General features: G+C 48.1%; 1 protein-coding gene across 1 annotated transcript; it reads right to left on the reverse strand.

Moving 5' to 3' along the window:
* Positions 1-8,961: 8,961 nt before the first annotated feature.
* Positions 8,962-55,857, reverse strand: DIPK2B (divergent protein kinase domain 2B). The gene is made up of 5 exons (XM_049644593.1): positions 55,101-55,857; positions 47,829-48,093; positions 15,770-15,943; positions 12,427-12,715; positions 8,962-11,002 (listed from the first exon to the last, which is right to left on the reverse strand). The coding sequence occupies exons 1-5, from the start codon at positions 55,331-55,333 to the stop codon at positions 10,662-10,664; spliced, it is 1,302 nt and encodes a 433-aa protein (XP_049500550.1). The 5' UTR covers positions 55,334-55,857; the 3' UTR covers positions 8,962-10,661.
* Positions 55,858-65,850: the final 9,993 nt, after the last annotated feature.

Consider the following 65,850-nt stretch of genomic DNA (forward strand, 5'->3'; position numbering starts at 1 on the left):
CCATGCACGCTTTTCCCCTGTAGAGATACGTCATCATTCTGGTTAAGTCGGTATTTCGTGTTGTTAAAAGAAAATTTCCCACAGACAGTTCACTGATCTGGCGGGTTTTATTCAGCGATTCATGACTTGGGCAGCATCCAGTCTAGCTGACAGAAGGGAACTCCAAAGAGCGGTACAAGGCAAGAGATTGTCGTATAGGCCAAAGTGAGCAGGAACAACGGGGTTGTACTGGGCGTTTGCTACTCGGTTATATGGCAAAGAGGGAAGGTCTAGAAGCTTGTGCTGAGCAGGCTAAGTGCTGATTGGTTGATCTAGGCCTTCGTTTTCTGGGAGAGCTGAGCATAGAAACTGAGTTAAGTTTTGGTTTGCTGTCATGGGGCTTAGCATGAGTGACTCCATCTTGGGTGACATTAACAGTGTTTAGATAACGATGCCTATGTAAATGCCATTCAAAGCTGCTCCGTGTAGTATACAATGCTCACTTTTCCTTTCCTGGATAACTTAATTTTCTCAGAAAAAAAATTTTTTTAATGTTTATTTATTTATTTTTGAGAGAGTGTGAGCAGGGGAGGGGCAGAGAGAGAAAAAGAGAGAGAATCTCAAGCAGGCTCTGCACTGTCAGCACAGAGCCCGATGTGGGGCTTGGACTCACAAACCACAAGATCATGACCTGAGCTTAAATCAAGGGTCAGACACCTAACCAACTGAGACACCCAGGCGCCCCTCTGTGTATTTATTGTTAATTCAAATCCAAAGTCTTCACCAATGGTCTAAATCTTCTCTCAAAATATTCAGATGCACCAGGTTGGCATGAGGTGCATCTTCCTGACAGAATGATCGAAGCCTTCCGACCTGCTCCCCTGTGGACTGGGTGGCCCCATGCCTCATGCACAGCTGTCTCCCGGGACCACCTTTTGCCATTTTCTGGGGACCCCTTTCCCCTTCTCCCATGCTGGATCTCTTCTATCCTACACCTTGGGTCTCCTTTATCTTGGTCTACCGTAGTCTTTGGCCGAACACATCCTCCAATAGCTTCCTAAAATACACTGTTTAGAAATGGAAACTTCTAGAATTCGGATGTCTACAATTGGTAGTTCGGACATAGGAGTGATCGATAGTGTTGTGGGTAGAGAATCGAAGGCAGAAATAATTTTCTTTCAGAATTTTGAAGTTGCTCTCTTCTGGCTTCTAGTGTTGGGGAGAAGTTTGAGACCATTCTAACTTCTGACTCTGTCTACGTGACCATTTGCCCCAGCCCCAGCCTCCTGAAACTTGCAGCGTCTTTCTTTTGTCCCCAGGGCTCTAAACATTCATGCATTGTAAGGGGCACTCCACGAGTCCTTACAATGTAAACACGACTGACCTTTTCCTTCTGGGAAATTTAATTTTTTTGTTGATGATTTCCTCCCCTGTGTGTGTGTGTATGTGTGTGTGTATCTATTTGTCTCTGTTTCTGTTGGTATGTCTGTGTGTGATTGTGTACATATGTGTGTCTCCACATCTATGTCAGTATCTGTGTTTGGGTACATGTGTCTGTGTGTCCGTGTGTGTCTTTGTGTATGTGTTTGTGTCACTATGTGTGGTCTATGTTTATGCATGTATCTGTGTCTATGTGTATGTGTTTGTGTGTGTGTGTGTTCTCTTTGGGACTCCTGTTATTGGATATTGGACCTCCTGGGCTAATTCTGTAATTAATTTTTTTCTCATTTTTAGTCTGACTTTTTGCTCTACCCCCTGGGAATTTTCCTACTGTTCAACCCTGGGAAAATTTGGAGCACCAAAATAAATGATAATCATACATTATAACCTATTGAATAAAATAAGAATCCTCCCCTTGTTACTCGGGACATAAAAGAGATATGAAAGCAAAAAGAAAACAAGAATCCACAAGTCCATATTTATACAAAGTATTAATTTTTATTAATTAATTTTATTTAATTAATTGTATTAATTAATACAAAGCATTAATAAGTAAGTAGGGAAGGGGGGCGCCTGGGTGGCCCCGTCGGTTAAGCACCTGACTTCCGCTCAGGTCATGATCTCGCGGCTCATGAGCCAGATCCCCCAATCGGGCTCTGTGCTGACAGCTCGGAGCCTGGAACCTGCTTCAGATTCTGTCTCCCTTTCCCTCTGCCCCTCCCCCGCTTATGCTCTGTCTCTGTCTCTCTCAAAAATAAATAAACATTAAAAAAATTAAAAAAAAAAACCCAAGTAGGGAGGAAGAAAAGTTCTTTTGTTTGACAACAGAATGCTACTCACACATGCAAAGGGAAGAGTAGAATTTTTACAAAATCGTCATTTGGCAACCACCGTAATAAGAGTTATTTAGGCAAAATCACCAATGGATGCTAACGCAAGTGGGTGAAAGTTTGACGAATACAGGAGATTTGCATAATCTCAGAGGATGTCTTCTCCAATTCCCGTTTAAACTTACAGGGCAGAAACCTGGTAGACTTCATGTCAGCCACGTGAGTGTCACCAGTGATGAGACAAGTTGACCTCATGTGTTTTCTGATAGGATGCGAAGAAGGGAGCTCAGCCTCACTTCTGAGGCCTCCCTCCCCCAAATGAAAAGGCTAAATTGAATCATTACGGATCAACAGACAAACCCAAACTGAGGGAAATTCTACAATATTCCTTTCCTCTTCAGAGATGTCAAGGTGATCTCTCTCTCTTTCTCTGTCTCTCTCTCTCTCTCTCTCTCTCTCTCTCACACACACACACACACACACACACACACGGGCTGAGAAAATGTTCCAGATGAAAGGAAGGCAAGAGACATGCCAACTAAATGCAATCTGTGATCCTGAATTGGATCCTGGACCAGAAAAAAATTTCTATGAAGGACCTTACTGGAGAAATTAGAAACATTTGAATAACGGCCGTGGTTACGAAATAATGTGGCATCAGGGTTAACCTCCTGGTTTTGAGAATTGTACTGTAGTTATGTGAGCATTTCTTTGTTTTTAGGATATAAACCCTGAAGTATTTAGAGGCACGTCTGTAACCTATTGTAAGATGGTTCAGAAAAAGATGGTTGGGGGGCGCCTGGCTGGCTCAGTCGGTTGAGCATCCGGCTTCGGCTCAGGTCATGATCTCACGGTTTGTGAGTTCAAGCCCCCGAATCGGGGGAAGGGGAGGGGAGAGGAAGAGAGAGAGACATGGAGGAGGAGAGACAGGGAAGGAGGGAGAGAGAGAGAAATGAAGAGGGAGAAAATGATAAAGCAAACATGGAAAAAATTAAATAGTTGAGAATACCAGTACAGGGTATATGGCAATGATTTGTACGTTCCTTTCAACTTTTCTGAGAGTCTGAAAATATTTCAAAACAATATTAGAAAAAAGGCAGAAAAAAAATGGTAGGTGCTCTGGACGACCAGTGGGGGTTTTCCAGCTGTGACCTTCCCTTAGAGACCTGAGTGGGATGGTTGAGGGGCTTCCGATGTTGGGAGTTTTTAACCTTTTCCCTAGAAGCTCACTGGTCAGTTCTCCTGCCTGGGGTGGGGATGGGTTTCAGCACACGGGAGGGCACAGAGCATCTACTGTGCACACATGCCCTTGATCCCCTAGTTTTCAGTGTGACTTACTGTTCTACTCTCCCTGCTGTCCCTGAAGACCCTTTGATTTACTGTTTCCAGGCAAGGAGTTTCCAATATTTTGTTGCGGCTTGGAGGGCCATCACCTGGCAACGAAGGGAGAGGGAGATCGGGTTCCATTTGCTTTTTATTGGTTGATTGATGGATTGATTTACTTTTTAATGTTTATTTGTTTATTTTGAGAGAGAGAGAGAGGACAAGCAGTGGAGGGGCAGAGAGAGAGAGGGAGGAATCCCAAGCTGTCATCGCAGAGCCCCATGTGGGGCTCGATCTCACGAACCGAGGTCTCATGACCTGAGCCGAAATCAAGAGTCGGACGCTTAATGGACTGAGCCACCCATGTGCCTCCATTTGGGTCTTAAAGTGGCCTTTTAAGACTCATCCTTATTTCAGCCTTCCCTCTTACTTCCTGAAGGATCCAGTGCTGCTGATTCCTCAACTTTTTGAGAGGTTTCGTGGTGTAAGTTGGGAGGGTTCTCAGCATTCTTTGCTGCCAGCTCAGGATTCTGTTCTCTGGGTCCTGCTAAGTTATTTGCTTTCCAGCTTTCAAAATTTTGTTTCTATTTTTCTCCTTTCGTTTCCCCCTGTGTGATAGTCTATGCCTATTAAAAATTCCACTTACTCTCATTTTTGTAGAGGTTACAAGTGTTCAATCCGTGATTTTTAACAGTCAGTCTGTGCATAAATCTCTCTGCATTCTTGATTACTTCCTTTGGATAGCATCCCAGAAGTGAAATTATTGGGTAGAGTGTGCAATCTTTTTTGAGGTTCTTGATGAACTTTGCCAAATTACTTTTCAATAGGATTATATTTTCACCAAATTTCCATGACGTGCCTCTTTTCCTGAATTGTTGCCTGCCTTGGGTAGGATCATTAAAAAAAAATAAAATACAAAAATGTGTTTTAACAAGGGGACTATCAGCTCACTTTTGACACAATTCCCCCTCAAGAAGGATTTTTCAGAGAGAAGCTCCAGGTAGGGGCAAGAGGCAGAAAGGTGGATTCAGCCAATTGGGGAGGGGGGTGCAGGGGTGTGAAGGGGGATCTTCATTTGCGCTACATGATCTCTGTACATGAGGCACCATGGTTTGTGGGTAGAAGGGAAGGAATCAGGAGTGAGTATGTGAGCCCTGAGTCTCTATTGCTTTCGATTGTGGTAAGGACAATGAGCATCACTCTAGAGTAAGCCCCAAATGGGAAACTGGAGTCTTCCTTTTTTTTTTTTTTAAGTTCTATTTTCTTTATTTGAGAGAGAAAGAGACAGTGTGAGTTGCGGGGGCGGGTGGGGGGGGGGGTTGGCGCAGAGAGGCTCTACGCTGTCAGCGAGGAGCCCAACACAGGGCTCGATCTCAGGAACCGTGAGATCATGACCTGAGGCGAATTTAAGAGTCAGACACTTAACCAACTGAGCCACCCAGGCGCCCCGAGTCTTCTTTTTAACTCGACTCAGTCTCCATGTGTTTTTCAGAGTCAGGACCATCTTATCACACAGGTAATGCCTTCACGTTTTGGGATATGTCTTTCGTTTCATACAGTACAACTCCACTGTGCAAGCCAACTTCCTCACCTGGTGGCCAACCAATTTCTGCCTCATTCACCGAGTTGCTTTTCCCCTTTTTATTTTGGGGGGAATATTTGAGACTTTAGACTAGAAATATTTTAGACTTATTTTAGACTTACAACAAAGTTCCAAACTGGTAGACAGAATTCCCACCCGACATCCCCCAAGCAATGAACACTGATGAGATGCTACGTGCTAATCCAAGAGACCTTCTTGGAATTTCACCGACTGTCCCACTGAAAAGCAGCCAAGCAGCCCACAGTAGCTGGGCACTGGCCTGGCATCGTGAAGCCTTCCCCTTGGTGGTGCTCAGAGCCGGCTTGGCCCTCACAGCTGGGCCTCCGTGTTTTCTTTGAACATAAACAATTTCTCACATCGCTAGCATCAAACAAGGCCACTCGGTGACCACAATGAGTCAAGACAAACAACAGGATCATTGTTCAACCAAAAAGAACCCAACATGTCCCCTACCCTGGCTACTATGAGTGACTGCTGCTTTGATAACTACAGGGTTAGCCTGCTTCATTCCTCCTGCCCTATAGACAGGATTTATGGAGATGGGCAATCATGGATTTACCCCCACTTCTTGACAGCATCCAATCCAGAGCAAAGCCCCCCTTCCTTGAACCGTCCCCAAACTCACCCAGCAAGCTCTTATTGGGACACCTTATGTTGCTCCTTGGGGTGCATTTTCTCCTTGTTCCAAGGAGCAATAGACCCTACTTTTTCAACTTGTGGGTGGGTTCCTGGTAAGTCTTGGCTGGTGGCCATTGACACCACCGATGTCCTTCTTCTGGGTCAGGATCCAGACGAGGATCCCACGTTGCATGTAGTTCTCAGGTCCCGTTAGTTTCCCCCTCCCCACCCCCACCCCCCAATCTGTGACAATTCTCTAGTCCTTCCTTGCCTTTCATGGCCAATCGTAGGACGTCCCTCAACTTGGTAGATGTTGTCTCATGAATTCAATTGAGGTTTTGCATTTGGGGCAAGAATACCACGGAAGTGATGCTATGCCCTTCACGGGGCATCATGGTGGGGAGCACACGATATCTATGTGACTCATCACTGCTAATGTTGACCCTGCTCACCTGGCTAAGGTCGCGTCGCGTCTGCCAGGTTTTTTCACCATCAAGTTCCTATTTTTCCTTTCACGCTTAATGAGTATGTTGGTGGCGAGATAACTTTGAGACGATGCAAAGGCCCTGTTTCTCATACTTTCATCTACTAGTTTTAGCCCCCACTGGGGATTCTTGCCTACAACTATTATTATTACTTTTTTAAGTCTATTTACTTGTTTTGACAGAGAGCGAGCGAGCGAGCAGGGGAGGGGCAGAGAGAGAGAGAGAGAGAGTGAGAGAGAGAGAGACAGAGAAGAGAGAGAATCCCAAGCAGGCTCCGCAGTGTCAGCGCGGAGCCCTGTGCGGGGCTCGATCTCACCACCGTGAGATCATGACCTGAGCCAAAGTCAAGAGTCCGACGCTTAAGCGACTGAGCCACCCATTGCTTGCAACAATTATTGGTGTGGTGTTGGCCAAGTGGTCATTTTCCACTCCCACCCTTTCTTCTACATTCATGAGTTGGAATTCTGTAAGGAAGAGCCCTCGCCTTCCCCGTTTATTTACTTATTCGCATATTTATTTAGATAAGTATGGTCATGTAAGAATGGATGTCATTTCTGGGTTATGATATGTTGCTAGCATTATGTATTTTGTGGCCCTTTTGGCTGAGAGACCCTCTGTTCGTGCCCTACATTGGCAAACACAGAATGCCTGTATGTGCCAGGCTCTCGAGACACACTGTCTTATTGAAATAAGACAGCAACCCTAAGAAGGTAGATCTCCACCCCCCACCCCCCTGGACTCCGCCCCCGCCATTTTATGGAGACTCAGAGAGGTTAAACAACTTGACCCAGGTCACATAGGAACCAGCAGAATCATTGTTTGAAACCAGGTCTGTCTGATTCCAGGGCTGTAGATCTTTCCAGAAAGAACACGAATCCAACAAAATATTTATGTTGAACCCTAGAGGAAATGGTCAGGCTCACGGAATCACTTACGGGTGGAAGTCAGATGTTACAGGAGAGGTCTGGAAGGCGAGGGACCTAAAAACTGTCACTCTGAGTGAATTGCCTGAACTAGTTTTCTCCTTTGAACAGCCCACCTCATAGCTGCAGCCGGTGGAGTCCTTTCTCGTAGATCAGTTCCTTGGCCATGGTGGTGATGAAGTGTTTTGTATATCACCTCTGATCCCACACCTAGTCCCCTTGGTTGTGGAGGTCAAGTGAGACCCCAGTGAATCCCAGGAGCCCTCTACACCAAGGTTAACAATTAGTATTCTCAAGCACCCAGGACCAGCTTCACGGGCCATGCAAACTGTACAGTCTCACAGGGCTTGCACTTAATTTAATGTTCTGTGGTCTCGCAAATCTCAATACCAGGAGGCCCCACTGTTTCGTTTTCTACTAGCCGCCCCCCCCCCCCCAGATTATGTAGCTGGTCCTGCTATAAAATGGTGGTGGCTAGCAAAACTCAGCAATACACTCTGAGGCCTCCAGTAGGATTCCCGAGGACTGAGAATGTACCACAATGATTATCTTTGTGACCCAAGTCTCCTGAGTGCTGACTCAACCCATCTCCCGGCCGTCGAGGGGAAAGAGCCGTTCTCAAGGAAGCCCCTCTGTCCTGTCTATGGCCAGCATAATGTCGTAGTCTGTTCGGGCTGCTGTAACCAAACACCACAGACTGGGGGAGGGGGGTGGCTTGTGAGCAATCGAGAGTCGGTTCTCACAGTTCTCACAGTTCTGGAGGCTGGGAAGTCTGAGATCAAGGCGCCGGCAGATCTGGTGTCTGGTGAGGGTCCACTCTCTGGTTCGTGGGCGGCCATCTTCTCACTGCGTCCTCATTTGGCACAAGAGACAAGGGGGCTCTCTGGGGTCTCCTTTACAAGGGGACTAATCCCACCCACGAGGGTCCCACCCTCAGGAGCTAACCACCTCCCAAAGGCCCAGTACCAAGCAGCATCACACCGGGGGGGTAGGATTTCAACGTAGGAATTCTGGGGCGACGCAAACATTTTGTCTAGAGCACACGGTCTGTGACAAACACCAAGCCAGAAGGGCTGGAGAACGCAGTCGTTGTCCTCAGCAAGAGCATTTTCCAAGCACCCGCTCTGTGCCCAGCCCGGTTGCCGTGGGGAACACAAAAGGACCCCATGTCACCGCCATGCTGAGGGAGCTCCCAGCTGGATGGCAGGCTGGGACACAGATCTGGAACCATCTGAACCTCAGCCCTGGGTACAGGTGCATACAGTGGGCAGGTCCGGCGTTGGAACCTGTCACTATAGACTGGCGTTGGGGAATACTGCAGGTCAGGTTCTTGAGGAGCAGACGCTAAGACAGAGTGTGGGGCGCGTGTCAGTTTCCTGTGGCCGCTAGAACCAATTACTACAAAATGGGTGGCTTTCAGCTGCTAGAAATGTATCGTCTCGTAGTGCTGAAGGCCAGAAGTCTAGAATCAGTTTCGCTGGGTCGAAAGCAAGGTGTTGGGAAAGGTGGTCAATCCTTGCCCTTCCAGACCAAGCCAGAGGGCAACGGTCTCAAAGACTCTCAGGCAGCCCAACCCTGCCCTTCCAGAAGCTTGGCCCGTCATCCTCACTATTATCATTGCCCTGGGGATGGGGGGATGGGGTAGTGCCTGGAACAGTCGAAGGGCAAACCCCAAAGACAACCAATCTGGTGGACCACAAATACGACTTTTCTTGGCCCATCTTTGAATGTGAGTGAAGGGACCCAATGTGGTTAGGACAGGGTGAAAATCAGCAGGTGACGGGGAAGGTAGGAGGGGCATGGACTGGTAGCAGGAGTTCTGGAACTATCTCAGCGAGTCGCTCTTCCTCCTTGGGCCTCAGTTTCCCCGTCTGCCGTGTGAAGCCTGTTAAGTCAGGCATTCTGACCTAAAGGTGGTGATTCAGAGGGAAGAAAGAGGAGGCCGACCGGGAGGTCCCTGAGAGGAGAGGGCTGACAGGGAGGCTGGACAAAGGTCCAAAGAGCCCCCCACTGAGGTTTGAGGTGCCGGGCAAGACTACACACAGGGGCCCACATAGTATGTGGCTAAATATCTCAAAGGTATAAAGCAAACTGACAGACTGTCGAATAGAGTATGTTTTGTTGGCTGACCTTGAAAAACTATTTTTTAAATGTTTATTTTTGGGAGAGAGAGAGAGAGAGAACACGCGAGCAGGGGGAGGGGCACAGAGGGAGAGGGAAACAGAGAATCCCAAGCAGGCTCTGTGCTGTCAGCACATTCCCCGACGCGGGGCTCGATCTCACGTACTGTGAGATCATGACCTGAGCCGAAGTCAAGAGTCAGACGCTTAATGGACTGAGCCACTCAGGCGCCCCCCCCCCCCCACCACCAGAATTTTTATAATGACCTGTAAGGTCAAGTTGGAATGCACATTCTCAGACTCCTTAGCCTCCTGCACTGGAGGCTGTTGGTGATGACAGAGCTGGCCTGGGGCCCTGGCTGTGGCTGCGGTGTCCTCACAGACCTCCCGCTCCAGGGAGAAATCCATCTTGGCGGTTAGGCCAAGGCCACGCTCGCAGCAGGCTGTTTTCCTGCCAGCGACCGAGTGCAGCCGGGATATAAGGGCCGTCTGGCCTGGGGAGACTCGGGGCTCCTCTGACGGCTGGCTTGTCCTCCAGGAAACCCCAGCAGCCCTGCCGAACCTTCCTTTAGATTGTGCAGCTGACCATCTCTCCCTCACTTGGGCTCAGACTTGAGTTGCTCCTTCTTGCCTTCCACGCGGGCATCTTTTTGAATCCGATTCTCACCCCTCTCACCCCTGTCCTGACACCTGCTTCTCGGAGCTCCTGGACCGACACATCGCCCCCCCACCCCCAGCCCACCCGTCATCGCTTCTCACCCTTGGCTCACCCGGAGTGTGGCCCTGTCCATGGGTCTCCTCCCCCCGACCCGTGGCAGTGTGGGGAGCACGGCAGGAGGGCCAGTGGGAGCACACAGAGAGCAGGCAGGGGGCCCCTCTGGTTGGAGTCTAACAGGGTCTTGGCCAGAGGGCCTCCCCCTCCCCCTGCCTTCCCTCCCAACGGCCCCCACCTCCACGGCTCTGTCTCATTTGCCCTGCCTGCGCACACTTCTGGAACATTCTGTAACCACCGGCAGGTGTCTGTGACCCTTCACATCCCCCTGTCTTCTTTCACGAACTCGTGAGTCTGATGGAGAACAGGGGACACTGAGGCTCCGAGAGGTCCAGGGAGTGTCCACACCCGAGTCTGCCACCACCTGGCCCTGGGACAATCACATCGTGTGACACAAGCCCCCTCTGGCTGTCAGCAGGTTCCTCAGGTCCTGGGAAATGAACGTGCATTTCTCCTAATGTCTGGGGACACAGCTACCTCTTTGCACCCTGCAGCCACGCGACTGGAGGGGGGGGGGGGAGGAGCCAAGGATGTGGTCCCCGCCGGGCCACCAAAGGCCCCGGGCCCCTCAGAACTTCTCATTATACTTGCAATCCGGGTAGCGGTAGGCGAATCTGGGGTCGCAGGTTCTCAGGGGCCTCAAGAGGTCCTTCAGGCGGCTGGCGGCCCCGAGGACTTCGGGGTCTGGGCTGGCATCCTCCCCACATCGAGCAAGGGCGGCGTCTATCTCGTCCTGCACGGGGGAGGGGAACTTGCCCTGGAGAAGCTGAGGCAGCACCCGCCGACACACCAGCACCAGGCTTTGCTTCTCGGGGACGGCGTCGCAGGAGGGCAGCGGGGCCCGGCAGCCGGAAACCAGGCAGCTGAAGATGTCTGGACTCTCTTCTGCCCCGGCGGCCGCCTGGCTGCCTGGAAGAGAGATGGGAGATGTTAGATGCCCTGCGGGGGGCGCCACTGGTTAGACTTGCGGGGTGAATGGTGCGGCCAGCGCCCCGGCGTGTCCAGTCACCAGATGCAGAGCGTCGGGGACACAATGGTCCCGGCTGGGAACAACAGTGGGACGGGCTCTCTGTGCTGCGGTAGGATGAAGCCTGGGCACGGAGCGTGCGCTTGTCCCTGCCACAGGCTGGGTTCGAATCAGAGGGCTCGCATCCGCACTGCGATGCTCCCATTATAATGACTCAATGGGCGAGCCCCAGAAATCGCTAGAACCGGATCCACTGGTTCTTTTTGAGTCCAGAGTTGGGAGAAACAACAGGTGATTCAGAATATGCATTCAGTGCGACCGACAGGCGCAATAGTTTTCGTATCCCCAGTATTATGGAACCGGACTCATTTCTTCTAACTTGATTCTTTTTTTTTTTTTTTAATGTTTATATATTTATTATTCTGGAGAGAGAGAGAGAGAGCACAAGTGGGGAAGGAGCAGAGAGAGAGAGGGAGACAGAATCCGAAGCAGGCTCCAGGCTCTGAGCGGTCAACACAGAGCCCGACGCGGGGCTCGCGCTCATGAACCGTGAGATCACCACCTGAGCCCAAGTCAGACATACAACTGACTGAGCCACCCCGGCGCCCCCTGACTTGATTCTTCTTAATAAAGGCAAATCAGGAAGCAAGTGTGGCTTAACCGGCCTGTCTCCGTAGGCCTTCTCGTATAAGCAAAATCGGAGATCAGAGAAGAAAATCCTCTGTCCTCTGATTGGGTTCGGAAAATCCGGTCACGGCTAGAAACTGAGATGTTCCAAGAGTTCTAGAACCCTGGATGAGCCGGGGCACATGGGGAGAAACATGATTCACTCATACACCTCAACTGATGCCGTGGTTTTTAGTCTGAACATTTTTACAAAGCGAAAGTGCCGAAATGGATGGCAACGTGTACCAGTGAATCAGCCAGATATGTAAGTTTCAGATAAGGGCTAGAAGCATCTGATGTGCAAGGCTCTGAGAAAATGGATCCGGTGGTGGTGTGTGTGCGAAGAGGGGGCAGGGCGAGTCCCAGTGTGCCCAGACCGAATTGGGTCAACAGCAGCGCCCTGAGGGTGCAGTCGGGGCCGGGCCACGATGCAAAATGCCTCCATGGCCAAGGTCCAGTTCCCCTTTAGAGATAGAGTCGGAGCACAGACTCAAACGGGGGAGAAGGACATTTTACGTGACAGCTGACACCCCCCCCACCCCTGCCGCCCCCGCCGACCGTGGGCTGCTCTCACTGTGACACCCAGAGACTGGAAAGACCCGGGGTGGGACCTCCCCCTCCCCACTCAGTCACCCCTCCCTGCCTCCTGTCACCCTGACTTCCCCTCTGACAGCTGCTCAGCCGGGCCCACGCTGGGTACCTTCCTGCTTGTCGATGACGCCCAAGGCGCTGGCATCCCGGATGAACAGATGCCCGTTGTTAAAGATGCCAAACGTGCCCGCATCGACGTGGGTGAAGTAGAAAAAGTAGTTCAGATCGTTGCTCCTCAGGGACTCCAGGACCCCGAGGAGTTGGTAGGCCAGGTCGGCCGCCTGGTCCGGGGCTGCGCCGTAGAATTCCCGCAGAGGGCTGGTGCTGGTGCTGACCAGGAATCTGCCGCAGGAGCCCAGGTACTTGGGCAGCGGCCAGCCCTCGGCGCCGGGGAAGATCTGGAAGCGGGAAGGAGGACGCATTAGAGGATGAGAGAGAAAAACTTGCCGGGACACCTGTTCCCCTGCCTCTCACCGGCAGCACCCAGAGGGATCAGCCTTACCGGGCACCCTCCGTCTCCAAACGTGTCCGCCACGGGGCCCTCAACCCCCCCCCCTTTTTTTTTAAGAGTTGAAGAGTCGAGAAAATATGACCAGTATTTGGGATTTCACAGATACCAGTGCCTAGGAAGAGGCCATGGGCTTAAAAAAAAAAAAAAAGAGGCTTATTTAAAGAGAAAAATATTTTTAAAATGTTTATTTATTGAGAGAGAGAGAGAGAGAGAGGAGAGGGGCAGAGAGAAAAAGAGAGAGAGAGAGAGAGAGAGAGAGAATCCCAAGCAGGCTCCTCCCTGCCAACGCAGAGCCGACTCGGGGCTTGAACTCACGAACCGTGAGATCATGACCTGAGCCGAAAGCAAGAGCGGGATGCTTACCCAACGGAGCCACCCAGGGGCCCCAGAGAAAAATATTTTTTAAAATGACAGCACAGGCACCAGGTTCTGGGATAGAGCCAAAATCATGAAAGTGGCCCCTGGTGGCACAAGTTTTGGGAACCATGGCACTGACTCTGGGTGAATCTGCCTGGTTTGGGTAACTACCTAATCACAAATGCCCCCCCACTCCCAAAACTGGAACCTTCCAACAGCCTGACACTGATCTAGGGAAGCATACAGCCCCCAGCGGATGTCCTTTGTGTCCTCACAAGAGCACCACTTGTGTGGATTTGGGAAATGACAGAGGGAGGCGGGAATCCTGGCTGGTCTTTTCTTGACTATTTATTGAAGCAGCTGTATTTAGAATAGTTCCTTCCTTCCTTCCTTCCTTCCTTCCTTCCTTTTTATTTATTTTGAGAGAGAGAGTATGAGCCGGGAAGAGTGCGAGGGAGAGAGAGAGAGTTCCAAGCAGGCTCTGCACTGTCAGCACAGAGCCCGATGTGAAGCTCGATCCCACGAACCGTGAGATTGTGACCTGAGCCGAAATCAAGAGGCGGACGCTTAAACGAGCCACCCAGGGGCCCCTAGAATGGTATTTCTTTAAACCAGGGGGAAACGGCAGAAAGGATAAATACCACTTTTTGTTTCTTATTTTCCTTCTTTAAGAAAAAGAACTGATTCCCCTCTCTGATGATTTTCTGTGGCCTTCTGCCCCTTTTAACCCATCCGCATGTTGTGAGGCTCTCCCACTATTGCCGTAGAGGGAGGTCTTGCCCTCCCCTCCCCCAGCCCTGGGTGGATGGAGGGTCCCAGCCCAGGCCTCTTGGGAGTTGGCTGCCACCACTGAGGTTGGGACAACGGGAAAGAAGACCCTCGGGGGTCACTAGGCAGGTTTTAGCGGAAAGAGTCCAGACCTGGCACTGGATTTGGGTCCAGACGGCTCTGGGTTTGGGTCCCATTGCTGACCTTAGCTAAGTGACTTGTGGTCAGGTCACCTCATATCTCGGAGCCCCACCCACCTCATCTGGAAAGGGGGACAATGATAATATTTCCGTGCAGTTGTCGAGTGGTCGTGATGTAAAGCATTCAATACAATATCCAGTACCTGGCAGGTGCTCAGGAAGTGAGAGCAGCTCATTATATTTCAAAATAGTAATCATGTATGTATTAATAAATATACATTCACGACACAGTAACTTATACATTAATATATTAATGGTTATATAGCAAATCATATTATGATTATTAATATATTATTATATATGCTATCATAGAATTATAACTCATTTTATATATTTTATATTATATTCTATTATATTTTACAAATTATATTACACATAATGATTAATTTTATATTATAGTCTATTATTATATTTTACAAATTATATTACACATGATTAATTTTATATTATAGTCTATTATTATATTTTACAAATTATATTACACATGATGATTAATTTTATATTATAGTCTATTATTATATTTTATAAATTATATTATGCATAATGATTAATTTTATATTCTATTATTATATTTTACAAATTATATTATGCATAATGATTAATATATATTGATATATGATATATAATAAATAATTATATATCAAATAATTATAGATGAGAAATATATTAATATATCAGTTACTAATATATGATAGAATATGCAATCTAATTAATATAACAATAATTATTAATTATGCACAATTAACAACAGCATATGATTATACTTAAAGTTACATTAACATGATGAAATTAATAATTATAGAATTAATTGTGATCATAAATATCAAGTGTCTTTGCTGGGGCGTCTTCTTCCTCCACTTGTACCTTCTCCCTTTCCTTCTCTTTTCGTTCTTTTGTTTTTTTAATTGCTTTTTCATGTTCATTTATGTATTTTGAAAGAGAGAGAGCATGAGCGGGAAAGGGGCAGAGGCAGGGGGAGACAGAGAATCGCAAGCAGGCTCCACACTGTCAGTGCAGAGCCCGACAGCAGGGCTCGAACTCACAACCCACGAGATCATGACCTGAGCCGAAATCAAGAGTCAAGAGTCGGATGCTTAACCGACTGAGCCACCCAGGCGCCCTTCCATGTCTTTTCTGTCCCCCTCCTTCCTCTTTCTCCCTCCTCCTCTCTGTAGCCCTCCTCCTTTTCCCGCTCCTTCCCCTCACTTCCTAGTTTCCCTTGTGCCCATGGTGTGAGCATCCTGATTCTTGGCATTTGGGGGAAATGGGTGCGACTGGGCTCCCCATGTTCTGTGGATGCTTGTTGACTTGCTCGGTGGCTGCCTCCAGCACTGGATTGGAAACTACAAGAAAACGGGGAGCCACCATGACTGCCTTACTGATCAGTGTATCCCCAAGTTCAAGTGCACCCTCATTTATTTGCCCATTCCCCTATTGGTAGACATCTAGGGTACTTCCACGGTTTTGTCCTTTCTAAGCATCGCTGCGGGGCTCATCTCCAGGAGGTGTGGCCCCAAGGCTTGCTGTAAAGGGGAAGAGAGCTAAGCCCGTGGCTGGCCCCCTTGGAGCCCGACCTGAACCCCCTCCCCAGGGTTGGGGGGGGAGTCCCCGCGTACCTGCAGGAGGATGGGATGCGCGTTGACAGCCAGCGTGTAGAGCAGACGTAGCTTGTCGCGGTCCGTGAAGTGGTCCATGAAGATGCTGCCAGCATCGGCCACCTCGGCGTAGCGTCGGACCACACGGTCCAGGAGTCGCTGTGACGGGCAGCGCAGGAAGGGACTGGGCAGGCCCTGTGGGAGGTGGGTGGGAGAGACCCCAAGAGGGGGAAAGGCTGCTGAGGTCTTGTGGGGAGCCGTCAGGACGGGACACAGGCAGGCCCTGATGGTGGGAGGAGACACTAGATTTGGAGGATGGAGAGAGTAAGGGGCTGCACGGGCTCGGGCTGGGGGGGGGGCCTGGGGGGGAGACCCCGAGGGCCAGGGAGAAAGGATGAGCTGTCCTAGGGGCAGGGTAAGCGGGCGCTGGGCAGGTGGCACAGCCCAGCAGGCAGTGAACGTGTTAGAGATCCTGCATTTGGCCACCGTCACACCCCCACTGTGCCCCTCCAAGGAGAGCCAATCTCACACCGAATTGACCAGAGCGGCCCTCACTGACCTTTTCGATTCCTTTCACCGTCTCGTGACACCTACCACGATTGTGGTGTTACACGTGAGCATCTTCTTGGGATCAAATTGGGAGGTCTGGACCTATCCTTACCTTCCGTGACCTGCCACCCTGCCGCCATTTTCTCTTCACGCTGAACCAAGAGAATGAACCCAACCGACTGATAAAAGCGAGTTAAAAATAGGGGCCTGGGGCCCAGCTGGCCACAATTCAGCCCCAGCCCCACACTTACCGGCTAGCTGTGTGACGTTGGACAAGTTACTTCGTCTCTCTGTACTTTGGATTAAAGTCTAAAGTGAGGGTGCCAGTAATAAGAGATCATGAGGATGAAATAAACCAATAGGTGTAAAATACTCGAAGAGCGTCTGGCCAGCGGTAAGCACTCAGTAAACGCTATCGGCTTTTATTACATGAAAGAAGTTTAAACTCCCAGCACAGAGGATAGGGGTGACAGCCAATGATAGCAGCGGGAACAGGAGTCAGGCTTTGTGGCTGAGAACAGGATTTTCAAGCTCTAAGAGCCTGGCTTTGAAGATTGCAAACCAAAGCCTGAAAGGTCCAGGGCCAAAAGTGTCCCACAGGTGTCTGTAGACCGTGTTTCCGGGCTGCCCGCCTAGCGGAGGCTCTGGCTGAGTGAGCCGTTGGGGTAGGTGGCGAGGTGGGGGGGGTTCTCCAGAGCCCCCGGACATCCTAGCACGGGGCCGGGGTGGCAGCCTGGAGCCCGCCATCTCCACAACCAGAACCCAGGGATGGAAGGATCACTGGGAGCCTTGAGATGCCTTGAGCGTCTTGGAGGTTGAAGGGGGCACAGATAGACTCAACCATCCCTGTTTGCTTGGGACTGAGAGTTTCCTGGGACATGGAGCTTTCAGAGCTAAAACTGGGAACCCGAGACAGTTGGTCACATTTCCACATGGCTAGACCACGGCCGAGGGCACGGCATGCCTCTGCCCCCTGACGATGACCAGAACTGACTGGTAGAAGCCAGTGCGGAGGGTTGTTGAACTGCCATGGATAGTACCATGGTACCATGTTGAACTACCCAGTGAGCCCTCGGACTCCCCAGGGAGGGAGGGGGCTGGTCCAAATTCTGAAGTGACTGGGCATGATGGAATGTGACTGGGGTCGTCTGACGGTGTTCAGATGCCCCGGCTTACTCCCCAGAGGGGTGACAACGCGGGAGTTGAGCTCAGAGAGAGCAGATTAAAGACTATTCCATTTTTGCACCTCTGAGTCTGTGAGGGTCCAGTTCCTGTGTGTTCCATCCTTCGGGAATGTTCATAGATGGGAGGAGTGGGGACTAACCCACCACCTGCCAGGTAGTGGGCTGGGTGTTCCCCGTGTAGTAGTTCATTTCATGCTCCCAGGCACCCACGAGGTAGGTGTCATTATGCATCTTGTTTTGCAACCGAGGAATTGGAAGTCTTCAGAGTGTGGGCAAGGGTTGGATTCAGGATTTGAACCGGGTAGGGACTGCATGTTTGTCCCCCTGCCCCCCCCCACCAAATTCATATGTTGAAACCTTCATCCCCAGCGGGATGGTATCAGACGGTGGGGCCTTTGGGAAATAACTAGGCCACGAGGGTGGAGCCTTCATAAAGGGATTAGATAAGAAGAGACACGTTGGGGCACCTGGGAGGCTCAGTCGGTTAGGCGTCCGACTCTTGATTTCGGCTCAGCTCATGATCTCATGGTCGTGAGATCGAGCCCCGATTTGGGCTCTGCATTGGGCGTGGAGCCCGCTTAAGATTCTCTCTCTCTCTCTCTCTCTCTCTCTCTCTGCCTCTCTTGCTCTCTCTCAAAAAAAGAAGAGACACGGGAGCATCACACGAAGAGAGAGCTTTCCCTAGGAGCCGATGGACCAGCACCTTGACCTGGAACTTCCCAGCCTCCAGAAGTGTGAGAAATAACCTTCTGTTGTTTAACCCCCCCTAGTCTATGCTACTCTGTTATAGTAGCCCGAGCTAAGGCAGGACCTGATCCGTTAGATCCACGCCATTTCCCCTGAATAGGTCCTGCCCCACTTCTGTCCCCATAAGCTACCCAGGTGGAGTCCACAGATGATTTGAAGCTACAAGAACATCTCTTTGCTTCTGATCTCTGTCCCGGGCAGCCTGAAATTCCACCTTTACAGATAATCATTGGGGACAGGGGGAGATAAGTAATCTCTTCTCTTCTGTGAGCCCAACGCCCGGGAAAATACCTCTGGAAGAGGTAGGACACGATTTGGCCATATTATATATGGCCAATTATATATGGCCATATTATATAAGGCCATATTATATTTGGCCAATAATAACAGATGATAATTATTGAGCACTTCCTGTACAACAGGAGCCGTTCTAAGCCCCTCACAGGTAGTGGCTTCTTTTATTTACGCCTTGCAAGAGCCGAGGGAGGCATGTAGTATGAATATTGAGAAACGCGAACATTTTCTTGAACCCAAAAGCTCAGTTTTTCTGCGCGATTCTAAAAGAAACGAAAACACATCTATCGGCTCATCAAATCTTGGAGGACGGGGACGTCTCGGCTGAGGCCGGAAGCATGGGTAGAGGGACCCCACAGAGAGGGTGGGAGAGGATTCTTTGCAGACGGAACACCTTGAATAAACCTTGAGATGAGACAGAATACGCTAGTGACAGTGGGAAGAGAGGAGGCCAGATGGCAGGAACATTGGGGTCATTTTAAGGAATGTTAATTTTATCCCGAAGGGCTGGGAACCACTGAAGGCCTTGAGCAGGGAAGTGATATACTCACATACGCACTTGAGGAAAATGATTCTGGGTGCAGTGTGGATAGACTCAGAGAACTGTGTCTTCTAGTTATGGGCTCTTGGATGCTAGTGAGGCATATGGCTGCCTAAAGATTGCATTCTCTCAGCTTCTTTTGCAGCTAGGTGTGGTGATGTGACTGGGTCCTGGTCAATGAAATATATGGAGAAAGTTCTGGGAAGGACCCTTAAAGGGACAGGGTGTATCCTTCTTCATTCTTTCCCCCCCCCCCCCCCCCCGGAATGCGGAAGCGATGGCTGGTGATTAGGCAGCCATTTTGGACCAGGGCATGCTGAGTGTTGTAGAGCAGCAAAATGAAAATAGCCTGGGTCCTCGAGAATCACAGAGTCACTGTATCATCCCTGGACATTCAGGTGTCAGTTTCTTTTCTTTTTTTTTAAAAAAAATTTTAATGTGTATTTATTTTTGAGAGAGAGAGAGAGGGAGAGAGAGAGAAACAGAGCATGAGCGGGGGAGGGGCAGAGAGAGAGGGAGACACAGAATCCGAAACAGGCTCTAGGCTCCAAGCTGTCGGCACAGAGCCCCACGCGGGGCTCGAACTCACGGACCGCGAGATCATGACCTGGGCCGAAGTCGGTCGCTTAACTGACTGAGCCACCCAGGCGCCCCTGGATCTGTTTCTTTTATGTAAAAGGGAAATATATTTTGATCTTGTGTAAGCCACTGTGATTTGAACTTCTTGTCATATGCGACTGAACTTAATCCCAAGTGTCACAGGAAGAAAGAGTGGACGCAGGGAAATCAGGAAGATGCAGTGGTCCAGGTGTGAGAGGGGAGGATGAAAAGCTTTGATTTGAAGATATTCGTCGGCAGTAGAATCCATAAGTCTGGGTGATTGGCTGGATGGGGGTGGAGGGGCAAGAAAAAGGGACATGTTGGAGATAACACCCAACGTGAGGGTGGATGCCATTTGCTGAGGTTTTTTTTTTTTTAATTTTAGAAAGAGAGAGAGTTGGGGGGGGGCAAATGGAGGAGAGGGGCAGGAGAGAGAGACAGAGGCGGGGGGGAATCTCAAGCAGGCTCCATGCTTAGCACAGAGCCTGACACGGGGCTTGATCCCACAACCCCGGGACCCTGGACACGTGCTGAAATTGAGTCAGGCGCTTAATGGCCTGAGCCACACAGGCAGGCCAGCTGTGGTCATTTTAAAACATGTTCGCAAACTCTTCGACTCTCCTCCCCTCAAGGGGTGGAGTCTAATTCCCCTCCCCTGGAACATGGACTGGCCTGGGTGACTCACTTTTAGTGACTGGCATGCTTAGGGGAGTGATGACACATGACTGCCGAGCCTTGGCCATGAAAGGTGATTCAGCTTCTCCTTGGCTGTCTTCTTGCACCCAGCTACCATGCCGTAAGAAAATCCTGGCCGCAGGGAGAGGAAGCAGCCCTCAGTGGAGTGCCTCGCTGACACCAGCCCCAACGTGCCACCGCGTGACTGAGCCATCTTGGAAATGGCTCCTGGTGGCTGTATTGAGCCACCCCAGGGGATGCCACGTGGAGCTGGGTGAGCTCGCTCCTCTAAGCCCTGCCCAAGTTGCAAGTTTTTGGACAAAATCGATGGTTGTCGTTGTTTGAGGCCACTAGGGTTTGTTACACAGCAATACATAACTGATACATTTGCCGAGAAGGTTCTGAGCGCCCCCCCCCCCGCCTCTAGAACAATGGCCAGAAAAGGCTCTGAAGCCATCTCGTACCCCAACTCCCTTTATGGTGGAGGTGGCTGCTTCTCGGGGTCCCACCCGCAGAGTGGAGCTCCAACTAGTTCCGTCTGTGGTATATTCTGGCCAAGTGCAAGCCCGCGATTATCTTGGCTCACGGCGAACAGAATTGGGAAACGAAGCATTTTCAGTAAAACCATGATTCATCCCCAGGCCAAAGGCACCCTCTTCGGGGATCGCCCACTGCTTTGGAATTTCTAAGCCACCACTCCCTTCTCAACAGGGCTAACGCAGCACCTGCCAGTGAGAGGTTAAAGGAAACGCAAAGCCTGGTCCTCTGTTGCCCCGCCCGTCGCAAGCGCGCCTGGATTCCTTATCTTTGCATTTCCTGCCTCATACCATCTCCCGGGGCACCCGGGCAGCCGGTCAAAGTCTTCATGCTGTGCTGCTAGTGACTGGGCTTCTGCTCTGCCACACGGCCACTTACCAGGGGCCATCTGTGCTGGGTGGTACTGACAGCGATGGTCACACGTCTCCTCCGCAATCCCTAACAGTCTGTACATCGGCCAATACGGGTATGTCACCATGATGGCGTTTTACGTGTCAACTTGGCTGGGCTATGGAGCCCGGTTTTCAACCAAACGCTGATCTAGGTGTCGCCGTGAAGAGATTTTGGAGATGTGGTTACCATCAACGGCCAGCTGACTTAAAGGAGAAGGGATTATCCTCCATAGAGTGGGTGGGCCCGATCTAACCAGCTGAAAGGCCTTAAGAGCAAAACTAAGATTTCCCCGGGGAGGAAGAAATTCTGCCCTGTGGATCTGGGATTCGCCAGCCCCCCGTCATTGGGTTCTGCTCCTGAAGCCAAGACTAGTCTGTTCACTAACTTGAATTTAAATTAAGAAAAACAAAACAAAACAAAACAGAAAAAGCTATGCATGGGTTCGCCTGGGTGGCTCAGTCGGTTAAGTGTCTGACTCTTGATTTCGGCTCAGGTCATGATCTCACAGTTTGTGGGATCGAGCCCCGTGTCGGACTCAGCCCCCCATCATTGCATAAGCCAATTCCTTGAACTACATCTCATATGTATGTATATATATGTACACACATGTGTATTTGTATATATACATGCATATAAAATATTAGATATTCTGCAAAATATTTATATTATAGTAATAATTTACACCATGTGAACTAATATTAATTAATAAATGATTAATATGGCACTGAATATAATCTATTAACACGATACACAAGGTACGTTACACCCAGATTACACACTGGTGCTAAAGGAAAAGTGTTTGTTCATTGTGGACATGACAGCAACTGAGACCAAAATCTGGAGGTGCTTCCACTTTTGAAGCCTCTCGGGAAATCTGAGTACACGAGGCCTAACTTCCCCGATGAGTTCTTTGATGTTTGGTTGGCTTTTATCCACATTCTCGCGCGTGTTTGCTCAAAAAACATCACCAGCCGCCAACAGGGTCCTCATTGCAAGGGTTCTTACGACAACAGAAACATCAGTGTCGAATTGTCTAGACAAATGATCCCATGACTCTGTTGGAGGTACTTAAACAGTGAAGGGTTCATGTCCAAAATCTATAAAGAACTTCCCAAACTCAGCACCCCAAATCAAATCATCCCGTGAAGATACGGGCAGAAGACACAAATAGACGCTTCTCCAAAGAAGACATCCAGATGGCCGACAGACACATGAAAAGTTGCTCCGCATCACTCCTCATCACGGAAACGCAAATCAAAACCACAATGAGATACCACCTCACACCTGTCGGAATGGCTAACGTTACCCCTCAGGCAACAGCAGACGTTGGCGAGGATGACAGGAGAAAGCGGAACCCTTGTGCGCTGCTGGTGGGAATGCCAACTGGTGCAGCCACTCTGGAACACAGTATGGAGGTTCCTCAAAAAATTAAAAATAGAACTACCCTACAACCCAGCAAACGCACTACTAGGAATATGTCCAGAGGATACAAAAATGCTGATTCAAAGGGGCACATGCCCCCCAATGTTTATAGCAGCCTTATCAACAATAGCCAAAGTATGGAAAGAGCCCAAATGTCCATGGATGAATGGACAAGGATGTGGTATATAATATATATATATATGTATATATATATACATATATATATGGTATACACACACACAATGGAATATTACTTAGAGATGATAAAGAATGAAATGTTGCCATTTGCAACAACATGGATGGAACTAGAGGGTATTATGCTAAGCAAAATAAGTCAGTCAGAGAAAGACGGGTATCATATAATTTCACTCATATGTAGAATTTGAGAAACACAACAGATGAACATAGGGGAAGGGAAGGAAAAATAAAGATAAAAACAGAGAGATAGGCAGCCCGTAAGAGACTGTTAAACACCAAGTATAAACAGAGGGTTGCTGGAGGGGAGGTGGGTGGGGTGATGGGCTAAATGGGTGATGGGCATTAAGGAAGGCACTTTTTGGGATGAGCACCGGGCGTTATATGTAAGTGATGAATCATTGGGTTCTGCTCCTGAAGCCAAGACTAGTCTGTCTGTTAACTAACTTGAATTTAAATTAAGAAAACAAAACAAAACAAAACAAAACAGAAAAAGCTATGCATGGGTTCGCCTGGGTGGCTGGGTCGGTTAAGTGTCTGACTCTTGATTTCGGCTCAGGTCATGATCTTGCGGTCCGTGAGTTCGAGCCCCGCGTCGGGCTCTGTGCTGACAGCTCGGAGCCCGGATCCTGCTTCGGATTCTGTGTCTCCTTCTCTCTCTCTGACCCTCCCCCGTTCATGCTCTGTCCCTCTCTGTCTCAAAAATAAATAAACGTTAAAAAAAAAAAAAGAGCTATGCATGTTGTTCCTTTCTAGAAGCTAGAGATAAGAGAGTTCATCCATAGGTGGAACAAGACGGGACTTTCCCTCGGAGCAGATCACCACTTCAAGTTATGTGGATCTTCAGTAATTGTGCGAAAATTGCCCCAGCTTCTTCTCAAGTTCCATCCCATGGGTGAGATCTGCCCAACCTGAGGGTTTCCACTGGAGGTGAAAGATGGCAGCCAGGGGACCGCATCTGATGATTATCACGGGAGCTGCTTGTGCCGCGAGGCCTCAGCAGCGATCACTGTTTGACAAACAGGGTTGGCATGACACCATCAGGGTAAGGAAAGTAACACCTTCTACAAGTTATAAGCGTCAGGCTCTATGGCCAGCCTTGTGGCAGACATTACCTTGGCGTTTGCAGGGACTTTGAACCTTTAGTCCTCCCTTGCCCTGGTGACAATCCTGGACATTTAGTGATTGCTTCACAAAGGGCTTCCAAAAGTTGTGGAAAATTCCGTGACGTTAATTTTCACAGCCCATGCTGCCAAATGCAAATGGCAGGCTGTATCATCAAGGCAGCTAGTAAAATGCACCCATTTTCCAGATAAGTGTACTAAGGTAAGAACCAGGAAACAGAAGTGACTTGTTAAAGATCATGCTGCTTACTGGTACCCAAGCCTGCTTTCATATCCAGATCTCAGTAGGGGATTTAAAATGACTGCATGGAGAGAGAGAGAGACAGACAGACACTGGGAGAAACTGGTGATTTCAGAGTAGGGTAGCATGTCCCAAACTTGACCGACAACTGAAGCCTTCAAAGTGCGATAAAAATACAGATCCCTGGGGCACCTGGGTGGTTCAGTCGGTTAAGCATCTGACTTCGGCTCAGGTCTTGATCTCATGGTTCGTGAGTTCAAGCCCCGCATCGGGCTCACTGCTCTCAGTGCGGAGCCTGCTTCGAAACCTCTGTCTCCCTCTCTCTCTGCCCCTCCCCTGCTCACTCTCTCTCTCTCAAAACTAAAATAGACACTAAAAAAAAAAAAATACAGATTCCCTCGGCCCCATCTGAATAGGTAGGTCCAGTGGGGGCCTAGGACTCTGCATTTTTTGACAGGTGTCCTGGGTCATTCTTGTTATCAGGCAGGTGGGAGATGCGGGGTGTGGGGGGGGGGTGGTGAGCTTTATTTTGGATGCAAATACAGTTGTGCACTTTGGATGGCAGAGTGTGGACACCTGGTGGAGAAACACTTCCCAGACACTCCTCAGACCGTTTGAGACCTTCTTCCAGAAGAGCGACCCTCTGAAGGGGGTGCTGTGCATGCCGTAAAAGGGATGCTGGGACCACCTTCAAAACCCAACTGGATGAATCTCAGGAGGGAATCAGATGCCTGGAGGAGGGATAGGTGGCTGACCCCTGCCGTCCCGTCTCAGACCTGCTCTGCTTTCTCAGGAGGCTGGAACATCTCTTGCAAACAACATCTCTTCCTCGGGGCGGGGGGGAGGGGAGGGGCGAGCTACAGCTGGAAAGGCCTTGAGTGTCCAAGGGCCGCGTACTGACCCAGACTGCCCATTGGTCTCAAGCCACAACCCAGGGGGACAGGACCGGAAGGGGGGGCTGGACTCCTAGACGCCTCCATTTTTATGCTTCCTATGTTGGGTCAGGGATGGGTGAAGACTCTAGGATTTCCCCTTTGGTTATTTTGGCCAGGAGATGGCTCCAGAAGTCACACAGCTGAGTTGTCCATTTTCACATGGTAGACAGGCTGGAGAAGTTGTTCACATTCGCCACTATGGCCTGTCCTGCTATCTCTTTGAGGACTGGGCACAGACCCAGTTTACAAGCCCCGCAGAACACGCGTGCAAAAAGCTTGGTGTGGCGGGAGGTGCGTGCTCTGTATTCAGTAAATGGTACAGATGATTGTCGCCCTCGTTGTCATCAGCGTCAGCGTCATCACTGCCACATTATAGACGCGACTTCTAACCAGCCATGGAACTCTCCATGCACTATGTCCCCATTTAGCTGAGGCTTCCCTTCCCCGGGCTACACGCCAGGGGGAGGCCATCTTTGATGGGAGCGGGGTGCCTGGTGTGAATGGGGTACAAGTGAAAGACTCTGTCTTGGAGTTTAGATTTGGATTCCATCTGAGAAAGAGGGAATGGGGCAGAGCTGTGGAAAGAAGGGGTGCCATTAGCCGGGGTGATTGGGTGCCCACGAGAGACTGGCTGATGTGCTAGACGCATGGTAGCTGGATGTCAGAGTTGCCTCGGGTCCCGGAAGCTTCCAGGCCCAGTTTTAGGCCAGGGTGAGCCTTACCACAAACTCGTTTTCCAGAGAGTGGGTTCACTGACTCTTTGCTCCCAAGCAGCCTGATTAACCCAGAGAAGGTGGCCTCGTTGAAGCACGAGGGAAAGTCAGTGGGTCCGGATCAGAATCTTGGCCCAACTGAGACTCAGTTTCCTTCTCTGCAAAAGGAGATGATGGTTCACAAGATGGCAGGAGGGTTCGGGAAGATAATGCGGGTGAGTGTGCATCTCTGTAAAGTATTCGACGCGAAAGGGGAACCCTCTTGCCGTGCGGGTGGGAATGCAAACTGGTGCAGCCGCTCTGGAAAACAGTGTGGAGGTCCCTGAAAAAATTAAAAATAGAACTACCCTACAACTCAGAAATTGCGCTACCAGGGATTTATCCAAAGGATACAAAAATGCTGATCCGAAGGGGCGCGTGCACCCCCATGTCTCTAGCAGCACCAGCAACAACAGCCGAAGGATGGAAAGGGCCCCAATGTCCGTCGGCGGATGAATGGATGAAAAAGATACGGTTTATATAGACAATGGAATACTACTTGGCAGTGAGAAAGGATGAAATGTGGCCATTTGCAACAACGTGCATGGAGCTAGAGTATATTATGCTCAGCGAAAGAAGTCAGTCAGAGAAACACAAATCTATGATTTCACTCATATAGAGAATATAAGAAACACAACAGACGAACATAGGGGAAGGGACGGAACAATGAGATAATAAGAGAGAGGGAGGCAACCCATAAGAGACTCTTCATCATAGAGAACAAACTGAGGGTTGCTGGAGGGAGGGGGGAGGCGGGCTGGGCTAAATGGGTGATGGGCACAGCATCAATCGAGGTGTATGAGTGAATCGTGTTTCTCCCCATGTGCCCCGGCTCATCCAGGGTTCTAGAACCCTTTGAACAAACATCTCAGTCTCTAGCGGTGACCAGATTTTCAGAACCCAATCAGAGGACAGAGGATTTTCTAAAATTAAAACACTAAAAAAAAAAAAAAAAAAAAAACAACTCAACACCCTGGGCCGCTTACAGCCATACTAACCCCAAACTCGTTTCCCAGATTAATTGTCCCACTTGGTTCTGGATAACTTTTGGCTGTTTCCCAAATGCAAATATGACTCAGAAGACAAAAGATTTACCACCACCGGACATATTTGAACACTTGCTCCGAAGGAAATAAATGTGTCGAAGAAAGAGCGCTAACTGCTCTCGGAAAGAAAATCTACGATGAGAAGGGTGGCTTTCCTTTTCGGGATTGGAGGTCCGCCATCTGAGGTCATAGAGATGGCTGAAGGCACAGTTTCATTCCAAGGTCGCTTTCCAAGGACATCGTCAACGGACCAGTGGAGAGCTTCATGTTGAAATGAGCATTAGTTTTCACTTGTCAGATAGAATCTGTTCTTTTAAGGTTTTACAGAACATAAAAATAAGGCAAATAAATACCATTTTTCTTCTTATTGTTTAAATTATTCCTTTTTTGTATGCTTATTTATGTTTGAGAGAGAGAGGGAGAGAGAGCACGGGCGGGGGAAGGACAGAGAGAGAGGGAGACAGAGGATCCGAAGCTGGCTCTGCGCTGACAGCAGAGAGCCTGATGCAGGGCTCGAACTCACAAACCGCGAGATCGTGACCTGAGCCAAAGTCGGATGCTTAACCAACGGAGCCACCCAGGTGCCCCCAAATAAATATTATTTTATGTGCATAAATTATGGCACACGTGCTTAAGTCACTTCCCCCCGCCTCCCGGCCCCCCTTTTAACCTTCTCCACCTCCTTCGCCAACAGTTAACCAGTGCACTTTTTTTTTCCCCATGCACTGGGAGGAAAGAAGTTTCCAAAGTTGGCCATCCCGTGTGCACTCATCTTGGGACATTCAAACCATTTCCAAGCTACCATCGTTACATGTGGGGATGTAGGAATACACTCATGTAGTGATACCCGGAAAAAAAAAAAATTGGAAGTCAGCTTTTCCAGTAAGAAGGCTGCCCTGCTCTGATTTGGTGGGATTGGGAGGGCTGAGGGAAATCTCGAACACGTTTTTGCTTTTAGTGAATTCACTGTTATCAAGCTCTCCTAGCACCCAGGGAGAAGAGGAGAGCGTTCAGGTGCTAATAAAGCCCTGAGTGGGTTTTCTGGACACACACCCGAACACCTTGTACATGATTTAGTTGTTAAATATGCTCGCGAAGCAGGGTTTAGGTTAATTATGTATCAGAGTTAATCAATGTGTCATAATTAAAACAGCGATGATTCACTGGCTGTACCCGTTGTTCTGGATAATTAAGTCGCAAGTTACTGAACGTTTCTTTGAGCTGCATTGTATTTATTCAAAACCAGGAAAACCCACTTGGCTTTTCTTATCACAAGAAACAGCTCCCAGTTCTCTCCTACTCCAGTAGACGGATCTCTGACCCCCTTTTACTGACGTGCTTTCTGATCGTCTTGTGTTTTTTGCTTTTTCATCTAAACTTTTTAAACCATCCAGCACAGCGATTATTTGGGAGAAACCATTTGGATGATTTAAAAAGTTTAGATGTCTAAAAATGTCCTCGGGGGCACTTGGGGCTCAGTTGGTTAAGCGTCCGACTCTTGATTTCGGCTCAGATCACAGTTCATGAGTTCGAGCCCCATGTCATGCAGTTCCTGGCACCAGAGAAGGGAGGGGACTTTGTACGGTAGGTGGTCCCTTCTTTTGATTTGGCTTCAGAACCCATGATAGGGTAGATTTATCACAGATTTATCACTTCCCCATGAGGAAGTTTCTCTCCGCTACAGATTGCCTGGGCTTCTTAGTTCAGGGTCCATACAGGTCAATCACTGATGGAAAGTCGGGCTCAACGAGTAGAAACAGAGACAGGAAACGAGCCAGGAGCAGGTCCCAAAGTTAGAGTTTGCTGTGGATCAACTCAGAGTGGACAACACACTCAGGAAGGTTGTGTAGATATAAAAACAACATTAATTTAAAAATTGGGGCGCCTGGGTGGCTCGGTTGGTTGGGCGTCCGACTTCGGCTCAGGTCATGAGCTCGCGATCCGTGAGTTCGAGCCCCGTGTCGGGCTCTGTGCTGACCGCTCAGAGCCTGGAGCCCATTTCAGATTCCGTGTCTCCCTCTCTCTCTGAACCTCCCCCGTTCATGCTCTGTCTCTCTCTGTCTCAAAAATAAATAAACGTTAAAAAAGATAAATAAATAAAAAATAAAAAATAAACAGGGAGGCTGATGGGTAGAAAATGTTTCCCTTGCACAAGAAGGTCAGTCTCTGGCCGAGCTCTGGTCTCCATGGAAAACAGGGCCTCTAACTCTGGGTGACATCCTTTCCTTGCAGAGGGCTTCTGTTTGCTTGGATTCGTGGTACTCTGCAGTTTCTGGGTTGAGCCCTGGTGGAATGTTCGAGAAGTTCTGTTTGAATCGATGGACCAGGTTCAAAGGAGAAGAACGATGAAGAGTCCCCCCCACCCCACACTCCAGAAGGCGTAGTGGGTGGCCTTTTCTTTTCTCATGCCTCCCCCACGGCACCTCTGCCCGAATGGGCAGACAGCCTTCACCCCAAACTATGAAGGTGAAAAAGTGGCACCACGACAAAGTGGTTCGGAGCATGTCCTTTAGAGACAGGCTGCCGGGGTTCACATCTCCACTGTGTCACTTAACGACCTGGGGGGAGCTCTTGAATTGATCTGTGCCTCAGTTTCCTCATGAGTAACTGAGGGAAAATAGTTAAGGAGACCTTATGACCCATCTTCTAAACCAGGATAGTTTTGAGAGGGAAAGGGATGATATGAGTAATTACATTGGCACAACAGGCATACGCTGGGACTGTCTCAGGCAACCCTGAAGGTACGGTTACCCTAATAATTAGGGCACCCACCTTATCCGGGTGCTGGGGGGTTTTAGATCTGTGCGAAAAGTGTCTGGTGTGGGGCAAAGGCTCTATAAGTGTTTGTTGTTGTTTACCCCAAAGACAGCACCTTTCCCGGTTTTTCCCACTCCTGTAAGTGAGCCCATGATTCTCCTTGTCCTCCAAGGTCTGGGCCTGTTTCCTCGTCTCTTTTTGTGGGCACAATGATGGCTGCTCAGCTTATACCAAGGACATCACGCCATTGCTTGGCTCTCATGGGACTCTGGACATTGTAGGCACCTGATACAGCTTTCCCGAATGTGTGATGAACAGAGACTGTGAAGGGCCTTGCGAACACAAGAGACTGTGGTCAGGTCGGGGAGTCGATGGGCTCAGTGGTCATACACCCCCTTCATCAATTTCACAAGCTATCATCAGATCTCTGGGTAGGAAACGAGGTTGCTTTTGGAGGGTCCAACAAATGACCTCCACGCTGTGACTATGATTGACCCCGGACTGTCTTTAAACATGGGAAAACCAGTTGGGAGCCCCGGGAAACCCGAGGCAGAGAGTTCTGGAAGTAATTTCAGGGAGAACAGATGGGAAATGAGTGTTATTGTCTTGTTCCCCATTTGCAAAGGCCAAGCGGACATAAAGGGTTGGTCAGGTTGGGCACGCGGACAGGAAAATCCGAGGATCAGAAGTCAGCCTTGGGGTCAGCCTCCAGCACTGTGTCCCACGGGCAGGTGGCTGGGCCACTGACGATCTGTTGGCAGAGCCCTTCTCGAATGGGCACCCACCCACCACCTTTCTGACCGCAAGCTGTCTTCTACCGCGCCTGTCTTCATGCACAGAGAAGTACATTCCACTCTGGGTGACGGTAATGCTGTTTTAGTGGCCATTTCACTTGGTGGCTCGGCGACTTACTTGGCCAGCAGTAAGACCACCACACAGAAGCTCCAAAAGGGCAGAACTCAGTCTTCTCCGCGACTGTGTTTCTAGCACTCGGTAGAAAGTCCTCACTCCGTACGTAGCTGTTTAATAAATCCGTGGAGGAATTGTTGACGGCCCAACTCAGGGCTGTGGTGAATTGACCAGCGTAAGCGCCAGCCTGTGAGGTTCTTTAGGAGCTGGCAGAAAGGATGGCCTTTCCGGCGACACACCCGCGCGTGGCTGTGTTTTACATCCTTTGATGACGATGGCAGCCGCAGCTAACGTCATCGGGGGGCTTGCTCTGTTTCGGGCGTGGCGCTCTGTGCCTCACATGGGTTGCTTTGGTGCCCACGGTGAGGATTCTGTATGCCAGGATGTTTAGGGATACTCAGGGTTTCCTACTAAGTGCTGGAGTTAGGATTCGAACTCAGGCCCGTCTGAGTCCCAGACCAGACCATACTGGCCTCTTGCGTTGGCCCCTGCAGCCTCCGTATTAGGCCTTCTCTCCCAGGTATTGCCAGATGGTCATGACCTGTATCCCAGGTGTCCTTGTTCCTCCAGGAACCCTGGGCATCAGCCAGCTGGTAGCAGATGCCATGCATCATGGATGTGCCCTCCCCTCCCCTCCCCCAACTTTCTTCACCAGCAGCTGTTGTATGTGTATGGCCCTGTCTTACTTTTGCTGTCCAGCCGCCCCGACCCCACTCTAGACTCTTGTCCATCCACCCTGCCTACTCCTTTTTTAGGCCCATTTCTGGAAAGATCCATTGTCCTTAAGCCACGTTACTCTAGAAACGCAAATGCTGGGGCGCCTGGATGGCTCAGCGGGTTCAGCATTTGACTTCGGCTCGGGTCATGATCTCACAGTTCGGGAGTTCGAGCCCCGCATCGGGTGAGCTCGAGCCCCCCTTCAGTAAAAAAACAAAACAAAAAAACCCACGAGCCGCGCTTCTCCCTCTCTCTCTCTTTCTCTCTCCCTCTCTCTCCACCCACGCTCACTTGTGCTCTCTTTCTCTTACAAAAAAAAAAAAAAAAAAGAAGAAGAAGAAGAAAAAGAAGGGGGTGGGGAAAGAAATGCAAGTTCTCAGCCCCTGCCCCAGACCTGCTGAATCAGAACCCCGGGAGCTGGTCCCAGCGATGCCTGTGTTAACAAGCCGTCTGGAAGATTCTGCCACAGGCTCAAGTTTGAGAACCCTTGTACCCCTGTCTTACAGAATGAACTTCAACACCTCCCTGCCTCTCAGTCCTGCCCTTTCGATGTTACACACTGCTGTTGACACAGACAGTGATCACGGGGCTTGACACTTTCTACGTCCTTAACAAGCAAATATTGGGTCACGGACTGATTGATGTGCCAGGGCGCGCTTACTTGGGGTGTCTGCTCCAACCCACAGTTCTTGAGATGCTGAGTCAGGTGGCCGGTGTCTGCCTCCAGGTGCCTTAGAACTTTCTAGTTTCCATGAGGTCCAGAGGGATGTACTTCCAGCACAATAAGCCCCCCCACTTTTTTTACTTTAATTGTTCTAAGGTTTCTCTCTTTCTTTCTTTCTTTCTTTCTTTCTCCTTTTTTTTTATGTGTGTTTAGTTTTGACAGAGAGAGCAAGAGAGAGCAAGTGGGGGAGGGGCAGACAGAGAGGCGGACAGTGAGCCCGGCGCGGGGCTCGAACTCACGAACCGTGAGATCATGACCTGAGCTGAAGTCAGAAGTTCAAGCGACTGAGCCACCCAGGTGCCCCTCTCAGGAGGTTTCTGATCGCTGCTTAGGTTACAAGCAAATGTTTCCCTTTTGGAAGACATGTATCATTGTGGTTCTGTAGGTGACCGTCTTAGCTGAACTCCCCACCGTGTGACTCCTGGCATCTGTGTAGCGGAAGCTGTGATCAGGGCTCCTCCTTTCCTTGCCTACCTGGGCTCCTTGCTGTCAAACTTCCGGCCGCCAGAGCCTCACTTGGTGGCAATCGTGGTCCCCTCTTCCGTAGGGGGAGTCAACGTCTTCGATGACCCTGCCTGTGGGGTTGGTGACTAGCTTCATCCTATTGGAGTCTCTCTCTTTCTTTCTTCCCACCTCATGCTCCGTCTTCCCCCATTCCGGGGCCCCAGGCTTTGCCCCTGAGGGGTTTGTGAGCTGCTCAAAGCTTCTCACTGTGGCAGATGAAATCATCACGGTGGCAGGCAATTCAGCTGATAGTTGGGACAGACAGGGCAGCTGATGCAGAGTAAACCACATTATTTCATAGTCTGTCATTCTGATTCAGGTATGCCAAGGCTGGTCATAATTCTCCACGGGGCCGTTCCATTTTATGGGCTGCTGGGTTCCCTGCCACACCCCACCCCCCACCTTTCTTTTTGAATCAGAAGACAGGACACCAAGTGCTTCTGACAACTCATTTGAGCGTGCAAGCTTGCAGAAACTTCCATAGGAGCTCAGTGCCTTCTGCCGTGCAAAGGTCCTGTGGTTCAGGAAGCTCAGACAGAATCCTGATTGTCAGGGAAAGCTTCAAACTAGCCTTGTGCTCGCCTGGGGGCAGGGCTCGCCAGGGTCTCGCCTGGGGGCCAGGCTGCTTCTTCTCTCCGGCCCCTCTCTGTTGAGGTTGTACCACCCGTATCAGCCACGGTTCAATCAGAGAAGCAGAATCACTAGGTTCTTTGTTTTTAAAAGCAGAGATTTGGCCTCACACAATGACAGGAGCAGGTTAAGCAGTCTCTGTGGGGCTGCTGTCCCCCTATCTGATGCTGCAGCTGAAGTCCACAGGCAGGCAGCCGGGCAGGGAAGATCAAGGACAAGGCTGAACCCACCAGCATAGACTGGAGCTCATGAGGCTACTCTGAAACCTGTGTCAGATCTTAGCTTGATGCTGCGGTGACCTGTGGAAGCCGGGGTCCCGTGGGATGGAGCTAAACCCAGCCGGGAGTCAGAGAAGCTGAGGCCACCCTGTGTGTGAGCGACGAAACGGTCACTCTTTCCCTTCTGCCGTCCAAAACTCCCAATCGAATCTTTCCGTAGCTCACTTGAAACAGACATCCACGGGGAAGGGAATTCTGGGAAATGCAGCTCGGCCCCGCACAGGTGACACCTGACAAAGCCACCGCCACGCCTTGACCTTTCTGTGGGTCTCGCCCGGTGACTTTTCTCTTCATTAACGATATAGGAGATAGTACGAGATGCAATATTAAGTTACAGGGGAACGTGCCACGATCCACGCATTGAATATTTAAAGATTATTCTTGTAAGTTTTCAACTTATTCCACTTACTAAGTATTTGACTTATTTTCATTTATTTAGTTTTTAAAATGTGTTTTACTTATTTTTGAGAAGGAGAGCACAAGTTGGGAAGGGGCCGAGAGAGAGAGAGAGAGAGAGAGAGAGAGAGTGCAGGGGAGGGGCAGAGAAAGGGAGACACAGAATCTGAAGCAGCTCCAGGCTCCAGGCTCCAGGCTGTCAGCACAGAGCCCGACGCAGGGCTCGAACCCACAAGCCGCGAGATCATGACCCGAGCCAAAGTCAGACCCTTAACTGACTGAGCCACCCAGGCGCCCCTGGACTCATTTTTAATTAAGTTAATAGGACTAGAGGAAAGATTAGAAGAAAGAACTCCAATGGGTTAATGGTGGTTGCCTCTGGGGGGCAGGGGGTGAGTTGTGATTTTTCCCCCTACTTCCTTATGGGTTTTTCAATCTATATACTTTAGCCATTTTTATAATGAATATATGTTCCTTTGATGATTAGCAATAACATTTAAACATTGAACATGAAAGGAAAGATCTGGTTTTGGGGGTGATGGGTGACTGGTGGCCAGGGTGAGAATGTGTCCGGGAATGGAGCGGTGGGGAAGAAAGGGACAGGTCACAGGGCTCTCTGCAGCGGGCTGGAAGTGGTGTCCTCCAATCCCACGGCGGGCGGGGAAGGGCTGGCACGTTGTGAAGGGGAAGGGCTGGGTTGGAAGAGCTCTCTGTGCACAGCCAGGGAGTCGGAACAGAGGGGAGGCGACCTGCCCCGGGGACCTCCAGGGGGAAAGTGTGCTCAGGCAATCCTATGGCCTCCAGACCCGCGAGCCCTTGAGGAATTCAGCTGAAATAGACAACTGAAAGGGGAGGCCGTACATAGAGCGCTCGCTACTGGGCCATGGGCAGGATATCTGGGAGGACCGGGGGATCACATGGACCCAGGAACAGATAGACTTCCTTAGACCAGAGCCCTGGGGGAGGACCATAACTTTAGGATGACAAGAAGATGCCAACTTCGAAATGCTAGAAGGCCGTTCTGTTTGTTGGCTAATACCCAAAAGTCATCTATGTCGTAGAAACTGCCTGCCCCACGAGAAGCACACAGGCCGTCCACTGTCTTGTCCCCAGGATTGGAAAATGCCAGTCCGAAATGCCACCTGCTGAATCTGAATAAATGATGGTGTGCAGAAGGTCTCCACCACATCCAGTGGTGCCATTTTGGGGGCCCTAGATGCACGGTCACCCTGGCCCCCTGACCTTCCCGGAAGCGCTTCGTAGGGAGGCAGTGCTGACCCTAGGAGGAAGAGTGATGGAAGGGGGGGTTAGTCTTTGCACTTCACCTCTCCTTCTGGTGTCTCACCTTCCCTTTGAAGTACAGTCCTCAGAAGTGCTCAGTCCAGCTTATCAGGCAACCCCCTGGAAACACCACCCCTTGTTGTCCCGAGTAAAAGGCATCTACTTCTTCCTCCCCTGCCCTGGGTCAAAACGCCTTCGTGGTCTCTTTTCCAAGGCCACAGTGGAGAGATCAAGCCCTGGAGAAGGTTAACGGATAACCAGGTCACCATCCCTCCTCACCTAAATCTGGTAGACGTTTCTGGCAGTGAGAGTCACATTCCAAGGAGTAGGGACCATGATACTCTCGGACGTGTTAACACCTGGGGCAAGCCGGACGTGTTAACACCTGGGGCAAGAACCGGGCAAGGTTCTTTGGGGGAAAGTCAGGATTTTCAGACTCTGAAATCTGACGGCTTCTAGAGCTGACCAGGGAATAGGCGCTGGCTTGGACTGAGAATCACCCTGAAGCCACGAATAGCGAGTGGTCAATGATGTCCCATTCATTCCCTCATTCTATCACTCCTTCATCTCCCAGACTTTTCTGAAGTGTCTACTCCATGTCAGACATGCGTGAGGGAAGACATTGATGAATAAGATGCATCCCTGGGGTGCCTGGGTGGCTCAGTCAAACGTCCAACGGCAGCTCAGGTCATGATCTCAAGGTTCGTGAGTTCGAGCCCCGCGTTGGGCTCTGTGCTGACAGCTCGGAGCCCGGAGTCTGCTTCCGGTTCTGTGCCTCCCTCTCTCTCGCCCCCTCCCCCGCCTTGCGCTCTGTCCCTCTCTCTCTCTCTCTCTCTCAAAAATAAATAAACATTAAAAAAAGCTAAACAACAACAACAAAAAGATGCCATCCCTGCCGGCAAGCAGCACCCTGTCTGGCTGGAGAGGCAAAACCCAAAAGACAGAAAACCAATGCCATGTACTCTATAGAAAGTGCCTTCCTGGTCTGCTGTGTGTTAGCAAGTCAGACTCTCCTCTGGCTCCCAGGCCAGGCTTCCTTCCTTTCATTTTTGCTGGGCGGAAAGCCACAGGTATCCCCTGCACTTCCTTCAGCCTTGAAATAGTATCCCAAATGCCAAAGCCTTTGAGAATAAGGTGAGATTCCTATTCCAACATAGGGCAATGGTTCTTGAGAAAAAGAGTGCCCATGAGCCAAGCCCCATATTCACACTATCTTCTTTCCCAGAGGGCATTTTCCAAGCGGCAGTACAGGGTCTTGCTGGGTAAAGGAAACAGTTTGGGGCTGCCAGAGTAGCTGGGATTGGGCGGGGGGGGGGGGCAGGGTCCTGTAAAAGAGAAAGCCACAGAGAAGGACCCCCTCTCCCCCCCCGCCATATATGTAAAAGTGCCGGTCAGGTCTTTGGCCACACACTGCTGGCAAGATGGAGGCTGGACCTTGGGCATCTCAGCACCCTGGGCTTTGAATCAGACCTCAGCAAGTCCTACCGTGTCCGTGGTCCAAGGAACATGTGCTAGGAGCAAAAGCAAAACTGAAAAAGATCTGCATGAACCAAGTCTAACGCCCAGCCTCAACAGGATGAAGACAGTGGCTCTCAACCGGCGGACAACTTTGGACCCTACGAGATGTTTCGCAACATCGAGAAACGTTCTGAGTTGTCACGGTTGGGGGTTGTGAGGCTACTGGCGTCTAGTGGGCAGGGGCCAAGCACGCTGCTAACCACCTTACAAGGCACATCCTCCCAACAAAGAATAACCGTCCCCAGATGTCAACAGTTCCAAGATTGGGAAGCCCCGGACTTGGGTCATCTGCAAACAACGTAGTTGGCTCCTGGAACAAAACTCAACAATCTTTCGTGGAGGGCGATGTGATTCGGAACCTCTACAAAGCTCCCGAAAATCCGGCATCTAATAAAAAATTACCAAAAAAAAAAAAAATGTGAAGAAGCAAGAAAAACTAACTGAGAATCAAGAAAAAGGAAAACAACCCACAGAAGTGGGAGTAGAACCAGAGGTCATCCAGAGTTGGCACGTATGGAATTCAAAGTAACTATGATTAAGATTTTAAGAAAACGGAGGAAAAGACAGATAAAATTAATGAAGAGGAGAGAATTTCAACAGAGAATTGGGATTTATAAAAAGAAACAAAAAAACCCAAATGACATTTAGAGATACACAGTGCAATATCTGAAATTAAGAACTTATTCGCTGGATTGAACACCAAACTGGGCACAGCAGAGCAGATGATTAGCGAGCTGTATATGACAGATAACTCGTGGAAGCTTCTAGAAGTACATAGGGGAATACATTTATGATCGCGGGGTAATCAGGATGCTAAGAGCATTAACTTTAAAATACACAGTCAATACACTGGACTACACTGAAATTTAGAATTTCAGTTCATCAAAAGATACCATTGAGAAAGTGAAACGAGGAGAAAATGAGGAGAAAACGAGGAGAAAGTGAACTAGGAGAAGATATTTGTAATACACATACCCAACAAAGGGCTCGTGTCTTAGAATGTAAATGCAACTTTTACGCATCAGCAAGAAAGGCAGGTGACCCGATAAAAAATGGACAACTTAACCCAGCATTTTACAAAGGACGAAGTCAAAGCGGCCAATACATCTACAAAAAGGGTCTCTATATTATTAGTTAGGAGAAAAATACAAATTCAAACCACGCAACGAGATACTGCCAGGCACCCACCGAGATGACGAAAATGGACAAGTAACACTGTGAGTGTTGAGGGCGACGCGGGACAATGGAACTCGCTTCGGTACAACCGCTTTGGAAAACTGGTAGCATCTATTGAATGAGTCCACACGTACATGCTATCATCCAGCACTTTTCGCTCCGTAAGTAGACTGATGGTCGCCCGTTGACATACGCAAGAATGTTTGCAGCAGCTGTAATTCACAATCGCCCAAACTAAATACAACCCTAGTGTTCATCAACAGCAGAATGGATAAATAGCGACATCATCACACGGCGGAATACTATACTGCGATGAAAAAAGAACCCCAGACTACGGATTCATGCAACAACATGGATAAATAGTACAACACCGTGCAGAATATGTACTGTGTGATTTCATTTCAACGAAGTTCAAAACCAGGCAAAACCAATTCATGGTGAGTTAGGTCAGAATAGTAGTTGCCGTTGGAGGGGGTGGGGTGATCAATGGCTCTGGTTTGCTTAGGATTGAGAGGTTTCCTGGGATGTGGGTCTTTCAGTGCTAAACCCAGGATAGCCTCGAGAAAACCGTGCCGTTGGTCACCCTGGGGGGGGGGGTGTCTTTTTAGGGAGGGGACATAAAAGAGCCTTCTGAGGGGTTGGAAATGTTCACAGTCTTGATGTGGATCGTGGTTACATGAGTGGATACATGCAAAACTTAGGTGTTCACTGAAGATTTTTGCATTCAAGTATATACTTTCTCCTTTGATTTTCAAACTCCGAAAATAGCTATATTTTATAATATAGGATTCATTGAATGAAATCATCCTAGACCAACTTCAGTTTTTTTCTTTGACCTCATTATTTGATTTTTAATCTGAGAAATGCAATAGACTTAGAATATATTGACTTTAGTGAAGCATTCAACAGTAATGAGAATTAACGGATTAATCCTCATCGAGAAAGACTTTCTCTTTCTCCCTGATCTGTTTAACATTTTTATTTATGAATAGGACCTAGATAAAAATTGCTTTCATCAACATAAGATGATGATACATAGTTGGGGTGATAGTGACAATGATAAGTAACAGAATCAAGTTGACAGGCTCTTAGAGTAATGGATTTAATCTAAGAAGGTCATATATAACAGGATAACTAAAAGGCTGTGTTTTTCAAAACTAAAATCTAGCTGTGGAAGGGGCTTTAGCTGACACAATGTTTAATATGCATCAATTTGAGGGGAATGACCTAGATAGGAAAGGGAATTGGGGATTATCTAGACTGGGAAGCCAGGATTTAGGGGGCAAATATATGGGAGGGGAAGTGTCATATGTAACTCCAAGGAGTAAAAATAATTTAATAATTTAAATGAGCGAAAGCCACAAGAGGACAGATTTGAGATGAACTTTCTAATTATTTGGTCGGTTCAAAGAAGGAATAGGCTGTTTCTTTCTTTTAATTTATTTATTTTGAGGGAGAGAGAGAGTGCATGAGAGAGAGGGGAGGGGCAGAGAAAGAGGAGAGAGAGAATCCCAAGCAGGCTCCAAGCTGTCAGGGCAAAGCCCGACTCGGGGCTCAACCCCATGAACCGTGAGATCATGACCTGAGCCGAGATCAAGAGTCAGATGCCTAACTGATTAAACCACTGGGCGCCCCAAAGAATAGGCTGTTTCTGAAGATAGTGAGTTTCCCAATTTGTTTGGCAACATAAAAGATGCAAAGATTTTGAGAGTTTCAATTGGTAAGATTTCAAGTTTCTTTCAACCCCAAAGGTGTGGTTCAGTGGGTAGAGATCTATCTCGATCTTTAACAGGTTGATACATTGTTCTGTGGTTTGCTCTCTTATATGTAAACCAGGGGTAAATAATACACTTATTTCATACTTAATCTACCGAAACGGCTTACAACTCAAGCCTTCCATAGAATTCTCGGTAATCCTTAAAGAGAAGGGCCAACAAAACTGGAAAATTTTTTATTGTTATAAGTGGCCCTAAGTCAGGACCAAATTGACATGTAATTCCTCATTTTTATGTCTTTTTGTATCTTTACTCCTCTGCATTAATGGCCAAACTTGTATCGACAGCTGCCTAACACAACAATGGAGTGGTTTCCAGTTTTCCTCTGAGCAGCGATTTGGCAAAGGTTAAATCATAGATTGGGGGTATATAGAGTTTTTATCATTGTTATTTTCTCGATATAATTACAATTTCAGTTATTTGTGGCTCCAAAGATAATGTTTTGAAATTCCGGGGTTGGCAGGGTTCTTTTTTCTCCCCCTTTTTGTTATTGTCAATGTCTGCTGTCATTGGCTTTTAATCAGATAAAATGGTCTGTGATATTTCGACGTTTTCAAATTTATTGAGAGGTTTTGTGGCCAAGTAATAAACAGTTTTCAGAACACCACCAATATATCAATTAGTTTCAGCATTGGTTTTTCCGAGTGAGTACCTTTGTAGATATCTATTATATACTATATAGTTTAACCTCTGTTTACTTAATATTATGTGGACATGTGTAGAGGCACAGCCAATTATCAGGCCTCTGAGCCAAGCAAAAGCATTCATTCCAGCATATGGAAAAATAGGGATATTGAGGGGCGCCTGGGTGGCTCAGTCGGTTGAGCGTCCGACTCTTGCTTTTGGCTCAGGTCATGACCTCACGGTTGTGAGTTCAAGCCCCGAATCGGGCTCCGTGCTGAGTGTGGAGCCTGCTTGGGATTCTTTCTCTCTCTCTCTCTTCCCCTCCCGGTCATGCTCTTTCTCTCTCTCTCTCTCTTTCTCAGAGAAAGCTGAAAGCCTGCTTTGAAAGCACGGCCTGCTTTGGCTGGTCCATCTTGATGATTGTCCAGGCTTCAGTTAGGCCTTGGCTGGGGGCTGCGTCTATTCTGCATCTGAGCCCTTCGGGAAGGAACCCCTGGTGACTCATCTCACACCTCCCTTCCCTGGGTCTTCTCTTGCCTCTTTTTAATTTCCCAACTTGTTTGTGTCCAGGTGGGGAACACCTTTCACCGTCTTCCTTTCACTCATGAGCTCCATCAGGAGTCATTTAGGAGTCATTTGAGCATGACGGGCTGAGTGGTCCGTCAGTCCTTTTACTATGAGCCTTCCATACAACGGAGGCCTGGAAATTAATAGGTTAGTCTCTACCCCATGCCAGATAACCCGTTTGCCCCAAATGCCGAAGTGATGAGGTCTTGGTGGCCGTAACCCTCAACAAACCCCATGATTCAGTGTCTTAGTTGTTTCAGCTGCCCACAATTCCGTGACTGGAAGGAGAAAGTGGGTGGGGCGGGGCTCAAGCCCAGGCCATCATCTCTCTCCAGTTGACTCCCGACACCCCCACGGGCAACAGGCAAAGCACCAGGAAGACTTCCCAAGGGTCATGGCGAGCAGGTATGTGCTGATGTTCTGGGAATATCGACCTACGTGGGACTGGCGAGGCACTTTTAGTGGCTTAAATTTCCTTTTCTACGAATACTCATCTCATCTTTGATGCCCAGCATCAATCAAGTCATGTCATGTTAAAAAAAAAAAAAAAAACAGGGGCGCCTGGGTGGCGCAGTCGGTTAAGCGTCCGACTTCAGCCAGGTCACGATCTCACAGTCCGTGAGTTCGAGCCCCGCGTCAGGCTCTGGGCTGATGGCTCGGAGCCTGGAGCCTGTTTCCGATTCTGTGTCTCCCTCTCTCTCTGACCCTCCCCCGTTCATGCTCTGCCTCTCTCTGTCCCAAAAATAAAATAAAAAACATTGAAAAAAAAAAATTAAAAAAAAAAACAAAAAACAAAGGTTGGGGCACCTGGGTGGCTTGCTCGGTTAAGCGTCTGACTCTTGCTTTTGACTCAGGTCCTGACCTCACGGTCGGCGAGTTCAAGCCCTGCCATCGGGCCCCACGCTATCATTGGGGAACCTGCTCTCTTCCTTCTCTCTCTGCTCCTCCCCTGCTCTCTCTCTCTCTGTCCCTTTCTGAAAATAAATAAATAAACTTAAAAAAATGAAAATAAAAACACGACGGTAACTTTTTGGAAAGGTCTTTGAGCTGGTAGCCTGTGACACATGAAAATATTTATACTCTGGAAACTAGCTGTGAGCCCAGTATAAAATTTTCATCTTCATTCAAACACTTTATCATAACCTGTCTTGTATCACAGTGGGTCAGATGGGGCCTGTCCCTCCCCAGTGTCCCTCTCCCAGAGTGCAGGGACCTTGTCTCCACACCTTTATGCCCTCTCCCCGGCCCTCGGGTAGGTCTCGCAATGACCCCTGAAGTGTTTTTGGATTAAGTTTAAGCAAAAATGAATTTTATTTTAGTGTTTATCTCTAAGACCATGTTCTGAGTAGATGGCCAACATGCATTTTTGCTTAATGTCCTTATTTCCCTTATTCTAGCTATTAAAAAAAAATAATTGAGACGGAGGAAGTAAAATTGCTGGCCATCCCTGTTTAAACAAAGCTGCCTGGACGCTCTATGCTGCCATCTAGTGGGAGAAAAGGATTCAAGGCCATGGAATCCGGTCCCACGAGAGGGCAAAACAGGGTCTGTGTTTAGAACAAGGTCAGCGACGCCAGAGTGGAGGAGATGGGAGGGGCACACGATGGGGGATATGTGTTTTCCTCCGATTAGCCACGCACCGCCGCCGAGGGTGGCTGCCTCTTTGCACTTGGCATAATAGAGGAGGAAGCCTTCTCTGTGGTTTCTCGAACAAGCACATCACGATAAACTGGGTGGTGTCCTTGGCTGTGATTCTATCTGTGGGCTAGTAATTTAGGCTGTGGGACATTCCCATCAGAACAATGCCATTTTTAGAGGAGAAAAGTCATGGTTTTATTAGCATAAGTGACACACACACGCACACGCACGTAGACACAATGCATTGTTTCAGCCTCTGGCTGATTTCTGGTCCTGCGCTATCTCCTTAATCCAAAGCAGCACTTGGCCCTACAGGAGGGAGCCGCGGGGTCCCTGGCTCAGCCTCTGATGATGACTACTGGGGCTTTTCATCCCAATTGACTTTATTTATTCATAAGCAGAACGCACACTCAAGGTTCTGTGGGCCCTGTCCCGGTCACATCCCCCTTGCCTTCAGTTTTCTTTTATTTCTTTGTTTCCCTTCTCTCCCTTGCCGGTCCTCTGAGCAAACTGGTGAGTTCCTCGGGGCCCCTTTTTCTTTCCCCAAACACATACCAGCACGCGTGCGCGCGCACACACACACACACACACACACACACAGAAACACAGTCTGGAGGGCCTTGGCCTAGATCTTTGTTGGAAAGTGGCTTTTGAGAAAATCAGAGAAAACCCACTTAGGTCACGGTCAAGAGAATCCCTGGGGCCAGCAGAGCTGTTCAGCCAAATCTGGGACGAATGATCACTCAGAAAGAGGCTGCTTGGGGGGCGTCTGGGTGGTTCAGGCAGTTAAGTGTCTGACTTCGGCTCAGGTCACAATCTCGCGGTTTGTGGGTTTGAGCCCTGCATCGGGCGCTGGGTTGACAGCTCAGAGCCCGGAGCCTGCTTCGGATTCTGTGTTTCCTTCTCTCTTGGCCCCTCCCCCACTTGCACTCTGTTTCTCTCTCCAAAATAAATAAACATTAAAAAAATAAATAATTAAATAAAAGAGAGAGGAACAGGCTGCTTGCTCGGAACATCATTGAGAAGGATTCTGGGGGCACATCTCGATCTTGTGGGGGGAAGAACTCAGGGATGTATCAGGAAGGTGTGACGGGTGGACGAGAAGGAGTATTACCCTATGGGCTTAACACAGAAACGGTTTCTTGGGAGGCTAACAGTGAGATGCTGTTAGCTGTTAACATCCTGGCTCGAATCAAATTATTGGATTAGCTGCCCATCAGGGCTCCAAAGAAATACAGTCACAGAATTGGTGAAATTTCTTTGGGGCTGAGTCTCCCTTTTTTTTTTTTTTTTTTTTTTTGCTTTGTTTTTAGGTGAGGTGCAATTCACATAACATGCAATGTACAACTTTCATTCTAACCATTTTAAGGTGTATAATCCAGCGGCTTTTAGTATCCTCACAAGGTTGTACACCTATCACCACTCTCTAACTCCGGAATTTTTCCATCACCCCCAAAAGAAAACCTGTACCCATTCAGCATTCTCACCTAATTCTCGAATTCGTGCCCTCTGCTCCTGGCGGCCGCTAATCTGCTTCCTGTCTCCATGGATTTGCCCATCCGGGGCAATATTTGTCCTTTTGCATCTGGCTTCTTTCACTCAGTGTAATGTTTTTAAGGGTCATCCGTGTCATAGCAGGTGTCCGTTCTTCACTCTTTTTTACGGTCAAATAATATTCCATTGTATGGATATAACCTATTTCGTGTTATTCCCCCCTCAGTTGACGGAGGTGTGGATTGCTTCCACTTTTTGGCTAATGCGGAGAGCGCTGCTCTGAAGGTTCACGTACAAGTTTTTGTGTGAACACACATTTTCAACTCTCGGGCAGAGAGGTGAGTTTCTCCCCCCATCTTTGGTGATGACAGATCCATCAGAAACTGTCTGGTAGGTGAGTTTTGTTAAGAAGAAAAGGGCAGGAATTCGGTGCTGCCCGGATGAGGGCGGTCTGGGAGGGAAAGGACAAAGTGTCTCTGGAAAGGAGAACAAGAGAGGGAGGAGACGGTGCCAGACGGGATGCCAATAACCTTGAGCTTTGGTGGGTGGAAGAAAAAGGGGGTTTGTTCTGAATTTATAAAATGGCTGCTGATATTTTTCTGTTTTTTTTTTTGTTTGGTTTTGTTTTGTTTTACAACGAAAGGAAAGATGTCTGGTGGGGATGATAAGGTGGGTTAGCAGAAAAGCAAAAACGGTTATGGCTTCGGCTGTGTCGTAGGGGGAAGTCCTGGGCTTAAATGCGAGATCAACTGGTTAGTGAGCGAAGGACCCAAGTCAACAGTTTGTCCTTCGCTCTCTTCCAGGGTGTCATCAGAACATAACACGCGTTGCTTTGCGGTGGTTGTTGGTGTTCGAATCTGTCCTCGCTAGCGGGCCGCGTGCGCCGCCTGGGGGTGGGGCTTGTGTTGCAGTCATCTCTGTGTCCCCAGGATACAGCGCAGTGTTGAGACTTGTTGACCAGAGGCACCGGAAGCGGAAGCCCTGTGCTCTTCCTGGTTCTCCGCTCCTTCTCATTTTGCGGCAGCTTTTAGCGGCAGAGTCGGGCCTCAAGGCCAGTGTCCAGGCCCCAGAGATCTATTACCAGGCCCTCTGCGATAATCCCCACCGTAGTGTTATTATGGAAATCTCTGGAAGCTGAGGGAAAGAGGAAGCTTTCTTCAGTTCAGAGCCTAAGGTCAGTCTGGCTCCTTTCCGTTGGGGTCTCAAGTGTATCCTGAACACCGGGACGCCTTCTGGTATGTTGTCCAGGTCCCAAGTGGAGGTCGTCTGGAACCAGGGTCTTGGGGGAACTTTGTCCTTCAGCACGGGACCTGACAATGATGGGGGGCAGGAAGAGGTGATGGGGTTTTCGAGGGGCTCTGAGACAATTCCTTGTGTATCTTGTCTTGTTCTTCCTGGGGACTTGTACTTGCTCCTGAGCACATACTCGAGGCAAAGCAGGAAAGGTCTCATATCGGTTCTCCTGTGCCTCAGTACTTGAGGGCAGCCTGCCAATGGCAGATGGCAGGTACCCAGGCCAGCGCGTGGAGGGTCTGTCGGCGAGTGCAGAAAAAGAGGTGCGGGGAGATCATGCCTAGGGTGTGGACCCTGGCGTGGGCTTTGTTATCTGTCTTCTGTCGCCAGGTTCCGCTCAGCGTTCCGCTCCCTGGCCTGGGAACAGCTTGACTTCCTCTGGCTCATTCTCTCCTCACTCCGGTGCCAGTGACATTCACAGAGTCTAGAGTGTAGATTGGTAAGCTCAGCGTCAGATGACGGCCATATTGTCAGCCACTCGATTCCTCCTGATTTTGAAGCGGTTTCCGCACAACCTAAGAGCAAAGCCAGATGGCCTTCTCACGCCTCTTCTTTCCCATCTTTGCTGAAGGGGAGTCCCTCCTCAATCCTCTGGGGTGGCATCTTTGGCCCCAAGAGGCTCGGTGGGGGGTGTGTGGAAGCACATGGGCATGACGGGGGGACAATAGTGCAGGAGGGGAACAACGCGCGATACGACAGCACTGGCAATTTCTGAGGCAGCCTACTCGTGCGAGTGAGTGGGAGCTCTCAAATGGGAAGAGGGAGCTGGATTACCAGAGCCTTCTTCTGTCGTGACTCAGATTGGGTTCTCCTTTATGGTGGGAAATCGATGAGAATCTGATTTTCTTTTTCTTTCTTTTTTTTTTAAATTTTTGCATTTTATTTAAATCAAGTTAGTTAACACACAGTGTCATCACGATTTCAGGAGTAGAATTTAGTGACCCGTCGCTTCCACATGACAGCCAATGCTCATCCCAACAAGTGCCCTCCTTTGCGCCCGTCCCCCATCTAGCCCATCCCCCCACGTGGCAACCCTCTGTTCTCTGTACTTAAGAGTCTCTTATGGTTGGGGTGCCCGGGTGGCTCAGTCGGTTAAGCGTCTGACTCTTGGTTTTGGCTCAGGTCATGGTCTCATGACCACATGGCATTGTGGGTTTGAGCCCCGCATCAGGCTCTGCACGTACAGCGTGGAGTTGCCTTGGGATTCTCTCTCTCTCCCTCTCTCTCTGCCCCTCCCCAACTCGCGCAGTCTCTGTCTCTCTTAAAATACATACACTTAAGAAATTTTTTAAAGTATTTATTTATTTTTGAGAGAGAGAGACAGAGAGAGACAGAGTGCGAGCAGAAGAGGGACAGAGGGAGAGGGGGACACAGAATCTGAAGCAGGCTCCAGGCTCTGAGCTGTCAGCACAGAGCCCGACACGGGACTGGAACTCACGAACTGCAAGATACCTGAGCCGAAGTCAGACGTTTAACCGACTGAGCCATCCACGCACCCCAAATAAATAAACTTAAAAAAAAGTCTCGTGGTTTGACTCCCTCTCCGTTTTTATCTTACTTTTCCTTCCTTCCCCCTATGTTCATCTGTTTTGTATCTTAAATCCCACATACGAGCGAAATCATCTGATATTTGTCTTTCTCTGACTGACTTATTTCGCTTAGCGTAATACACTCTGGTTCCAGCCATGCAGTTGCAAATGGCAAGATTTCATTCTTTTTGATGGCTGAGTAATACTCCATTGTGTGTGTGTGTGTGTGTGTGTGTGTGTGTGTGTTTTGAGAGAGAGAGAGACAGACTGTGAGTAGGGGAGGGGCAGAGAGAGAGGGAGACACAGGATCTAAAGCAGGTTCCAGGCTCCCAGCTGTCAGCACAGAGCCTGACTCGGGGCTCGAACTCACAGACCGTGAGATCATGACCCGAGCCAAAGTCGGACGCTTAACCGACTGAGCCACCCAGGCGCCCCTATACCACATCTCCTTTATCCATTCATCCGTCGATGGCCATCTGGGCTCTTTCCATACTTTGGCCATTGTTGCTAGTGCTGTTATACATGTGGGGGTGTGTGTGCTCCTTCGAATCGGTATTTTTGCATCCTTTGGCTAAATACCTAGTAGCGCTATGGCCGGGTCGTAGGGTAGGTCTATTTTTAATTTTTTGAGGAACCGAGGAAGCTGATTTCCAAAGCGGGCTCTCTGGCTGGTGAAACAGGTTGTGTAACGAGAGCTTCCGAGAGAGGGCACAGTCTGGGGGTTGGCCTAGGTCCCCTGAGAAGGTTGTAGGGAGGGTTGGTGAGGGTCATCCTGTCGGATCTTCAGACCAGAGGTAGCAGCCAGAAACCGTTTGCCAAATAGCTGCCGGGGGTCGCATCAGCGAGAATGGAGGATGACAATGGGAAGGGTCCTTACCACTGAACCTGTTTGGTCACTGTCTTCCCACGAGCCACTGTTTTGTGGCCTTGTTTGGTCCCATTTCCGGTAGATCACGACCCCTCTTCCCCCACCCTGAGATGTGAGGTGGAAATAGACACCTCCCCCCATCTCACCCCTGTGACCAGCACACTCACCTGCACCAGGTCAGGCGTGAGGCGCTTGGCCTGCAGCCATTTCTGGAACCTTCCTGTTTTCCGCAGGATGCGCTCGATGCTGCAGGTCTTTGGGGCTGCCGCAGAGGCACAGATTCTCCTGTCCGAGATGTCACTTTCCTGTTTGCTGACCAGCCTCGAGATCTCCACAGGGCGCCAGGTTTTGGAATCATCTGAGTAATTTGCAGGGTAAGAAGGTAGGGGGTCGGGAGGCAGTCCGACGCGGGAGGCCAGCCGGCTGTCAAACCTGGAAGAACAGCCCTTTTAGGCTCTGCCTGGAGCCAGAGAGATGGAGGGGGGGCCGAGGAGGGACTAGCTGTACCTGCCAGAGCCAGCAGAGCCTGGGGACAGGGAGACAGGAGACAACACCCAGCCTGCTCCATTTCTCATTACACGGGGGCGCTCCAAACTCTGCGAGAACACTACTTTCCTTTCCTCAAACTCAGGAGGTAAATATGTGAGGCCAGAAGAGGTGACATAGATGTATGCCAGATGCAAACTTTCTCCTTTTCATGCAGCTGGCACGGAAGGACTAACCATGGCTTTCCGAACTTCCTCTCCAGGTAAAGACAGCAGCTTTATACATGCCGGTCCCTTAGGATTCTCTTAATACCCCCTCCCCACTTCACAGATGGGAAAACTGAGGCTTCTCGAGCTCACGTACCTTGCCCAAGGTCAGGCAATACGTTGCCAGGCAGAGGGGCAAACCCAGGGCCCTCTGTCAGAAAACCCCAGGGTCTTTCCCCTTCCCTACACCAGTTCTAGAAACAACCTGCCCTCTGACCAATGGCTGGGTCTTGGAAGCATAGTTCGTGAAGAGGCTTCTCGGCCTTCACTCGGATGAGCGCGGCTCTCCATATCCCTCCCCAAGAGGCCCCATCAATTTTGCTTTCAGTTGAAAGATTTAAGTCATCCGTACCAACCAAGTCACAGGGAGCGGCGGCTGCTAAATGGTCACCAAACCCAAAAGCCATCTGGGATCCAGGAAGTGTGTAATTCCAGGGGAGAGGCACTGGCCTACGACCTTGACCCTTTTCTCCAGTCATTCTTCTAGCTGTGTGCCAACATTTCCATTAGGGAAGAATATTAAATCTTCTTCCGATTTATGTATGAAAAATTACCAAGGCGCTATCTACTTTCATGATTAGTAACATTTGGCTTGTAAGATCTGCTCTATATTTAATTGAAGGAAGAATCTTTAACTTCTTGCTATCAGACATTATGGGACAACCTCTTTCTCCATCCCTCTCTCTCTGTCCCTTCCCAGCTTGTGCTGTCTCTGGCTCTCTCGAATCACTAAATAAACTTAAAAAAAAAAAAAAAGTATATTAAGAAAAAAGATGAAACCTTGTAAACTAGCAATGAGTCCATTGCACTGGCATTTTCAGGACAGCCACTGGAAATGATCCTCCCCTGTGACAGGATAAGGAAGGGCAGAGGGCACCCAGGCAGGGCCGTCCGCGTGTTTCCTGTAGCTGCTTTTGCTCATGGGGTTCAACCCCCTGGAAGGCCTAAGATAGCCATAATAGCAACACACATGTATGAAACAAGCATGCCAGTCACTGCTAAACGCTTGGTGTGTATTAATTCAGTAAACCTTGCAGCAAGCCTATGAAGTCGGTACTGTTATTAGCCGTACGGATGAGGAAACTGAGGCACGGAGAAATCAAGTAATTTGTCCGAAGTCCTTCCTACAACCAGAAATTGAAGGAAGCGGCATTCAAGGCTCCAGAGCTCGCAACCTCAACCGCTTTGCCGTTGCTTAGTCCTCTGTCATCCTTTTTATGAGTTAGCTTTGGGGACCAGATCGGGAACATTATTAGGGGGTGTAGCTAGCAGGGTCCTTCATGACAGGTGACCTGTAATGGACACGTGGTACACATTCAGGGGTGGCCCTCAAGGCATCCCGTTAAGAACCAACTGAGAACAAATAAAGAGGTTTACAGGCCGCTTTCCCCCCTTCCGAAGTGGTACTAAATTTACGGCATGGAAAGGAAAACATGTATATTCTTACAACTTTGAATCCCTACTTTACTGAGCAGAAGAGTGTCAGTGAGAAAATACGGTCTTCCCCTTCACTAACATGTTAAAAATCCCAGAATTTGGAAACCTGCAAAACAGACGCAGCATCCTTTTTTTTTTCTTTAAGAGAGAGAGCGCGCGTGCATGTGTGAGTGGGGGAGGGGGCAGAGGGAGACAGAGGCACAGAGAGAGACAGAAAGGGGGAGAGAGAATCCGAAGCAGGCTCCATGCTCAGCACGGAGCCCAACACAGGGCTCGATCCCACCACCCCGGGATCATGACCGGAGCCCAAATCAAGAGCCGGATGTTCAACCGACTGAGCCACTCAGGCGCCACCCCCCCCCCCAAAGGCAGCCTTTTAATCTTCCTTCTGAACTGAGATCATGAAAGATACACAAGCAGTATCACAGCTTCCGCAGCTGGAAGCAAGCAGAAAGGTCGTGTGGTCCAATCCCCACGAGCCCCTCAACCTGGAGAGCAGGGTGGAGGTGCGGAGGAGAGCAACAGTGTTGCAATGAGAATAAAACACTTCCTTCTAGGGCATGACCCTCAGGCTTCCGTCCAGTCGAACGCCAAGTGGGTAGACATGCCTTCCTAAATATTTCTTCCCTGTCTTTCCTCATCTCCATTCGCCAGGTCTGCACAGAACCCTCAAAGCATCCGGCGTCTTCCCAAAGCTCAAAGGACGCAGCTTGCACGCCTTAGGTGTATGGATGGATAGTTGAGTGGAGGGATACGTGGAGGGCTGGCTGGCTGCAGAGTGGTGGCTGGGTGGAAGAATGCATGGATGGATGCCCGAATGAATGGGTAAATGGAAGGATGGGTGCATGTTCGGACTATTAAATGTGTAGACGGAAGCTTTGGTCGTAAGCTCTGGGGCCCTGCAGCTCTCAAGACTTCCGAGGTGAAAGAGACAGGTGAGGGCAGGGGAGAAGAGAAGGCAAGGTCGCGCCTAATGATTTACTGATTTTACCGTGAGCCCTCCGCTACTCAGAAGTATTTAAAACATCCCTTAAGACGTGGGGAGTGGGGGGCAGGGACGTAAGGCCAAGCGAGTACATTAAGGAAGGGCAAAGTAAAGCATCTGTCTTGGTAGGAGCCCAGGAATCCGTAGGAGCGATTCTGATCAGAAATAGTGCTACTAAGTACCCCACCTTCTTCCCCCCACCCCCCAACCCCCACCTATTACCTGCACATACACCAATACGGATCAGTCAGTTCCTGGTACATCTTGCCTCTGGCTGTGATATCACTTGGGATTTCACAGATAGGTATGTTTGCAGGAGGAAGAGTGCGTCAATCAGGTTTACTCTTTCTTTTTTTTTTTTTTTTCTGGCTTCCCTTAACTTTTTCATTTAGGATTTGAAAGTCCACATGGAATGCATGGGAAAACTGGTACCGAAAACATGGAAACGTCCAAAGGTTAATGGGTGAGTATGGGAAGCATCTGATTGATTTATCGTTAGCATTCTTGCCAAAGAGAAGATAAGGGATAGAAGGAAACATGACCTTCATCTACGAATTACGCGTCTTCAGCTTCCCAGGCTCGCTCTCGGCTGCTGAACAAACATTATCCAATTCGTACAGAGGACCTGGCCTGGAATGTTAATGCTTGCCTGGTGAGGGCATTTCAGTCAAACATCTGCGAGTTTGGGAGGGGCTTTTTCCTAAGGTATCATCGTCATAATTTTTATTATTTTTATGATTAAAAAAATTTTTAATGGTTATTTATTTTTGAGAGAGAGAGAGAGAGATATATAGAGTGTGAGTGGGGAGGGGCAGAGAGAGAGGGAGGCACAGAATCGGAAGCAGGCTCCAGGCTCTGAGCTGTCAGCACAGAGCCCGACGTGGGGCTCGAACCCACGAACTGCAAGATCGTGACCTGAGCCAAAGTCGGATGCTTAACTGAATGAGCCACCCAGGCCCCACATCATCATAATAATTGTTAAAAGCGGGAAAATATTTGGAGATGAACGAGGCGAATGAACACACCATTTAGAGAGAGAGGCAAACGATGTGAACTTGTAGACGATTTAGCGAACGAGAAATAGAAACAGCCAGTAAGCCCGAAAAAAAAAAAAAAGGCTCGACTCAGAAGAAATACATACTAAAAGTACAAATATTAAATATTTGTGAGTGTGCAATCAATGAGCTCCAGAGGCAGAAGTCTCTGTTTGGAGATACATACATATATAAAATCTCTTTAAAATGTGCTGTATTTTTTGACCCAGAAATTCCACCCTTGGGAATGTGTCATGGGAATTTATCACTGATATGCACAAAAAGCCAGCAACAGCAATGTTCAACATAACGTTTTAGAAGACTAAAAAACAAAAAAAAACATAGTTGTCTCATAGTATGGGTTGGTTCAATAAATTATGCTTGACTGATGCAATCGAATACCACAAAGCCATTAAAAATCTAATTGTGGATACATCATTTGCAAATATCTTCTCCCATTTAGTGGATTGTTTTGTTTTGTTTTGTTTTGTTGATGGTCTCCTTCGCTGTGCAAAGGCTTTCTATTTTGGTGCAGTCCCAATAGTTTAATTTCACTTTTGTTTTCCTCGCCAAAGGAGACATAGCTAGAAAAATGTCTCTGTGGCTGATGTCAAAGACAAGAGTTAATAATGTGAAAAGGGCGTTCCGGACACATTGCTAAAGAAAAGTTTGCAGAAGGGTGTACATAGGATGATCGCAGTTGTGTGGAAAGAATGTTAAATCCATACTTGGAAAAAAGGTGGCAAGGACACTCACAAGATGTTAACTAAGGGACATTCCTCTTGGCGGAGGAATTGTACGTGATTTTTATTTTGTGCTTTCTACTATCAATATTGCCAGAAGATTCTAAAATCAACAGGCATGACTTTTAAAATAAGGAACCAGTTGCTTAAATTGTGAAGAATATAAACGAGACCCACTCGCTGCCTCTCTCTGCTTCTTTGTGCTTGAGGAATATGCCTTCTCAAGGCAGAGAGCCCTCAACCCCAGCCTGCCCGCCCCACCCCCCACCCCCCATGCTTTCCTGCGTGTATCTGCACATATCCCTTTCAGGCACACGTAGAAAATAAATTCCGAGGGAGCTGAAGTGATATCCTGAACTTGAATGGATGAACACAAACCTATTTGGGGAAATGCTTCCCGAATTTGGCTAATACCTGCCTGCTGAGAAAAACTTCATTTACTGCCACTTGGTGAAGAGTCAACTGTAAGATTCATATACTCTTGTTTACTTACCTGGGAGTCCCCTTTAGTCGAATCCCATAATTTCCCTCCCTCCTCTCTGAAAATATGTCCATATTCTCCCTGCCTCCTTTCTCTAGGGAATCAGCCCCATGTCGCCTTTGTTCTTGGTCCTCTCCATCCTGTCTCTTAGGGGGAATCTATCTTTTTTTTTTTTTTAAATGTTTTATTTACTTTTGAGAGAGAGCGCATGAGTGGGGGAAGGGCAGAAAGAGAGGGGGACAGAGGATCCCAAGTGGGTTCTGCGCTGACAGCAGCGAGCCCGAAGCGGGGCACGAACCCACAAACCGTGAGATCGTGACTTGAGCTGAAGTCACCAGTTCCCCCTGCGTGCTGCTTTCCATGAGATTCTTCCCTAACACAAGGCACGTCTTGTGCCTACCCCCTAAACTCCTTCACCATCGTCTGCAAGAGCTCCCGCAGTTGGGAAGGTCTTTGAATGTTTTACCATTTGAAATGCCTTTAAAAGGGGCCTGATGGGAAAAGTCCACATCAATACAGTATCTGTCATCTCACAAAAGAAGTTCCCCATTTTTGATCGATGTTTTCTATTTGTTATATCTGTTTGGTACCTTAGTGGAATCATCCAATATGTCTTTGGTTAATACAGATTGGAAATCAAATTGTTGTAAATGAATGCCTTCTGCTAACCCTAAGATAGGTCCTTGGGGGAGGGCTGAGGAGCAAAGGCCTATTACGAAGTGTCTTTGGTATCGAAGGGGCAGGGAAACACTGGCCCACAGGTGAAGGTCCCAATTCCTTGGCACGGCATTCAAGGTCCCTGCCCCATCTGACTCTTCAAATCTCCTCCTTCTGCCACACATGCCCCATGTTCCAGCCCCTAAGTGCTTCTCACCTCTTCCCACACTCTGGGCCATTGTTTTGCTGGTCCTTCTACCTCAAACCCTTCTCCTGAATTTCAGCTGATCCTTTAAAGGCCTTTCTCCGAATACTTTCCCCTGGAGAAGCCCTTCCCCCGTCCCCATTTTACAGTTCCCTTCTGGCCTGCATCAGACCAGGTCATATTACTGTTATTTGTAACGCGGCTCCCTCCTCCTGCACCCCTGGAGGGCCATGGCCAGAGTTCTAGGGATGTCCCTAGAGTACCTGCTGGCTCTTGGTTGCGGGAAAGACTCACTGACCATGTGCTGACAGTGTGATACCTCTCATCCTTGGGTGAGATCCCCGTGCACCGCCATTTACTAAGCTTGGCTTTTCCTCTGGATCCGAAAATTGGTTCAGGAACTTGAGAGCAAACTGCCCTGATCTGAATCCCAGATCTGCCACTTACTAGGTGGTGACCTTGGGCGAGTCACTGAATCTTGCTGTGTCTCAGCTCATTATCTGAACAATGAGTTGCAACACATTAACTTCCAGGATGGTGACGAGGGGTAAATAAAACTAACTTGGTGGCGCCTGGGTGGCTCAGTCAGTTAAGCGTCCGACTCTTGATTTCAGCTCAGGTCGTGATCTCACGGCTCCTGGGATTGAGCCCCAAGTCAGGCTCTCCACTGACGGTGCTTGGGATTCTCTCTCCCATTCTCTCTGCCCCTCCCCTGCTCACACGCGCACCGTCTCTCTGTCTCTCTGTCTCTCTCTCTCTGTCTCTCAAAATAAATAAATAAACATAAAAAATAGCTTTAAAATGTCTGTCACGTAGTAGGCCTTCTAGCAATTTTATTTCCCTCTTTTTATGAGAAACGAACTTGGTAAACTCCATAATCCCAGGCTACTCCATCCGTGGGAAGGAACACTTTAAGCTCCCACCTCAAAAGAAAACTTGGAAGTCAGCACCTAGGGTTAGAATTCAGCTTCATACCTTCTCCCCCTCTGCACCCCAACTTCAACCGATCACCACTATGATTCGATGGCTGTGCCTCAGCTCCCACCCATCAATTACATCCTGACTCCTTTTCAGTAAACCCCTGGATATCATCACATGAAGGGAACGGAATTTTCCCCTCCGCGTTAGCTAATGGAGATTCTAACCTTATTTCTTCTTTAAAGAACTTCTTGCAAATGGATGTCCCGATGCAGGCATTGCATTTATCAAGACCGAGGAAAGTCCTTCCAAAATTGTAGCTGGTTCTGATTCGGGGCACCAGAGAAGGAGAGGGAGAAGCCAGCGAGGAAACGCAACAGCTCAGGGCTGAGACCCACAGCAGCAGGTGCAGCCGGCCCGGGCAGAGGCTGGCAGCCGTAGGCCCCAGCTGGGGTTCCATCTCAGGCTCAGGATTCCGGCCACAGCCTTCAGCTGCCCACTCAAGGCTGCGCAGGGGTTAGGTCTTGGCAAAAGACAGGGGGCTGGCTTCAGGGCGCTGAGCCCATCCCAGGCTCCCCGGTTCCTGTCGGAGGATGCTAAGAAGCTTGGGGCGAACGGGGCTGGGGAGGAGGTGAGGAAGTCCATGGAGGATGCTGATAACACAGTTTCCAGAGTTACTCTTCCTTTGTCTGGGGCGGCTGCCGCAGGCTGGGGAAGGGCTGACTGGCAGATTTCGGGAAGGACAATGGTCAGGGCTTTCCCTGTGCGGTCCTTTTGACAAACACAGGATATCCTGGCTGGGCAGGAAAGGTCCATGCAGGATGTGTGTCCCACCTGGGTTCCACCTGGGAGTTTCAAAGGATCCTGAAGGCCTCCGCCCTCCACTATTTCAGTTCTGAGTACATCTGTCCCTATGGATCATGCACGCACACACACACACACACACACACACACACCCCAATTACATCTGTCCCAATGGATCTCACACACACACACACACACACACACCAATTACATCTGTCCCAATGGATCACACACACACACACACATACACACCCCAATTACATCTGTCCCAATGGATCTCACACACACACACACATACACACCCCAATTACATCTGTCCCAATGGATCTCACACACACACACACACATACACACCCCAATTACATCTGTCCCAATGGATCTCACACACACACACACACATACACACACACACCCCAATTACATCTGTCCCTGTGGATCACACATGCACACACACACACACACACACACCAATTACATCTGTCCTTATGGATCACACACACACACATACACACACCCTAATTACATCTGTCCCAATGGATCTCACACACACACACACACACACACACACACCAATTACATCTGTCCTTATGGATCACACACACACACACACACACCAATTACATCTGTCCCTATGGATCACACACACACACACACACGCGCGCGCACGCGCACACACACCCCAATTACATCTGTCCCTATGGATCACACACACACACATACACACACCCCAATTACATCTGTCCCTATGGATCACACACACACACACACACACATACACACACACACACAACTTCCCCTGTCTGCAGCAGATACTTTGGCCTGCCTCTTGACTAGCCAGACCAGCCCCACTTTGACTCTATTTGGCCATGAACTAACCCGAGGTCAGTTTGCTGGCCCTTACGTGGCACATTTAACACTGATTCAAATGGCAAAAACTTTTGGCTGCTTAGGGAATAGAAACACTCAAGTAAGCCCGTGTTTCAGCTCCTCTCCCAGGTCTAAGAAGGGAGGGGAAAGAATCTGGTGGCCTCTGATGTGGTGAGGGAGCACCGGAGAGATTCTTCCGCCTGCCCCCAGCTGTGTCTGTCCCTCTCCCCCGCTGCCAGCGGGTCCCACTTCCCTTCACCATCCTGCCTCGCTTCTCCGTGGCCTGCCTGACTTGGTGGCATTTCCTGCCCCGCGATTGACAGCAAGATAAGGTCCACAGCATGGACCAAATCAGGGAAGGCAGGCTTGGGTTAGGAGAGGGGAGAAAAGGCAGGTAAGACTGGGCCGAGGATGGTCTCAGGAGAATTGAGGAGTTGTGCCAAAAATTGGCAGGAAGAGCAGGTTAATGGCACTTCTCTGATGGTTACACATGCGCTTATTAGCGAACTGTCTATTCTCAGTGAAATGCCTGGTTGTGTGTCTGTTTTTTTCAAGTAGTACAAACTTCAAGTTTGTTTGTTTGTTTGTTTGTTTAGAGAGCATGAGCAGAGGAGGGGGCAGAGAGAGGGGGAGAAAGAATCCCAAGCAGGCTCTGGGAGCCTGACGAGGGGCTCGAAATCATGAGCTGCGAGATCATGACCTGAGCAGAGACCAAGAGTCAGACGCTTCACCGGTGGAGCCACCCAGGGGCCCCTTGTGTTTGTTTCTAATTCTGGAGTCGTGAGAATTCTTTATGTATTCTAGATACTAGTTCTGTGCTGGATATGTGGCTTACAAATATTTTCTCCCAGGTGGCAACTTGTCTTTTGTCTTCTTAAGAGGGCCTTTCGCAGAATCAACGGTTTTTAAAATTTTTATTTATTTACGTATTTTTTAATGCTTACTTATTTTTGAGAGAGAGAGAGAGAGAGACAGAAACAGAGACAGACATAGAGCACGAGAGGCGGAGGGGCGGAGAGAGAGAGAGAGGGAGACACAGAGTCCGAAGCAGGCTCCAAGCTGTGGGCACAGAACCGGACGCAGGGCTCGAACTCACAAACTGCGAGATCGTGACCTGAGTCGAAGTCGGACACTTAACCGACTGAGCCCCGCAGGGGCCCCAAAAGTTTTAAGGTTTTGTATTTTACATGTAAGTCTATGATCCGTTTTGAATTCGTTTTTGTGTAGGATGTGGTTAGGTCAGACAAGGTTCATATTTTTTGCGGTTGAATTGCTTTTGCACCTTTGTCAAAAATGAGTTGTCTGTAATCGTAGGTGGCTGTGTCTGGATTCTCAATTCTGTTCCATTGACCTATGCGTCTGTTCCTCTGTCAATATCACACAGTCTTGATTATTGTAGCTATAGACTGTGTTTTGAAATCGGGTAGGCTGATTCTTCCAACTTGCTTCTTTTTCAAAGTTATTTTAGCCATTCTAGTTCACTTGCTTTTCCATATACATTTTAGAATAATCTTGTCTGTATCTACAAAAAATCTTGCTGGAAGTTTGATAGGGATTGAGTTAAATCTGTATATCAATTTGAGAGGAATTGACTTCTTTTTTTAAAAATTTTTAATGTTTATTTATTTTTGACAGAGAGAGAGAGAGAGAGAGACAGAGCATGAGCAGGGGAGGGGCAGAGAGAGAGGGAGACACAGAATCCGAAGCAGGCTCCAGGCTCCGAGCTGTCAGCACAGAGCCCGACGAGGGGCTCAAACTCACAGACCGCAAGATCATGACCTGAGCCGAAGTCGGACACTCAATCGACTGAGCCACCCAGGCGCCCCCAGAATTGACTTCTTTATTATGTTGAGTCTTCAATTGCATAAACATGTTATGTCTATTTATTTAGATTTTTATTTCTTTCATCAGGATTTTGTAGTTTTCAGCATCTAAGTCCTGTACATTCTTTTTTTTTTTTAATGTTTATTTTTGAGACAGAAAGAGACAGAGCATGAGCAGGGCAGGAGCAGAGAGAGAGGGAGACACAGAATCCAAAGCAGGCTCCAGTCTCTGAGCTGTCAGCACAAAGCCTGACTCGGGGCTCCAACTCATGAACCGTGAGATCACGACCTGAGCTGAAGTCAGACACTTAACCGACTGAGCCACCCAGGCACCCCTAAGTCCTGTACATTCTTTTCTTTTTTATTTTATTTTCTTTTTTTTTTCAGAAAGAGAGAGAGAGAGAGTGCGCAAGCAGGAGGGAGGGGCAGAGGGAGAGAGAGAGAATCTTAAGCGGTCTCTATGCTCATCTTGGAGCCAGATTCGGGGCTTGATCTCACAACCCTGGGATATGACCTGAGTCAAAATCAAGAGTCAGATGCTCAACTGACTAAGTCACCCAGGTGCCCCCTGTACGGTTTTTTTTTTTTTTTTTTTTTTTTTTTTTTTTTAATCTACACTTAGGTATTTTATTTTGGGGAGAACATTTGTAATTAGTGTTGTGTTTATTGATTTTTTATTTTTTAAAAATTCTTTATTTTTTTAATGTTTTTCTTTATTTTGAGAGAAAGAGAGAGAAAGAGAGCACAAGCAGGGAAGGGGCAGAGAGAGAGGGAGAGAGAGTCCCAAGCAGTTTCCATGCTGTCAGTGCAGAGCCTGACATGGGACTCGATCAAAAAATCAAGCGCATTTGAGACAACTCAAGAGGAAAAGGAAACTATATTGTATTCACCCAGGTTGCTACTCTTTCATTGTTCTTTTTTTAAATGTTTATTTATTTTTGAGAGAGACAGAGAGAGACAGAGTGCAAGCGGCCAGGGGGCAGAGAGAGAGGGAAACACAGAATCTGAAGCAAGTTCCAGGCTCTGAGCTGTCAGCACAGAGCCCGATGAGGGGCTCGAACTCACAAACTGAGACCATGACTGGACCTGAAGTCAGACGCTTAACCGACAGAGCCACCCGGGTGCCCCGATCCATTGTTCTTTCTTCCTTCTTGATGATACAAGATTTCTTCTTTTGTCATTTCCTTTCTGCTTAGAGAATTTCCTTCAGTTATTCTTTTAGGGCAAGTCTGTTAGTGACAAATTCTCTTAGTTTTCCTTCATATGAAAATGTTTTATTTGCCCTTTGTTCTTGAAGGATATTTTCTGTGGATACAGAATTCTGTGCTGACAATTCTTTTCTTTTAGCACTTTAAAAATGTTCTGTAGGGGCGCCTGGGTGGCTCAGTCGGCTGAGCGTCCGACTTCAGCTCAGGTCACGATCTCGCGGTTCGTGGGTTCGAGCCCCGCGTCGGGCTCTGTGCTGACAGCTCAGAGCCTGGAGCCTGCTTCCGATTCTGTGTCTCCCTCTCTCTCTGACCCTCCCCCGTTCATGCTCTATCTCTCTCTGTCTCCAAAATAAATAAACGTTAAAAATAATTTAAAAATGTTCTGTTTTCTTTTGGCTCATAGGGTTCCTAATGAGAAATGCACTTTCACTCAAATTGTTCTTTGCCTACAGGTCAGTCTCTGGCTGCTTTCAGTATTTTTTCCTTGTGTTTAGTTTTCAGAACTTTTGTCTGTTAGAGTGGATTTCTTTGGGTTTATTCTGTTGGCAATTCACTCAACTTCTTGAATAAGTAGGTTTATGTCTTTTGTGAAATTTGAAAACTTTTCAGCCATTATTTATTCAAATACTTTTTCAACCCCTCCCTCTTTCTCTTTTCTTATCCACACTCCAATGGCATGTATCTTAGATCTTTTATTGTATTTCCATAGGTCACAAAAGCCATGTTTAATTTTTTCCAGTATATTTTCTCTGTTGTCAGATTGGGTAATTTTTATTGATGTATCTTCAAGTTTACCAATTAGTTTCTTTGTTCTCTCCATTCCATTAAGTCTTTCCAGTAAGTCTTAATTTCAGTTAGCGGATTTTTCAGTTCTAAAATTTCTATTTTGTTCTTTGTATCTTATTTCTTTTCTGGGACTTTCTCTTTGTTTACTCAGTCTTCCTGTTTTTTTTTTTTAAGTTTATTTATTTATTTTGAGAGAGAGAGCATGCAGGAAAGGGAGGGGCAGAGAGAGGGGGAGAGAAAGAATCTCAAGCAGCCTTCGTGTGGTCAGCATGGAGCCAGATGCGGGGCTCGAGCTCATGAACTGTGAGATCATGACCAGAGCCACAGTCGGCCGCTTAACTGACTGAGCCACCCAGGCACCCCTACCGAATGGTGTAAGTTCTTAATATATTTTAGGTACCAACCCTTTATCAGATAAATGATTTACAAATATTTTCTCCCATTCTGTAGGTTGGCTTTTTATTTCGTTAGTGGTTTCCTTTGCTGTGCTGAAGCTTTTTAGTTTGATGTAGTCCCACTGGTTGATCTTTGCCTTCTTTTTTTCCCTTTGCCTTTGCTTTTGGTGTCAGTCCAACAAATCATTGCCAACTGATGTAAAGGAGCTTACCACCCATGGTTTTTTCTAGGAGTCTTAAGGTTTCAGTCTTATGTTCATGACTTTAATCCATTTTGAAGTGAGTGGTGTGTATGGTCTAGGAGAATGGCATACCTTCATGCTTTGGCAGAAGCTGTCCAGTTTTCTCAGCACTATATATTGAATAGACTGTCCTTTTCTCATGTATATCCTTGGCTCTTTGTTGTAAATTAATTGACCTTATATGCACGGGTTTATTTCTGAGCTCTTGATTCTGTTCTATTGGTCCATGCGTCTATCTTTATGCCAGAACCATACTGTTTTGATTACTAGAGCTTTGCAGTGTAGTTGGAAATCAGGAAGTGCGATGCCTCCAACTTCGTTCTTTCTCGGGATTGCTTTGGGCTATTTGTTTTTTGTTTGTTTTGTTTTGTTATTATTAGTTTTTGGTTCCATGCCAATAGTAGGATTTTCTTTTAATTTTTGATGAAAGATGTCATTAGAATTTTGATAGGGATTGCACTGAATCCGTAGATGGCTTTGGGTAGCCTTGACGTTTTAACACTATTAACCCTTGCAGTCCATAAACAGGGGATATCTTGCACTTATTTGTGTGCTCTTCAGTATTTTTCAGAGAAAGTCATAGTTTTCAGCGTACAGATCTATCACTTCCTCGGGTAAATTGATTCCTAAGTACTTTATTTTTGGTACCGTTGTGAATGGTGCTGTTTTCTTTATTTCTTTTTCAGACATTTCATTGTTAGTGTGCAGAAATGCAACTGATTTTTGTATATTGATTTTGGCTTTTTCAAAAAATTTTTAAATGGTATTTAAGTAATCTCAACATCCAATGTGGGGCTTGAACTCACCACTCGGAGATCAAGATTTGCATGGTCTTCTGACTGAGCCAGTTGGGCACCCCTGTGTGTTGATTTTGAATCTGGTAACTCTACTGAATTTTTTGATTAGTTCCAATGTTTTTTGTTGTTGCTGCTGTTGTTATTGAAGTCTTTAGAATGTTCTATATATGAGATTGTATCATCTGCAAACAAAGGTAATTTTGCTTTTTTCCCCCACTTAGGATACCTTCTATTTCTTTTTCTTGCCTGATTGCCCTGACTTTCTTGTACTATGTTGAATAGGAGTGGTGAGAGTCGGTATCCTTGTGTTATTCTTTTTTTAAAAAAAAATGTTTATTTATTTTTGAGAGAGAGTGTGAGAGCATGAGTTGGGAGGGGCAGAGAGAGAGAGGGAGAGAGACAAATCCCAAGCAGACTCCACACTGTCAGTGCAGAGCCTGATGCGGGGCCTGAACCCACAACTGTGAGATCATGACCTGAGCTGAAATCCAGAGTTGAACACTCAACTGACTGAGCCCTCCAGGCGCCCCCCCCATGTGTTTTCTTTTTTTTGTTGTTTTTTGTTGTTATGAGAGAGTATTTGAGTATTTGAGTCTTCTCTCCTTTTTTAACTTAATCTAGCTAAAGGTTTGTAAATTTTATCTCTTCGAAAATGCAGCTCTTAGTTTCACTGATCTTGTCTATTATTTTTTCTAGTGTCTATTTCATTTATTTCTGCTCTGATCTTTGTGGTTTCCTTTCTTCTGCTAAATTTGGGCATAGTTTGTTCTTCTTTTTTCTAGTACCTTGAGGTGCCAAGTTATGGCTGTAAAATTCCCCCTTATAACTGCTTTTGCTGTATCCCATAGGTTTTGCTGTGTTGTGTTTCCATTATTGCTTATTTTGAAATATTTTTTTTTCAACGTTTTTTATTTATTTTTGGGACAGAGAGAGACAGAGCATGAACGGGGGAGGGGCAGAGAGAGAGGGAGACGCAGAATCGGAAACAGGCTCCAGGCTCCGAGCCATCAGCCCAGAGCCTGATGCGGGGCTCGAACTCACAGACCGCGAGATCGTGACCTGGCTGAAGTCGGACGCTTAACCGACTGCGCCACCCAGGCGCCCCTGAAATATTTTTTGATTTCCCTTTTGGTTTCTTCTTTGGCCCACTGGTTTTTCAGGCATGTGTTGTTTAGGTTCTACATGCTTGTAAAATTTCCAGCTTTCCTTTGTTGTTGTTTTCTAGTTTTACACCACGTGGTTAAAGAAGATTGCTATATCTTCTTGATGGATGGATCCCTCTTCTTGACGGATGAATCATTATATAATGACCCTTATTCTTGGTATCATTTTTAACTTAGTGTCTTTTTCTGTCTGATGTAGGTATAGAGCTACCCGGCTGTCTGTTTTCCTCATGCGTGGAATTTATTTGTCCAGCCCTTTGCTTTGAAACTATGTGTGTCCTTAAAGCTTAAGAGTCTTCGGTTGGCCATCATATAGTTGATTCTTGTCCCCCACCCCCGTCCAGCTAGTCTATTTCTTTTGATTGGAGCATTGAATCCCTTTATATTTGGAGTAATTATTCACAGGTTAGGAGTTACGAATGCTGTTTTATTCATATTTTGGGGGAGTGTTTGCAGTTTTCTTGTTCCTTTCTTCCCTTCTTGGTGCCATCCCTTGTGAATTTATGATTTTCCACGGTGCTATGTTTCGATTCCCTCTCTTTGTCTGTTGTGAACCTACTGCAGGTTTTGCCTTGTGGTTATCATGAGGTTTGCATAAAACGTCTTACTGAGGTAACAGTCTGTTTTATGCCAATAACAATTTAACTTTGATCACATTAAAAAGCTCTACCTTTTTACTCCCTCCTTTTATGTTTTTGATGTTGCAATTTATCTCTTTTTACATGACATATCCATTAGCAATTATGGTGGCTATAGTTATTTATTTATTTATTTTAGATTTTGGACTGGTCTATCCCTACATGGCCCAGACTCAGGACTGATCCAAAGGAGCCTGGAGGTCAAGTCATGTAACAGGTGCATAACTCATCCCTGCCCTCAGGCATCAAGCCCTCCCAGCCTACTGAACTGGGCCCATCCTTTCCCAGCAGGCCATCATCCTGAGGCCAGCAATCTTCTGCATACTGCCACTGGCCAGGAGGCCTGAATTATTGTCACCATGAGACCCCACACAGCCCTGAGGTCCCAGAGGGTCCTTCGGGCCTAAGATCCCACCTTGCCTTAGCTACAGTTATTTTTAGTATTCTATCCTTCAACATTTATACTAAAGTCAAGTGGTTAATACACCACCATATTATAACACTAGAGTATTCTGAATTTGTTTTTTTTTTTTATTTTTTACATTTATTTTTTGAGAGACATAGAGAGACAGAGCACAAGTTGGGGAGGGGCAGAGAACGAAGGAGACACAGAATCCGAACCAGGCTCCGGGCTCCGAGCTGTCAGCACAGAGCCCGAGGCAGGGGCTGAACTCACAAACTGTGAGATCATGACCTGAGCCGAAGCCGGACGCTCAACCGACTGAGCCACCCAGGCGCCCCTAGAGTATTCTGAATTTGTATACTTACCTTTACCAGTGTTTGTATTCTTTCTTCCTGCAAAACCTACCAACAGCCTTTTGGGAGTTTCCTTTTAGGTTACAAGCTTATTTTCTCTTTCTGGTTTAAAACATTTTTTTTTTTTTTTTGATTTTTGAAAATACTATTTTAATGTCTTGGAGAAGATCTCTTTGAGTTTGTTTGGTGACCCATGAGCTTGATTAACTTCCCCTGATTTGGGAAGTTCTTGGCCATTATTCCTTTAAATAATCTTTCTTCCCCCTCTCCCTCTCTTCTTCTCCAGAACTGCAATCATTTGCAACTGGTTCCTTTGATGGTATCCCATAGATCCTGTTTTTCATCCTTTTTTCCTTTGTCCTTCTCTGACTGGATAATTTCAAGGTTCCTGTCTTCTAACTCAAAGATTTTTTTTTTTTTTCTGCTTGATTCATTCTGTTGCTGATGCACTCTAGGGCATCCCCTCCTCCATTCCATTCATTGTATTTTTCAGCTCTAGAATTTGTTTTCTTTAAAAAAAATTTTTTTTTAACATGTATTTATTTTTTAGGGACAAAGAGAGACAGACCATGAGCAGGGGAGGGGCAGAGGGAGAGGGAGACACAGAATCCGAAGCAGGCTCCAAGGCATCAGCACAGAGCCTGACGCGGGGCTCGAACTCACGATCTGCGAGATCATGACCTGAGCCGAAGTCAGACGCTCAACCAACGGAGCCACCCAGGCGCCCCTAGAATTTGTTTTCTGAAATGATTTCTATCACTTTGTTGAGCTTCTCATTTTGTTCATGTATTGTTTCTCCTATTTCTTTGAGCTGCTCTTCTGTGTCTTCTTTACCTTAGTGAGTTTCCTTAACATAGCTATTTTGAATTCTCTAGCGGGTAAATTGCAGATCTCCGTGCTTTGGGGATGAGTCACAGATTTGTGATCCTTTGTTGGTGTCATGTTTCCTTGATTTTTCATAGCCCTTGAAGTTTTGCATCCCTGCCTTCACATCTGAAGGAGCGGTCACCTTCTCCGGTCTTTACTAACTGCTCTTGGGAGAGAAATATCCTCTGTCAGCTCTGCTAGAGATTCTGAAGCTTGGATCGATACACCTTCTCCACACCCCTCACTCCCCCTTGCGGCAGAATTCTTAAGCTTGTGCGCCTTCTCTCCATCTTGCAAAGGACCAGAGAGAGTGCTGACAGCCTCACTTCCCCCCCCACCCCCCAAAGGTAGCACTAACGCTCCAGTTTGTGGTCTCTTCCTGGGTCAGTTTTCTGCAGGTGCTCCCTAGTCACCTGCCGAAGCTTGCCCTTGACCCCATCAGGAGCATGCACAGCCAGCCAGCCGCTTAGATTTGAGACTGAGGTGCTCCTAGTGGCTCATAGACAGGCTTCTTCTCGGAAGAGGGATGATGCAGGTAAGGTCAAGCTGTTCCTCTAACTGCCTTCAGGGCATCCAAACTTGTGTGTGTGTATATATATATATATATATATATATATTTTTTTTTTTTTTT

The sequence above is a fragment of the Panthera uncia genome, chromosome X (assembly GCF_023721935.1).
Source record: "Panthera uncia isolate 11264 chromosome X, Puncia_PCG_1.0, whole genome shotgun sequence".
Taxonomy (NCBI): Eukaryota; Metazoa; Chordata; class Mammalia; order Carnivora; family Felidae; genus Panthera; species Panthera uncia.

Coding starts and splice junctions, on each gene's coding strand:
- DIPK2B (XM_049644593.1), bottom strand. CDS start 55,333: ATGGAACCCCAGCTGGGGCCTACGGCTGCCAGCCTCTGCCCGGGCCGG. Junction 15,944..47,828: donor TCACGCCTGACCTGGTGCAG/GTGAGTGTGCTG, acceptor CACCTCCCACAG/GGCCTGCCCAGTCCCTTCCT. Junction 12,716..15,769: donor CGCATCCCATCCTCCTGCAG/GTACGCGGGGAC, acceptor TCCCGCTTCCAG/ATCTTCCCCGGCGCCGAGGG.